This window comes from Vitis riparia, chromosome 7 (assembly GCF_004353265.1).
Source record: "Vitis riparia cultivar Riparia Gloire de Montpellier isolate 1030 chromosome 7, EGFV_Vit.rip_1.0, whole genome shotgun sequence".
Lineage (NCBI taxonomy): Eukaryota > Viridiplantae > Streptophyta > Magnoliopsida > Vitales > Vitaceae > Vitis > Vitis riparia.
In genome coordinates, this window is record NC_048437.1 from 17,522,663 (window position 1) to 17,594,751 (window position 72,089).

The 72,089-nt window shown below is 33.0% G+C and overlaps 3 protein-coding genes across 3 annotated transcripts; 1 reads left to right on the top strand and 2 right to left on the bottom strand.

Annotated features, from left to right (window-relative positions):
* Positions 1-21,212: 21,212 nt before the first annotated feature.
* Positions 21,213-41,178, top strand: LOC117917248 (chromatin modification-related protein EAF1 B-like). The gene is given in 26 exon segments (XM_034833458.1): positions 21,213-21,297; positions 22,937-23,124; positions 23,240-23,294; positions 23,394-23,491; positions 23,575-25,045; positions 25,150-25,269; positions 25,441-25,716; positions 26,998-27,171; positions 27,448-27,528; positions 27,801-27,858; positions 27,937-28,457; positions 28,553-28,606; positions 30,207-30,264; positions 30,359-30,552; positions 30,662-30,715; positions 30,810-30,837; positions 30,840-30,889; positions 31,108-31,245; positions 31,420-31,536; positions 32,753-32,853; positions 33,011-33,226; positions 33,319-33,343; positions 33,346-33,699; positions 38,414-40,016; positions 40,019-40,175; positions 40,644-41,178. Coding segments are annotated over 24 exon segments (6,063 nt in total). The 5' UTR covers positions 21,213-21,297; positions 22,937-22,981; the 3' UTR covers positions 40,093-40,175; positions 40,644-41,178.
* A 2,793-nt stretch (positions 41,179-43,971) lies between these two features.
* LOC117917712 (trihelix transcription factor ASIL1) lies at positions 43,972-45,230 on the bottom strand. Its single transcript, XM_034834077.1, has one exon. It carries the CDS (start codon positions 45,165-45,167, stop codon positions 44,319-44,321), a length of 849 nt encoding a protein of 282 aa, XP_034689968.1. The 5' UTR covers positions 45,168-45,230; the 3' UTR covers positions 43,972-44,318.
* Positions 45,231-62,938: 17,708 nt separating this feature from the next.
* Positions 62,939-71,281, bottom strand: LOC117917570 (phosphatidylinositol/phosphatidylcholine transfer protein SFH9). Its single transcript, XM_034833885.1, has 13 exons — positions 71,180-71,281; positions 69,725-69,991; positions 69,564-69,641; positions 69,367-69,468; positions 69,236-69,285; positions 69,028-69,127; positions 68,807-68,896; positions 68,626-68,718; positions 67,995-68,079; positions 66,783-67,174; positions 66,582-66,656; positions 63,348-63,526; positions 62,939-63,193 (listed from the first exon to the last, which is right to left on the bottom strand). Exons 1-12 carry the CDS (start codon positions 71,234-71,236, stop codon positions 63,473-63,475), a joined length of 1,443 nt encoding a protein of 480 aa, XP_034689776.1. The 5' UTR covers positions 71,237-71,281; the 3' UTR covers positions 62,939-63,193; positions 63,348-63,472.
* Between the last annotated feature and the right edge of the window lie 808 nt (positions 71,282-72,089).

The window sequence follows — 72,089 nt, forward strand, 5'->3', positions numbered from 1 at the left end:
ATAACATTACATCACCTTTTGGTTGTTCTTCACCATCTACAATATGGGATTTAGCAATATTCAACATAGAGGTATACTATATCATTGGGTCCTTAAGTTGTTTACCATATGGGTGTTTGCACAAATTTTACCACTCACTACTTAGTACATTAATGGGTACACTGGGCTGCAACTCATAGTCAGGGGTGGCAACACGATCTGGTGTGTCTATCACCTAGTCTGCACCATGCCAAGGCATGTCCTCTTCACCAGGAAATGCATGGTCATAGGTTGTGGGATTGTCAACTAGTGCATAGCCAGAGTGACCAGCAGCATCTGAATTAACCCGACTATGTCTTCAAGCCCTTAACTTCTGCATTATGTCACACATTATTCCCAGTTGTTGTTGTATGCCCCTTTGATATTGGTCGATTGCTCATTCCACATCATGATATTGGTGCCATATTTCCTATCACATGTAAATTCATGTGCACACGGTCATTGACAATCTTTGTGCAAAAAATATCACAACCACATATTTCATTGTAGTTAACAAGTATAAAAAATTACAATTACAATGAAATGAACCTAAATTATATTTTAAAAAAATTGTCAGCTTACATCACTATTTTCAGGCTCAACATTTGTCTCATGGTCTACATTAGTCTCTGGCTCCACATTAGTCTCTACGGTTGGAGATCTCTCGGATGTCTACAATTAGCACTCAAGATTAGTACTAAAATCATGTATGTTATGCTGGTAATGACACTATATTTCAACATGCATCACTTAAAAATAAACCTCAGCATGTCCGAATGATCCAAACTCCCTTATCTCAGCAGCTAGTCGCTGCTTAATCAATTTATCAGTCCATGCCAATGTTAGGGGCACTGTGATAGGGACTTGGACTAAAGGAATATGGAATTTAATTACATAATGTAGCTCCATAATAAATACAAACATCAACAGGAAAATGTTACTTAGTAGTGTAATAAAATTATATTAGAAAATGGAAGACAAATCCCTAATAAATTCAATACCTATAGAAACAAAATGCAACCATGTACCCAAAAGGTGTTTAATTGTTGATGTCGCCTAATTCCCTCTACGACTTGGTCAAGCACAAACTGGGCCTAGTTGACGTCATTTTTGAATCCATCCTCATGGATGATATGCCACAAGTTACAACAGCCATGGAGCCTAGACGTGGGGGCTAATAATGTGGCACATGCGTAGTATATGAATGCTCGATGGAACTCTTCCCCAATAGGTAAGTTGAGGAGTTTCGCCTCCCATGCCTGAATTGTACCAAACCGATGCTCTGATGAGGTAGATGTCACTTGCAGAATACGCCCTTCTATTGGGAGGCTGAAAATGAGGCCAACATATGTGGTTGTAACAACATAGTGTTTGTGGGATGAGAACTCTATCCCTCTAAATCCAACATCGAAATGTTGGATTAGAAACAAACAGATGTTGTGTCGAACCTCTGTGTAGTTTAAGGTCAAGAGACCTCCAAATTTGGAGGTCTCTTATGGCTTGCAATTTTTCATCAAGTAAACAGTTACATATTTTCTTGAACCTTGCAGTTGAGCATTAGGTGGACATTGATGGCACTTGCATGCAATGTTTGAGAACATGGCCATGTTAGGAATAGAAAAATCAATGCAGTTGGTGATGCAAAAAATATGTCAAAAAGTTAAGATGTCATTTGTAATAGTTACAGAATGAAGTAGCACAAAATGGATGATTAACCATATCAAGATATTCACCATAATAGCCATACAAAAAGTTGTGGTTCAAGTAAAAGTGAACACTTTAGTCAGATGAAATGGATACTCACAAGCTAAAATGGAAATTCCAAACAAAATACATAGTACATGGAAAAGAAAAAAAAGGATTTTGTCTAAAAAACGGTGATAAAACTACGATACCTATAAAATAAAAATCATTCCAAAAAAAACATGTAGGAAAATGAGGATGACATGGATAACAATGCAACAAAAAGATTTTGATCAAATAAACCTAGAATTGCTCTTCAACAAACAAAAGCAATTACAATCCCTGCAGCTCTATAGACAAGAACAGCAAATCCCTATGTGTTGTGAAAAGGCAAAATTTTCGATCCAACCGTACAAAAAAGTGAACCAAAACAATTATTTCATAAGGTGTCTTGCATTCTTGCCTTGATAGACTACTATACCCGAGGGGTAGAGAGGCCTTCCTAGAGAGTCTATAGCCTTAAAGACACATAAATCTTTTGTTTCCTCTATAGATTTATTTTGTTGTGATTGGACGAGAATTGAAAAGTAATTTCTCTGTAAGAAGCATAGAAATGAAGAAAACAATACATATTGCCTTCTTTGTAAAATATACGAGTAATAAAAAAAGAAATGTACAACTAAATAAAAAACAAAACTGTTTAATAAGCCTTCAATTGTCTTCAAAACTTGTTTGGTCATAATAGATGATTAACCATATCAATCTCCTTAACAATAATTACTCAAATGAACAAAATGGATGTTACCTAAAGCCTGATAGTTAGATATTTACTGAAGCACATGTACTTAGTATTTATGTGCCTAACCATTTTCCAGATGACCAAATTGTACAAAAATATTACCCGACAACTTACACAACTGATAGAATAATATAAAATATATAAATGTTATATTATTAATATATTATATTAGAGAACTTTCCAACATAATTGAGACGTGATAACTATAACAAAGGATATGAAGAAATCACATAAATTTCCTGCATAATATATATATATATATGTTGCATTAAAATGTATCATAAAATGATATCACATAATATATCCACAAGGGAGTCATTTGTTAACACCAATTAAAATCATTAAATATCATAAAATGATATTTAACCCCTTTTGATGCCAACATGCATTCTAATTTATGTTCTCACAATACATATAGATTGCATAACTATAGAGTATAAGTTGTTGTGGCACTCTACTAGAAAAGCCACAACCTCTCAAATAGTCTGTTTGCAACGCAAGAATGCACAAGGCAACTAAGATGAGCAAGTATGATGTACCATACCAAGATAGGGCTTGAACTGTTACCAGAACCATTTTTCGCATTACCAAACATTGTGAATAATATAACTGCATCATTAGGCATAGAAGAGTACAATGTTATGCACGGCTAAATTTACCAAGTAAATAACTACACACCAAGTATAGTAGCATACTATGAAAGTTCAGCTAAGTCACATGAAAATGCATGCATCCAATGATGTGAACCTACTACAACAAATATGGTAGAGACCTCATCCACCTACACAATCTAAACAACCATACTCCCTCTTAATATTCAGCCAAAAATTGGACCAAAATAGTGAATAGGTCATACTTAAAATAGGTAAGTGAAAGTATACAACAAGTTAAAGGATACCACATTGAAAGTGCAATTTCAATTTAATTCATTAATGAAAGCAACTCCAAATCATGAAAATAAAAAAGTAGTGCATCATGCCTATAATAAGGGCAATACATAAGTACCAAAAGCAACTACCTCGTCACCATATACCAAAGAATGGAATAATGAGGGATCGTCCAAAAGACGAAAACCTTACAAGCAAAAAAATGAACATGTCACGACAACTGATTATTATATTTAGACCGATTGTGACCTATGTCATTGCATCAAGAGCAATGAATAGCTCTCTTATGGCTAAATAGTGACTCAATGCACCTTTGTCGAGGTCTTCCTGGAGGACGCCTCACTTACGAGGGTTGGAGACCAGGAAATACATTGCATCCGCCATCTTGCAAAGTCTCATTCTCACAAACTTTGGGCATGTTGTGCATTGGTAATGGTTGAATCTAACCCAAGTAAATCAAATGTTGAGTGAAGACATGAAAACATGGGTTCAATATACTCATATACATCGTGTCTTAATGTGCAGATCACAGCACATACATGTGCACATGGCTATCCGGACATTTTCCATGTTAGACAAGTACACTTATGTTGCTACATATCCACAACCAAATAAACCTCTTAAACGTTCCACCCAAATAGGGCATCACAGTAATTGGACCAGACCTCATGATATTTGACATTAGTTTTTCCTCTGTTTTCAGTCCAACCACGCTCTTCCACTTTTTTGTACCACACATATGGGTGTCCAACATAACTACAAGCTTATCCATGCACATCAACAACAACGTATAAATTGTTTGGTGGCGTTCCTGTCTTAACCATGCATTGAAGGACTCTAAAATATTAGTTTTCATTTTATCCCAATGTTTTTTAAGGAACTTTGACATCGCCCAATGCTCCGGACTATTCTCCGCAACCCACCTTGCTAGGTCGACATTAAAATGCACAAGTTTTTCAAATGTCTCGTTGTAGTCTATATCCAACCTAGCATATGCAATGTTGTCTAAAAGCAACAAAGCATCTTCTTTCCCTTTCTTTCCTCTAATGTTTTGCCTATTAAAGAAGCTAGAAAAGTTCTTTTTCACATGTCGATAACAATAGGCATGATTTTATGTCCCAAACAACTCTGAAACACTACGCAATATCCCCTGATGTCTATCTGATATAATAATTACTTTTTTACCATCTAGGATCCCCTTTAATTTATCCAAGAACCAATACCAGTTTTCATAATTTTCTGAACCAACCACACCAAGAGTTAGAGGGGACACCATTATCTGCATCATATGCAATGGCGGACAAAAGAGCTCTCTTGTATAGACCTCTTAGGTGGCAAGAATCAATAGTCAATATCGGTTGATACCCCATGATGAACCCTTGAATTGAAAATGCATGGGCAATGAACAATTGCTTGAAGTGACCTTCATGAGAAGTGTACTCCACAATAGTTCCGGGGTTAATTTCCCTTAGCCTATGGCATAACCAAGGCAAAAACGCATAGGATGCACGTAGAGCTCCATATAAGCACTCTTTTGCCTTCTCTTTAAGATGCCATGCTTGGTTATATGTCAATTGAACTCCATGATCACGTTCAAAATCCTTGCATATTTGACGGGAAAGGTATTATGGAGTTGTTCTAAACACGTCTTCAACAACAACAACGCCTCTCTTTGAAGAAACCTTCACCTTAGATGAACACTCATCTTGAGCTATATGATTATGATTAACTTGGTAAGTATGAACTTGCATTATTTCATTCCCTTTAATAGCATGAGTTGTTATCTTCCAAGTACAACCCTCAATTGAACAATTTACGGACATATGAGTAGGTGAATTTTTCTTGTACTTGTATTGAAACCTCCCAGCTAATGACATCTGGTATATTGCATTTCGAAACTCCTTTGCATTTTTAAATGTATGTCTAGAACCTAATATTGTCTCACGAAACCGATTTGATTCCAAAGGGGTGTACTCACTATTTGCACAATGCGATGTAAAACCTCTTGATAACATCATAGTATTAGGAATTGCATCGCATGTGCATTAGACGAATGAAACATAGGAGGTGGACCTCTGTATTTACATACATAAACAAAATTAGACTACATGTGTAAAATTGATATTCACAATATTTTAAATAGGCATCCATGTGAAAGCGCATTACCCAAATGCCAACTGTGTATTCGATATATTTGCCTCAATGGCTTCCACATGGGGTGACTCTACTATGTACACATTTGCAAAGTCATCACTATTGGAAACCACATTATCCAAGTCATCCTCATCTTCTATATCTTGGATGACTCTGGGATTAAACTTGAGGGTGTAGTGCATCTTCATCACATGAAGGGAGATGTTGAATTTCTCTAAGACTTTTTTAGTGAATTCTTCAAATGTCATTACTTTATAAATGTGAATACCTTTGCTTCTTCCACCAACATATTTCCAAAGCCCATCATTTTTTTGGACAAGTTTGTCTCCCACAAAAATATAACAATATATCATATTTGTGGCATCCATCAACCTATTCAAATAAAACACAAATTTATATTGTTGAACAAACAATAATGCATATTCAATGTGATCTGAAAAGTTTTTTCTTCTCACAATAGGTAATGTTTGCATACGAAATAGTACCACAAGCATTTTATGACCAATATGTATTATGCAAACAAAGTCTGAGTTCTATTGTATCATACCTTTAATGTGAAGGCAACAACAAGTAATTAAGAAGAAGCACGTCAAATGGAAGATAGAAAAGGCAATGAAGGGAAGTCACCAACTTAGCCACCAACTCACATTATTAACATTTATTTTATGCCAACTAACCAAAAAAAACTACTTATTAATTAAACAGGTGATGCAAAATTGGTATGACTTTAACTCAAACTCATTTATACTTAACCCAAACTCGTTAAAAATATGTTGAGTTCAGGTCATGTTCATTGATTATCATATACATTTATCTGAAGTCATTTAAATGTATAACTCTTTTTAGCCTTCTAATGTTATCTATAGAAAATAATGATGGAGCAATAATACACATCAAGCTGATTTGGGGTAATTCGATAGCTTAAAATGCTATTAGAGCCTTCGTTGTTACAAGTTCATGAGTTTGAAACTCAACATGTTTTTCTAATCTACTAACCTCCCCACTTTTGCATTCCATGTTGCTTTCACCTAAGCGAAGTTTGAACAAAGTAGTTGAAATGACCCATTTCCGCAACCAAGCAATTTTGCTAGGTTTTATACCTCCTCCCCTCCACAACCTAAACAACCAACTACTCAAATTGCTTTGCATTGATCGCACTAGTGAGAGAAATGGTTAACAGACATACAACCTCTTAGAGGAAGGGAATTTTATCAAAAACAAGGAATTTGATGTTAGTGAGAGCTCATTTTCAAATGCTTTTATCCCTTGCATCCACCCTAATTTCATTGACGAGGAATCAAAATGATCTGATGGATGGAATGACAAAAAGTTCAAGTTTTGAATGAGAACATAGACACAAGATATATTAATGTCACAAATAACCAATACATTGAAAATCATGAGTATTGCAAGAGAGATAGACAAATCAATTCCAAGCTTATCTTTTTTCTTATGTGGTGTGTAAATTGTTTGGATTTTATTTAAGTTATAATTGTGAAAATGAGTCTTTCAATATATGGAGTTTAAATTAAGAAGATATTCAATTTTATAAAATATGACGTCACTAACTAGATTACAATTGTCTCGTGTACTTGCAGTGTTCTTTCAATGGCATCTTTATTTTATTGGTTACCTATCCATGCAAACAATCAATAAGCAAAGAGTAGAAATAATAAATGATTGCAATAGTAAAAATGGAGGAATTGTAAGAATTCATGGTCAAGTGACTATTTCGTTCTCTTTTAATTGATCATTGATATATGGAGAATGAAGTGAACATTAACTGTAAGATTAGGGCATGATAGATGTTGTGGGGAACTGGTTTTGGGTTGTTAGGTTAACATTAAAGGGCGATTTTGCTACATACAACCCCTATACTAATGGTGTCTGCCCACATAAAATAAAAATGCTGAAATGGAGATGTTAAGATGGATAAATGACTAGAAAATGAATATGCTAGTTGAAAACTAGAAGCAAGCTTCTATTCAAGATAAGAGGGAAGAAGATCGTATGACCTTAAATTTAGAAAATAGATTATTGTTGTAGTATGTGGCTTATATTGAGTGAAAAACATATAGAGAAAAATGGGCAAATGTCGAAGCGGAGCGACGGCATTTGCCATTCAAGCTTGTATTTTTATTGTTGAGGGTGAATGATAGGTTGGGGGTGCGGGAGGACAACGCCGTTCAGGGGTATTTTTGGAATTTTATTACTTGTATGTATCTGTTGGTTGGTAGAACAAACCCCTTATCCTATATGTATCTGTTGAAGACTAATTGGGTAGGGTTTTAGGTTCAACTTTGTTTTTTTTAATTAAATCAGAGTGTTGTTTTGACTCTAAAGTTTCACTTTACATTTGCTCTAAACTCTATCCTATCCATTTCTGTCTTCTCTCATTTTAGGGCCTAATCTCAAAAGGGACTTGTTCTAGTTCCAAAGAAACTAATTAATTTAACCTTTTTCTCTAACGAAGCAAATTAATTTAATATGCATGAGACTTTGTTTGTCTTCTTAAATAGTTTTATTATGGGTCTTAATATGATCACTAATTGGTACCACTAATCAGAAGGTGTTGTGTTCAACCCAGTCCTACCTCAATTTCATTGCTTAATACCTAGTGTTTCATTACTTAGTACTTTCATTGCTTCGACTCTTAGTCTCATTGGTTTATTTGTGATCATATCGACCTAGATTTCATCATACATTTGAACAGTCAGGATTAAGAGTTTGTTATGGTACCCAATCGTTACCATAGATTTTTCCTATTAATCGTCATATTAAAGAGTCTAAGAGAGATACAGGGCTTGGTCCACTCAACAGATCCATGATAAAACCCTGACCAAGCAGGTAAATAGAATTCAAAACTAGAAAGTCAAGTGTTCAGCAAAGCCACACGTGAGTTGCAGAAACTCCATAAATAATTCTAATCACCAGAAAGCTTCCTACATTGGGTTCAACCACCAACCAATTGTCTTTGAAGATCCCTTGTTTCCAGCTTTTCTCCAGTGTTATTCTGCACTTTATAACCATCTTGAATCGTCTCACCAGGTTTTCTCAGGCTTTCTCCAAGCTAGTTTGATTTGTCCTAGTTCCTCAACATCCATGACACTTGATCTTCCAAAAGAAAAAATAGTTGGGATTGATACATAAAATCTCCCCTAGCTACTAGAAAAGATTCAAACTGTATGTTACACCTGCTTCAACCTTGATATAATCTCCCATGTTTTATTAAGCTCTGAGCTATACTTAGACTAGGTAGAAGAGAAATTCTCATTCTCACTCAAACCTTGTGACAATTGGTACTACTATATCAAACATGCCTACAAATTTATTCAAAGAGAATGAAGATATTTAAATATTAATTATAAGCGTTGCTTTGCAAAATAATATGAAGATATAATAACCTGAAAAATGCAACAAATATATAATTCTCTTTCAAACTATCATGTCTACTTTAGATGATTCATACAAAACCATAAACAATAGTTTAACACATTTAAGGGTGAGAAAAACTAATAGATAAAAGGAGAAAATATGTTACTTATGCCTACACCTCAAGCCAAGGCACCATAAGAAAAATTTAGGTCTACTAAATTAGATTCCCTGACCATGCAGTATAAAGTGACTTGCCTGATTTCAAAAGTTTCAACTTTATAACTATTTCCCTTGATAGCTCTAGCATAAGCTAGAAACAAATGCATACTTCCTCCTACTGGTATAGAACTTCTAGATGGACTTGCACAACTTAGAATAACTCAAACTGCCTGGCTACCAACTCTAGGCATTTGAGATGAGATATATCAAAATCAAAGATTTAATTCCAATTTTGTGCTGCTATTCCACCAAGATTTTGAAGTCTTTCCAACCAAAATATGTTTCAAAATAGCAATGCTCCAAAAGCAAAAAATTTGCTCTTTTAAAACATTACAACAAATCTACAGTGTCTTATTTAGAATTAGGGAGTATGGAAATCCCTTTCCAAGATATTTCTGTAGCAAGGAATTCACCAGTCACCTACTTTGCCTCAATTGTTCATTTAATGTCCTTAAAATAGCACTCAACATTGACTTCGTAAACTGAAGGTTAACAGAAAATAAGAATCCCTCTTCTCATACCAATGAGGATTAAGCAAAATATAGGACTAAGCAAATCTAGGCCGAGATTTAGACAACCTACTAACCTCAAATATCTAACAAGGGTCTGCACCGAGGGCAATGCCGGTGGGGATTCATGAGGGAATGATACACAGCAAACTAAAATCGGGAAAGAGATTACATCAATGTATTTTGGGTTGAAATCAAATGGTTGGCAAAGACAAAATCGGGAGAAAACAAAATTGGATAACCTACTAACCTCAAATAGCCAACTATAGTGGGCACGAGAGACGATGATGAAACGAGAGACGACCAACTGAAATCGGGAAAGAGATTACGACAATGTATTTGGCCTTAAATCATATGGTCAGGAGAGACTAATGCGAGAAAAAAATCAAAGAGACATAGAGATGAGATGGAAGAAATGGAAGAAATCGGGAGGGAGAGAGGAAAACAACCACCGTCTATGGCTAAAATGCTAAAGAGAGAGCAATGTATTTGGCCTTAAATCAAATGGTTAGGAGAGACGAAATTGACAAAAAAGGAAAAAGGCATAGAGATGAGATGCAAGCGATGGAGGAAATCAGGAGAAAAAGAGGAAAATAACTATCTAGGGTTGAAATGTTGAAGAGAGAGCAAAATTAGGGCAAAAATTCCAACCTGGATATTTTGGTTTTTTTATTTATTTTTTTTTCATAGTCAACAAAGGCTATTTTTGGAAATAATAAAAGTTCGTATTCTTCTTCTCAATTTTGACACTTCATTTAGGTTTTAAGCTTAAATGGTTCGGTTATATAGACCAGAACTTAATTTTTGGGCCCAAATGGGCCCAAAACACAATTCTCCCTATTAATTTAGTTGGTTGTCAATATTTCACTTTGTGGTTTTGTTTTCTCTTGTTTTGCTTGATTTTTTACTCTTGTGTTTTGTAGTTTAAAAATTAAATTTGTGTTTCTCTTTTAAAAAGAAACAATATATATGTATATATATATATATATATATATATATATATATATATATGCAACCATATTTTGATTGGTTTTCACCTTTCTTTAGTTTTTGACTAAAATCCAGTTTTGAGTGGAACATAAGTCCAAGCTTGTGGTCCCAAATAAATGGGATAATTCTTAACATTGATGAGTTTATCAATACTCATGCAAGGTCGAGAATGCATAGGCTACTTTTGTGTATATCAATTAAGGACTTAGTAAAACCCCTACATAAAAATCCTTTTGAAAAAAAAAAAAACTTATATTGTTAACTTGTTTAATTTACTACATCTCTAAAAAGAAAATTTGATTTAATTTAATTATGATGATCCTTAAATTTTCCTAGTGCTTGTATAATATTGTAGACTTCTAGAACTTGATTTTAGAACTTTGTTTGAGTTGAAAAGCAATTTTGAAGTAGGAGTTTTGAGTAATACTTTAATAGCTTGTGGGGAGAAAACTGAGATCAAATACTTTTTTCATTTCTTTCTTTATTTTTTTCTATCTTTTATTTCCCAAGTTTTCTGTTTCTCTTTCAATATTTAAATTTTATTCACTAGATTTGAAATATTTCTCTCTTATAAGATCAAAATAATGCTCATCGATGACAAAATCAAGATCTGTGGTTGTTGCAAAGATTCCTAGTTAGGGATTTATTTTATTTTATTTTATTTTATTTATTTATTAACTATCAAAAGAAATGAGAATCCTATCAAAAGAAATGAGAATACTTGAAGAAATTTGCTAAGTAGCAAGAGAGAAATTGTCAATTATGTTAATTTATAAAAATAACTAAGAGTTTTAATATCATTAAAAAAATCACATAAGTTTGAGAGACATGATTGGTTTAAAATTATTTCAATTAACCTCTCATTGATATCAATTTATCAAGCATTTTTTTATAAGGTTATCATTGTCCAAATGTAACAAAACTTATATAGTTTATCTTTAAGAAAAATCCAGAATCTTAAAGATTCTAAGTTCATCAAAACACCAAAAGAACGATATTCCTCTTTCATGAGAATTTTTTTTCCATCAATGGAGTTATATCCACAAGCCAACTCAAATGTATTACATTAGAGATGATTAACCTTTTGGTTTGGATCTTTTCAATGTTGTAATAAGGGAGTTTATCCATTATGAGATGAAAAAACATAGTCAATCCCCTTGAATAGTAACACTAGAAGATTTTACTCCCATATATGAATTAAGATTTAAAACCTAGTATTTTTTTGTCATTCTCCTGCCAAATAGCCCATGACCTAAGAAAAATAAGGTTAGCCCTCACTTTATGCTCTTTTTCCAAGTAATGAGAACACTCACAACCAAGCACATGAATTTCAACATTAACTATTATTTCTATGTTAACATTTTTTTTCAACTTGTCGCAATATTTTTCAGCACATGCAACAACCTTACTAGTCATAATATGTTTTAAAAAAAAAAAAAAAATCTTGAAAAACAAAGAGAAAAAATAGGAGAAAAAACAATGAAAGTAATAGTAAGAAGTTATTGAAATTTCCTACTTTCAATGTTTACTTATAATTAGAGATGAAAATTTATGTTTCCAACCAACTTACAAACTATTTCTTCTCAATCAACTCTAATATAAAAAGAAAAGAAAAAGAAGAAAATTTGAAAGAAATGAAGAATCTGTTTGATAGTACGATTTAAAATTTGTTTTCTTTTTTTAAAAAGAGAAAACTAATTTTAAAAATTTCTAACACTGTTTTATCGTTGTTTTCTAAAAACAATTTTTAAAAACAAACTGAAATGAAAAACAATTTTTAGAAAACAAGTAAAAGTTATTTTTATCGGTTTTTAAAAATAAAAGGAAAACATAGAATTTTTTTTTATAAAAAACTATAAGAAATAAATAAAATTAAATATGACATCATTCCATTTCCCTTTCCACAATCTAATTCTAATATTGAAAATCTTAAAATATGATCTTCCTTGAAATTATACATATTTAAAAAAAATATATATTTTAACTTCTCTAAAAATTTTCATTAAGCAAATACATTTTAAATCAAACTGTATTTGATAAATCTTCAAGAATAATTTAAAACTCAAAAAATTTATTAATACTAAAAAATCATGAAACTTAAGAACATTAGTAAGTTATAAACCAAAATTTATTTTAAATGTTTGGGTTACTTTATTCTTTTTATTATATATATATAACATGCCTGAATTTTCTTTAAATAATTCTCTTTTTCATACTTTCTTTGCAATTATCACTCAATTTAAATATTTTTTTTCTTAAACAAGGAAGTGATTAAAATGCCTTTGATTGCCACCAAATTTCAAGTAGTGCCTAATTTTATTTTTTTCATAGATGTGATGTGTGATACATTTAACAACCCTTAAATTAATTATACTTCTACTAATAGTGGAAGTTAATGTTTACCTTTGTTAACTAATTTGTGTAATTTTGAGGGTAATTTACTTCATTTTTAACTCATAAAGTTTATTAAAATTACCCAATTTCATTCTATTTATATGGAACTTAATTCATTTACATTCTATATTACAAAATTTTAGATTATTTCTAGAGTTATTCCAATATAGTTGCAAGAGTTTATCCCCTTTTTGTTTTTGCCATTATTTATTATCATTATTAGCTAACTTCATGATGTTATTTATTGAATTTTTACTAATTTAACTTTCCTATTTATTCTACTTATTAAGAAATTAATTACTATACTAAGATTTTAATTTCTCTGGTTGTTACATAAAATTATCCCACATTACTTCCTGATTTAGATCTAGAATTCCCTTTTTGAATTATATGGTATGAAATCTCTTTAATTTTCAATAAAGTTAAAGACATTTTCGTATTTTCTTTTGTTAGGAAACCTACTGAAGAATTTAGTTTAAATGAGTAGCATTTATAAATGTAACTTCAATAGAGCCGAAAAAAGAAAGGAAAAAGTGAATTTGCATGCATTCATATAAAAATAATTATAAAATATATCCCCTAAAAAATAATTTTCATGCACTAATCAGTTAAAAAGTAATACATAGACTAAAGGCAAAACATGTATCATTAAAGGTAGTACTTGAATGGCCAAATATATTACCCTAGACAAAAAAAATGTATAAAATGCTAATTATTTTAAAATTATTATTTAAAATTATATTTATTAATTTGTATTCCTATTTTGTAATTTTTTTCATTTGAGTGTATAAAAACATACTTTTCATTACCGTATAATTCTTCTTCAATCAAGCTTATCAAATCATCTCCTTAACGAGAGTGACATGTGACATTATTTGTATTTTCTTGAAAAAAATAAGTGTATTTAATTAAAAAAATCCAAAAAAAAAAAACTTAATTAAAGAAAAGTTGCATTCAAGCACGTTTTTATAACCGAAAAATATTCGTAACCATATAGATAAGAGAAAATTGTTGTTTTAACAAGTAGAATGACATGTAACATTTTTTTTTTCTTGGAAAAATAAGTGTATTTATGGTTGTCTCCTATTAAACAATCCAAGAAAAGAAATTAATTAATGACAACTTGCATTTAAGCACATTTCTATAACCGAAAAAATGCTTGTAACCAACCAACCATATATATAAGAGAAGATTATGTTTTTTATTTTAATGTTAGGAATTCCCCTTAATATATTTCCATCCAAGTTCACTAAATATTCCTCTACTAGTCTCTAATGATATTTATTTTCTTGCAAAACTAAAAGGCTTTTTACTCAAAATTTTGTAGTCGGCCAAAGGGGAGTTGTAATTACAAAAAGTTGATAAGTATAAAATACAATGCCTAAAGAGAACAATTACACATACATCCCTTAAAGTTTCAGAAATTATAAAGTGACCCTTCATATGCATCTGCATGTAAAATTTGCCCCAAAATTGGGGATTTATGTGTTGTACCTGGTTCAAAAATGCATTTGAATTTTGTATTTATATGTTTTATAACATAAAATAAATAGATATAATTGTATTCAAGTACATTTTTCTAAAAAAGAATCATAATTAATAATTAAAAGAAAATCAAGTGCTTATCAAAGTTTAAGTTTTTTTTTTTTTTTTAAAAAGACTCATTTAGTCTGAATTTTCAAAATGGACAACTCAATAAACTTAATAAAAATCTTTTTCAAAATTGACTACTCAATAAACATAATAAAGTTTTTTTTTTTTTTTAAATTGACTACCCCAACAAACATAATAATACACTTTTTTAAATTCTTGCAAAAACAAAGCTTATGCCTTATTTAAGAACTCCATTCAAACACTTGTTGAAGTGTGTAGAATTTACATGTATGTGTTTTTATAGGAAAAGATCATTGATAATTAAATAATTCCAAAAGACTTGCACACAAAGTCCTCAAAGTTTTTAAAATTATACAATCTACCTATAATACCTTTAAAATTATATGGATTAGAACTTAATTTTTGGGCCCAAATGGGCCCAAAACACAATTCTCCCTATTAATTAAGTTGGTTGTCAATATTTCACTTTGTGGTTTTGTTTTCTCTTGTTTTGCTTGATTTTTTACTCTTGTGTTTTGTAGTTTAAAAATTAAATTTTTGCATCTCTTTTAAAAAGAAAGTCTTTTCTCAGAATATCCGTATAAAAAATCAATTTCAAAAAATTCATCTAGAATCCTTAGGGCCAAATTTAAAAATTATATATATATATATATATATATATATATATATATATATATATATATATATATATATATATATTCACATTCCTCTAGTTTTTGACTAAAATCCAGTTTTGAGTGGAACATAAGTCCAAGCTTGTGGTCCCAAATAAAAGGGATAATTCTTGACTTTGATGAGCTTATCAATACTCATGCGAAGTCGAGAATGCATAGGCTAATTTTGTGTATATCAATTAAGGACTTAGTAAAACCCCTACATAAAAATCCTTTTGAAAAAAAAAACCTTTTATTGTTAACTTGTTCAATTTACTACATCTCTAAAAAGAAAATTTGTTTTGATTTACTTATGATGATCCTTAAATTTTTTTTTTAGTGCTTTTATAATATTGTAGACTCCTAGAACTTGATTTTAGAACTTTGTTTGAGTTGAAAAGCAATTTTGAAGTAGGAGTTATGAGTAATACTTTAATAACTTGTGGGGAGAAAACTAAGATCAAATACTTTTTTCATTTCTTTCCTTTTTTTTTTTATCCTTTATTTCCCATGTTTTTTGTTTCTCTTTCAATATTTAAACTTTATTCACTAGAGTTGAACTATTTCTCTCTTCTAAGATCAAAATAATGATCATCGATGACAAAATCAAGATCTGTGGTTATTGCAAAGATTCCTAGTTAGGGATTTATTTTATTTTATTTATTTATTTATTTATTAACTATCAAAAGAAATGAGAATACTTGAAGAAATTTGCTAAGTAGCAAGAGAGAATTTGTCAATTATTATGTTAGTTTATAAAAATAACTAAGAGTTTTAATATCATTTAAAAAATCACATAAGTTTGAGAGGCATGATTGGTTTAAAATTAGTTCAATTAACCTCTCATTGATATCAATTTATCAAGCATTTTTTTATAAGGTTAACATTGTCCAAATGTAACAAAACTTGTATAGTTTATCTTTAAGAAAAATCCAGAATCTTAAAGATTCTAAGTTCGTCAAAACACCAAAAGAACGATATTCCTCTTTCATGAGAATTTTTTTTTTCCATCAATGGAGTTATATCCACAAGCCAACTCAAATGTATTACATTAGAGATGATTAACCTTTTGGTTTGGATCTTTTCAATGGAGTTATAAGGGAGTTTATCCATTATGAGATGAAAAAACGTAGTCAATCCCCTTGAATAGTAACACTAGAAGATTTTACTCCCATATATGAATTAAGATTTAAAACCCAATATTTTTTTGTCATTCTCGCTGCCAAATAGCCCATGACCTAAGAAAAATAAGCTTAGCCCTCACTTTATGCTCTTTTTCTAAGTAATGAGAACACTCACAACCAAGCGCATAAATTTGGACATTAACTATTATTTCTATGTTAACATTTTTTTTCAAGCACATGCAGCAACCTTTCTTGTCGTAATACGTTTTCGAAAAAAAAAATCTTGAAAAACAAAAAGAAAAAATAGGAGAAAAAACAACGGAAGTAATAGTAAGACATTATTGAAATTTCCTACTTTCAATGTTTTCTTATAATTAGAGATGAAAATTTATGTTTCCAACCAACTTACAAACTATTTCTTCTCAATCAACTCTAATATAAAAAGAAAAGAAAAAGAAGAAAATTTGAAAGGAATGAAGAATCTGTTTGATAGTACAATTTAAAATTTGTTTTCTTTGTTTAAAAAGAGAAAACTATTTTTAAAAATTTCTAATTTGTTTTATCATTATTTTCTAAAAACAATTTTTAAAAATAAAATGAAATGAAGAACAATTTTTAGAAAACAAGTAAAAGTTATTTTTATCAGTTTTTTAAAATAAAAGGAAAACATATATTTTTTTAAAAAAAAAAACTACAAGAAATAAATAAAATTAAATATGACATCATTCCATTTCCCTTTCCACAATCTAATTCTAATACTGAAAATCTTAAAATATGATCTTCCTTGAAATTATACATATTTTTAAAAAAATTTCTTTTAACTTCTCTAAAATTTTTCATTAAGCAAATACATTTTAAATCAAACTGTATTTGATAAATCTTCGAGAATAATTTAAAACTCAAAAAATTTATTAATACTAAAAAATCATGAAACTTAAGAACATTGGTAAGTTATAAACCAAAATTTCTTTTAAATGTTTGGGTAACTTTATTCTTTTTATTATCTATATATATATATATATATATATATGAATTTTCTTTAAATAATTCTCTTTTTCATACTTTCTTTGCAATTATCACTCAATTTAAATATTTTTTTCTTAAACAAGGAAGTGATTAAAATGCCTTTGATTGCCACCAAATTTCAAGTAGTGCCTAATTTTATTTTTTTCATAGATGTGATGTGTGATACATTTAACAACCCTTAAATTAATTATACTTCTACTAATAGTCGAAGTTAATGTTTACCTTTGTTAACTAATTTGTGTAATTTTGAGGGTAATTTACTTCATTTTTAACTCAAAAGTTTATTAAAATTACCCAATTTCATTCTATTTATATGGAACTTAATTCATTTACATTCTATATTACAAAATTTTAGATTATTTCTAGAGTTATTCCAATATAGTTGCAAGAGTTTGTCCCCTTTTTGTTTTTACCATTATTTATGATCATTATTAGCTAACTTCATGATGTTATTTATTGAATTTTTACTAATTTAACTTTCCTATTTATTCTACTTATTAAGAAATTAATTACTATACTAAGATTTTAATTTCTCTGGTTGTTACATAAAATTATCCCACATTACTTCCCGATTGAGATCTAGAATTCCCTTTTTGAATTATATGGTACATATTTTCTTTTGTTAGGAAACCTACTAAAGAATTTAGCTTAAATGAGTTGCATTTATAAACATAACTTCAATAGAGCCAAAAAAAGAAAGGAAAAAAGTGAATTTGCATACATTCATATAAAAATAATTATAAAATATGTCCCCTTAAAAATAATTTAAGTTTCATGTACTAATTAGTTAAAAAGTAATACATAGGTTGAAGGCAATACATGCATCATTAAAAGGTAGTACTTGAATGGCTAAAGGTATTACATTTGACTAAAAGGAGAGTATAAAATGCTAATTATTTTAAAATTGTTATTTGAAATTATATTTATTAATTTGAATTCCTATTTTGTAATTTTTTTTTTTCATTTGAGTGTATAGAAACACACTTTTCATTACCGTGTAATTCTTCTTCAATCAAGCTTATCAAATCATCTCTTTAACGAGAGTGACATGTGATATTATTTTTATTTTCTTGAAAAAATAAGTGTATTTAATTAAAAAAAAAATCCAAGAAAAAAACTTAATTAAAGAGAAGTTGCATCTAAGCACGTTTTTATAACTGAAAAATATTCGTAACCATATAGATAAGAAAAAATTGTTGTTTTAACAAGTAGAATGACATGTAACATTATTTTTTTTTCTTGGAAAAATAAGTGTATTTATGGTTGTCTCCTATTAAACAATCCAAGAAAAGAAATTAATTAATGACAACTTGCATTTAAGCACATTTCTATAACCTAAAAAAATGCTTGTAACCAACCAACCATATATATAAGAGAAGATTATGTTTTTATTTTAATGTTAGGAATTCCCCTTAATATATTTCCATCCAAGTTCACTAAATATTCCTCTACTATCTCTAATGACATTTATTTTCTTGCAAAACTAAAAGGCTTTTTACTCAAAAGGGGAGTTGGAATTACAAAAAAGTTGATAAGTATAAAATACAGTAATTAAATACCTAAAGAGAACAATTACACATACATCCCTTAAAGTTTCAGAAATTATAAAGTGACCCTTCATATGCATCTGCATGTAAAATTTGCCCCAAAATTGGGGATTTATGTGTTTTACCTTGTTCAAAAATGCATTTGAATTTTGTATTTATATGTTTTATAACATCAAATAAATAAATAAATAAACATCTAGAGCCAAACAATCAAGAGAAAATTATAAATATTTATAAAAGCCTTTAGAAATTATTTCAAATAATCTGTCATTGAATTTTGTTTCGATGAAAAAATAAGAGTTTGTTTAAAATGATTAACAAAAGTTTCCTTTTAAGTATATTATTTCCATGAAAAGAAAAAATCCATAACCAAGGAGTATTTTGTAAGATTTAATACTTATTATTCATTAATTAAAATTGATTTTTAAGTTAAATTATGAATTTATTTTAACTCAATAAATTAATTTAATAAAATCATTTTTTATTTTAAGCTACGCATCCTTTCAATTTTGTGAAATAAAATGTTTTATCTTGTTTAAAGACATTATTTAAGAACCAAGAATGTATAGATATAATTGTATTCAAATACATTTTTCCAAAAAAGAATCATAATTAATAACTAAAAGAAAATCACGTCCTTATCAAAGTTTAAGTTTTTTTTTTTTAAAAAAAGACTCATTTAGTCTGAATTTTCAAAATTGACTACTCAATAAACATAATAAAAATCTTTTTCAAAATTGACTACTCAATAAACATTATAAAGTTTTTTTTTCAAAATTGACTACCCCAACAAACATAATAACACTCTTTCAAATTCTTGCAAAAACAAAGCTTATGCCTTATTTAAGAACTCCATTCAAACACTTGTTGAAGCGCGTAGAATTTACATGTATGTGTTTTTATAGGAAAAGATCATTGATAATTAAATAATTCCAAAAGACTTGCACACAAAGTCCTTAAAGTTTTGAAAATTATACAATCTACCTATAATACTTTTAAAATTATATTAGCAGTTCAGCTATAGTATGCCTTTTATCTTTGTCATATTGATCTTGATCGATATAGTAATATTATTTTAGAATTGGCTATTCGACAAATATGATAAGACTCTCTTACATTCTTGCAAAAACAATCTCTATGCCTTATTTAAGAGCTTGTTAAAGTGTGTATGTGTTTTTCTATAACAAACTATTAGTAATTATTGCACACAAAATCCTTGAAGTTTCAAAAATTATAAAATTACCCTTAATACTTCTAAATCATAGTAGTATTTCATATGAGGTCTTGGAACATCAAATGCTCTCCATAAAATTGGACTATAAAATTACTAATATCATTAATGTTTTATTTTAAAATATATTTTTATTATTGTTTAACTTATGTTAATAATAAAAATTTAGAGGATGTTCGTTTTTTTTTTTTTTTTAACTTTTTACTAAAAATAATTTATTTTTAGACTTTAAATTGTTTTTTTTTTAACTTTTTCATGACTTATTATAAATTTTTGGTCGAACTGAAAAAACTAAAATATTTAACTTTTTTTAAATAAAAAAGTAACATATTGATTTTTTTAATACATAATATAAATAAAATATTACAAAAACAAACAACTTAATACTTAATATTATTAAGTACTATATAGTTTTAAGTTATATTTAGAATTAAGCAAAAAAAAAAAAAAAACACCTATGCATTTTGTTTTCTCTTTTCAAAATATTTATAAGATACAAGAACTCATTGAGATTTACCTTGAAAAAAGAATAATGATTTATTTTTTTTTTAAATATTGAACTATAAAATTTTTTTAATTACCTCAAATTCAAAAATTCATGAAAATGATTTTTAATAATATAAGGTAAAATCGATATCACTTGTATATAAAATTTCTCATTTTAAAAACAAAAATTAAAAGATGTTCTAAATAAAAAATGTTTTCGAATTGTGTTAATATTTTCTAAATCAAAAAAATAATTCGATTAAATTTAATTTTGAAATAAGCCATTTGTCTAAGAATCCAAAGGGAGTTAAAACTAATTTTTTTATTTTTGATTTTTTTTTCATAAAATAATGAAAGAATTTGTAGATATGAAACTTACAAGGGAGGAAAATAAAATTTCTCGAAAGATCAATGCAACATGGTTCGGTGTCAATTTTAAGAATACGAAAAGTAAAAGGATTTAAAGAAAATGGAATAAATTAAATAAAAATCTAAAAAGGTTTCTCTCACGTTGGCCTCAGGAGAGAGAAAGAGAGAAAGAAGAGGAGAGAGAGATAGAGAAGAAACGACCGCGTCATTCAGCACCAGGTAACCCTAACCCTAACCCTAACCCTAATCCCCAATTTCTTCTGCTTCGCGTTCCTCTTCGTCTTCTCACTGAACCATACAATAACTCCAATACGTAAATGTAACGTGTAATCCCTAAAGAGACCAACATTTCTCAAATGAAATTCAAGTCCCCTGAATAGGGTTTGGTGCCTCTCGAATCTGGAACTCGCAGCTGTGACACGGATTGTGGAATCGCAATTCGCTGATTGGAGGGTGTCTCCGCCCCCAAAACGCTGCGTTTTGAGTCCCGGAGCGCGGGCATGGGCAACCCTTCTCCTCTGTTCCGTCACCATGTGACTGAGCCTGTACTTGTTGGTGCTCCATACCTCATGGGATTTCCATGAGAATTGTGGCTCCCAGCGGCTTAGTCTCTGTTGATGCTAACATGTAAATAATTTGTAGTGTTGTTGTTGTTCTCGTAGTGTTGTTACTATCATTTAGCATTTGGCATTGCTATTTGGAGTGGATTGCTTTGTGAATTGGCAACGTTCAAGTTTGTTTTCATTACAATTCTCGTGTTATTTTTTGGAAATTTGATCACATTTTGTATAGGGGTACTCTCTTTGGTTGTCTTTGTGTTTGTCATGTAAGAGTTACCATCTTTGTGTGATAGTTTCATGCTTTTAATGTATGTTAATTGGCAACATTTGGGTTTATTATCAGAACAATTTGTCTTATCCTTTCAGGGAATTTTATTGCATGATGGCATTAAGGTTCTTTTCTTGTTAAATTTGATCACATGTTGTATGTGTCTGACTCCTGTCCTAATTCTGATTTAAGACATGATTTCTTTGTGTCATCATTAATCTTTCTGAACGTGTGGTGTGTCAATGTGTGTATGGCATTTGAGAGTTTGTTTCTGTGATAGACTGATAGTTATTACTTATAATGGATGCATGTTTTTACTACCTGGGTGTTACTCATCTTTGATATTAATTGGGTGATGAGTTAGGGTTGACATTAGGGTTTTGTGCATGAGTGTCGAAATCCCTTGCTTGATCATCATAGGCAGTGACTGTAAATTTTTTAGTCTTGCTGAACTCATACTCTTGGTGTTTGCTCTTTGTTCTGGGACATCTTACATAGAGAACTTTAAGGGCAAGCATGTATTTGAATATAAAGCAGTCATCATTGATTATTTATTTATTTATTTTTTCTATACACATAGAACTGCAAGGGAATGTATAATTATGGACTATTTAGCACAGCAATAGGACCTGTATTATGTATGACATGGTGGGGATGATAATGGATAATTTTTGTATAATCCTCTCATTTCATAACATGAATGATTATTCTCTCAAAACCTATTTTCCTGGATTATTTTAATGGTATTATCTTAAGGTGTCATGCTAGTAGATTGATCTTGTCTCCTTGGTTGAATCATGTGAATTTTTACAAGCTTGAATCTTCATTCAAATAAGGAGATTCATTCCAAGTGTGCTTGTGAGCATCAGCATGTTTATCGGCTGCTGCAAATTTCTCAGTTTATAGGAGGCCTAAAATGTTCATTCATTCATGGGCCATTACACTTAGTTTTCACTAATTATGCCTTTTCCCTGTCGACTTCTCATTTTTGTCTGACCCCCACTGTTTTTTGGTTTTATGGATTTGATAGATTTCTTAAATCGATGGGAAGGGAAAAGTTGTAGTTAAGATAGGAATGCATGGATGTAGCTCAGGAACTGCTATCTTAGTAAATGCAGAAGTTGATTCCATGGGAGGTGTTGTTGACGGTGGAGTTGGAATTGGTAGCAAACCCTCTCCACGCCGAGCAGCAATTGAAAAGGCTCAAGCAGAGCTTAGGTACTACTGGGATGTTCCTTTTTATTTTACCCTAGCCCATTTTGAAGTTCTGTTTATATATATAGATATAATACTGTTAGTGTAAATGAAGCAAACTATTATTTGTTGGTTACAGGCAGGAGTATGATGTTCGTGAAGAAAGGAGAAGAGAGCTAGAGTTTCTTGAGAAAGTATGTTTATTTAATCCCTCCTTGCTTTTATCTTCTCTTATTATCAAAGCAAATATTATTTTGAGCATATCCAGGTGATTAAATGTTCCTTACCTGCAGGGTGGCAATCCTTTGGATTTCAAACTTGGACATGCAGCTTCAGTTAGTGTCCAGTCTACTTCCCTCACAGATCAGCATCCTGAACAGATTGTTACCAGGTTATTCTTTCTTATAGATGCGAATTAAAAATTGTGGATGACCTGTATTATTTTTATTGAACTAGATGATGTTCTTGTAACAGTGAAGCAAAAGGCAGTTTTGCGTTGACTGCCTCACCTCATGGCGATTCTGTTGAAAGTAGTGGCAGACCAGGGGGGCCTACAGTTTGTGAACCAAATAGTGCTGATAATCTCTTGCTTTTTGATGGTGAAAATGAGATACTTGATAGGAACTCCCTACATCCTAGTAGAAGGAACAACATTGTTCCATCAGAACAGTCATCCCAGGTGGATGGGAGCCAAAATGCAAAGGAATCTGAAGATTCAGCTATTTTTCGTCCATATGCTCGAAGAAATAGGTCCAGATCAAATCGTGATGGTGCTCGATCAAGTTCTGCTGATATAGTTCCATCTCGTGGTGGCCATGGTTCTTCTTTGCCTGCTCGCCATGGTTCAAGGGATGCAAAGGGGTCAATATCTGAAACGAACTTCAACAATCAGAAGGATCATAACGTTTCTCCCATTTCTGATCCCAAATCTATAAGTTCAAATGGTGACGTGGTATTTAAGGTTGTAGCTCCTGAGAATCAGTTGGATATGGTGCTGGATAGTGTGCAGGCTGTGGAAGCAACTAGCAGCCTCACAAAAGGCAGTGTGCCTGAAACTAACTTTGATACTACATCGTCCAAGTGGGATAACCAACATATTCAATCTGTGCAAGTTGACATTCAGCAAACTCTTACTGACGTAGCATCTGCAGATCCTGATCCAGTTGGAGGAAGGGAACAGGTAGTTTCTGCAGGGCCTGAATGTCTTCCTTCTGCGGCTACTGTAAAAAGTGAAAATGAAACAAGTTCTGGTCAGCTGAATGGTTTTAGCAACCTTAAAAGAGAGAGAAAAATTTTACCAAATGAAGGTCAAAATAGTGGTGCAGCATTTGGCACAAAGGGTTTAGACTCAGAGTCCTCTTGCACCCAAACTAGCCTTAGCATAGATGGAAATAATGATAGTGATCAGTGTACTGTTCCAAAGAATGTTGATTCTAATGGAAATCCTAGTGAGCAAATGTTAGCATTTGAAGGAACACCAAATATTGCAGGTGATGAAATGGTTAAAGAAGTGAATGAGGCTAAGGATGTTGATAGTTGTGCTATTATCAATGATGCTCTTGATTCTGTGCATCAAAACCACAAGGGGAATGGTTCTGTAGTTGTAGTTGAGGAAGAAATACATAGAAGTCAATCTGGCTCACAAAATGAGGTTAAGCATCCTTCTAATATTCAGGGAATGGAACAGAATGACCATTCTGTGTCAAATACAGATAGAAAACCAGGTGATATGCCTGGTGATAATTCTAATCCCACCAAAGAAGGTTTGTCCACTGGTAGACCTCAGGGTTCTATGGGTTCCTCAATTTGTGAGCTTCCTGAAGCTACTTTGTCCAGGAAGGGCTCCTTTGCTACCCCAGATCTTCAAACTTGTGCTGGAAACCGCTTGAGAATCATGGATAAGGCACATGAGGATTCAATTTTGGAAGAGGCTCGAATCATTGAGGTTGCTTCTTTATTTTCTTTTGATTATGATCTGTAATTTGATAAACCTGGAATGCACATTCTTTTATTCATTAGGCTCTGAAGGTCTGACAATGTAATAAACAGGCTAAGCGCAAGAGGATTGCTGAATTATCTGTTGGTGCATTACCTTTGGAGTATCACAGAAAATCTCACTGGGATTTTGTCCTTGAGGAAATGGCATGGTTGGCAAATGATTTTGCGCAGGTCTGATTACACATGATCATCTTCCCCTAACACAAACACACACACAGATGTATTCTACCTTTTATTCTTTGTTTTCCCTCTTCTTTTTTATCTAAAAGAAAAATACTGTAACTGGAATTTCCAACTTCATGTCTTTCAAACTTACCCTTTCTTTTTCTCATTCACATATAGGAGCGTTTATGGAAGATAACTACTGCTGCTCAAATCTGTTATCGCGTTTCTTTTTCTTCTCGGTTGAGATTTGAGGCACAAAAACAATGTCAGAAGCAAAAGAAAGTAGCTCATGCCTTGGCAAAGGCAGTCATGCAATTTTGGCATTCGGCAGAGGTTCTTCTACATGGTGATGATCTAGGTGTTGGTCCAAAAAACTGCAAATATGAGTTGGTGGGATCAAGGAGGATCGATGGAAATGAAGTTCCTGTGGACAAGATTGGAGAAGCCAATATGGTGATGATTATTTACTTTGACCTTCTTTTTTGGTCACTGCTCTATTGTAGGTTTTCAGTTATATATTTGTCATGCTATTTTATTGTTTTATCTGTTGGTGGTAGTGATTATTTTTCTTTCTTTTTCCTCATTTTACCATTTAATTTGTCAAAATAGATGGCTGGTTGGCTATGGTTTCTTTTGTCTTCAATTTCAGGATTGAATTTCCTGTTACTTATGTAAAGGTACCTCCATTTGATGAATAAGAAGGGGAAACTTTTGTATGAAAAATAGAGGAACAGATACATTGATGGTATAGAATTGGAAGGTAGTTAGATGAATTGGAAAGGAAAACAGTATTTGTAAAGATAGAGAAGATACAAAGGAAAGGAAGGAAAAAAGATTTAACCATGGACAACTGTAGATAGATGGCTTGCAACACTGTAGACATGGATCAACAGTATATTGTCCTAGCTCATTGGTTTCTTTGAAGTGTCAATTTATGCTGCCATTTTGTCCTATATTCAGTTTTGATTTTACCTATCACAAAAGGGAAAAAAAAAAAAAAATTTATGCTGCCATTTTGTGAGCTATGCAGCATTTAGTAAATATGCTATTAGATCTTTACTATTTCAAAGCTAAATCTGGTACTACATTAACTTGCGGAAGCATTCTAAATATTTCATGCTGCATTCTATTTTAAAAGTGGCTTTTAGATTTTTCTTCTTTAATTTTTCACCAACTGTTGGGTTTTTTTAATATATTTAAAGCAAAAATGAATTCTTTAAAGGACTTGGGAGGCTGATTAAATTTTTTAATTCCTTTAGTGGAGTAAAAAATGCACATAGATGTTATTAGATTTTGTTGTTTTCTGATTGTAATGAATAACAATCAGTGTCTCCTGGATTCCATTGGTTTGTTGATTTAACTTTCAAATTTGGTTGCATAAGTATCCTTACACACGTCATTTTTCTGTGACAATCAGACACTTCTATGATGATTGAACAAAACTTTTGCATTGTGGCTTCTGATAAGATGCCTACCATCATGTTTGAGCTGAATGATTTCATCATGTAGCTTTAGAAGGCTTCATTGTCTGGAGTTATTGATATAGATTGCAAATTGGGCAGTCTACCTATCAAAAGAAAAGATTGCAAATTGGGTTGTCTGTGAATTGTCATAAGCTCTGCCCTTATGGTCTCTTCATGGTGATCCATAGATACATTATTTCCTCTGAAACATCAAAATTTTCTCTTATCTTTTGTGATATATAGTACTCACAGATGTGGTGATCTTGGGCAGGAGGCTAGCAAAAACCTGGAGCATCCTGGAAAAACTGTTCAGGCTTATGCTGTAAGATTCTTGAAATATAACAACTCCCTTGTTCCTCCTGTCCAAGCAGAAGCGCCGTTGACTCCTGAAAGGCTATCTGATTCAGGCATTGTTGACATGTTATGGGAGGATCGCTTCACTGAAGTATGAACCAAGTCACCTCATACTTTGCATATTTAGTTAACCTCCTTGATATTGGCCATGGAAGCCTCTCTCTCTCCATATGCATGAACTCACAAACACACACTAATGCCCATCAATCTATTAATTCTGTTAAGTAGACTGTCTCCGTTATCTTGAAAAACCACCTTGATTCTCTCATGAAGAGAAAATTCTTGCATATCTCGACTGTTTTCTTTTTCTATCTAGTTTTGGCTGTGGGTACAACATTAATTACACATCGAGTTTCTACTTTGGCAGGAAAGCCTCTTTTACACAGTTCCTGCTGGTGCGATGGAAACCTACAGAAAATCTATTGAGTCCCATATGGTGCAATGTGAGGTAAGCATATAATCATCAACGTGTTATATGTGTGTTCTCTGTTCCTTCCTGCTAATATGTGGAATCACATTCCTGTTGTGGAGATTGCGATTTACCTTTTCTTTTCTCTCTTGATAAATCCACACATCTGTTGCCACTGTTCTTAGAAATGATGTTCATATTTTAATTGAAAGGTGTTTATAGTATTCTTAAGATTATTAAATGCAGTTATTTCTAAACTGCATAGTGTGTGTGTTTTTGTAGCTTATTTATTGGCATGATAATCATTGCAGAAAACTGGTAGTAGCATGCAAGAGGAAGTTGAAACATCTATGTATGATCCTGTAGCAGGTATTGCTGGAGGCTGTTGTGATTTATTTCTATCTTGTTTTAATTTTATGTTACTGACCTGATCAGTTCCTAATCCAGAGTTTGGAGCTCAAGAGAATTGCTATGATGAGGATGAAGGAGAAACAAGCACTTATTATTTGCCAGGTGGATTTGAAGGTAGCAAGCCATCAAAATATTCCCAGAAGAAAAAGAAAAACTCAATAAAGCCGTACAATGCTAGGCCATATGAAATGGGATCTGATTTTCCTTATGGACACTGCACAATTGGGGCTCAACAATCTGCATTAATGGGAAAGAGGCCTGCCAATAGTCTTAATGTTGGTTCAATTCCAACAAAACGTGTACGCAGTGCTTCAAGGCCGAGGGGGCTGAGTCCTTTTGGGGCTGGAGTGACTGGTTGTGTGCAGGCTCCAAATAAAACAGATGCTTCTAGTGGAGATACTAGTTCTTTTCAGGATGATCAGAGCACTCTACACGGTGGATCCCAGATCCAGAAAAGTTTGGAGGTTGAGTCAGTGGTGGACTTTGAAAAGCAGTTACTATTTGATTCTGCAGAAGTTTCAACTAAACCTAAAAAGAAGAAGAAGGCAAAACATCTGGTATATTTAAACTCATATTTCAATGTGCACTAGGGCCTTACTGTATTCTCCCTTTTTATCATTGGTTAAGTTGCCTGGATTATGCATTGTAGCAGGGTTCCACTTATGAGCAGAGATGGCAGCTTGATTCCACTGTTCATAATGAACAGGTGATTTTTTTTTTTTTTTTTTATTTGGTGGATTGAGTAGATTTGCTTGATAGACAATGCATCTGGTTTTTTCAACAATCCAAATCACTGACATGACCATCTAATTTTGATGATTTAACAAAAATATGTTTTAGGTAGTAAGGATGTCAGTAATAGAGTTGGTATGGCTCTTTGGATTTGGATATATGTGATCTATCAATGTACTATTTGGCTTCTGATGGTAATCTCATTTAGAAGGGCATGATAGTTCCTTGTTATTGCTATGTTGACCTGTTTTGGTGCATTCCTTTACTTGTTTGATTCTTGAGTTCTCAGTTATTCAGAATCTTATCATTAAGAACTTATGATAATATGGAAAATGTCTCCCTAGATATTTGTTTATTAGTCCTGTCTGCCTCTGTTCGGTAGAGCTGGGGCTTTGACTAGATTAGTACAAGTATATTGGTGGAGAAATGTATTATAAAGTCGGGTAACTGTGACTTAAAAAATGAGAGGAGGTGAAAGAATCGATAGAGAATATTTTTCAAATTACAGGAACCATAGAATGGGTTCTTTTTGTTGCATTTTTGGAATTGGGAAGATGAAATTAACTGTCAAATGGTTAGGTGAAACCTTTTTATTTTATTTTATATTTAATCCTAAACCATCACACAATTTGCTCACTTTCTTGACCCACATTCTTTTTATCCTACCTTTTATCCTTGTAAACCCTCTAAAAATGCTTTGCATAAGAATGAAAGTTTTTAATCAAGGATTTTTACAAGGTGTATATCCTTTGCTGGGTAAAAGAGAAGATCAATAAACCATTGTAACTGTGACTAAGATATAATGTGGTTATAGTTCTAGTTAGTGGAGTAAGAAAATGTCTTTTAGTTTAATGGTAAGATTTTTGACATTTTTATTTTTGTTAATTATTGATTCATATTGATAAATTTGTAAGTTGTATATTACCTATCAAAACAAATAAAAAAGATTTGTAAGGTGTATATTATGTGCATGGACCGCCATGCACACATTCATGGGTGCATATATCTATCTATCTATGTATCTATATAATCTATAGCAGTTGTAACCAAAAAACACAAAAGAAACACTAATATGTTGATTATATTGGTGCATCTGCAAAAAGTTACGGTGGACGAAAAATATGGGTCATTCATATATTAACCGTCTCAAATTGAAACAGATCACCTGCTTTAGTATTTAAGTTCCTAAAAATATTAAAAACTTACAACCTATAAATACATGGAATTAGCCTAAATAAATATAAATATATGGAGTTGTGGATTAGATGGTGAGAATGAAGTAGATTTGGAGGTTAACTTTTGAAAGTTCCATTACGGAGAGACCAAACTGGCATCTTCCTCGTTATAATAATATGAATGGTGTGAAATGCACACTGTTCTATTAGTGGCATGCAGAATTATGCTATTTATCATATCAATGCTCCTTCCTGTTTCATTCCTTGCTTCTTTAATTGAATTTTTCTCTGGATCAGACTCCACCTCCTCATTGATTCATTTGGTCTGCCAAAAGTATGCATCCTATATTGTTTTCTGAGGCAGTCATTGAATGCTTTATGATGTCCTTTGAAATGCAGAGGGATCATTCAAAAAAGAGATCAGAGGGTCATCATTTTGAATCTAATGGAAGCAGTGGTAAAACACTTTTCCTCCTCATGTATGCTTCAATGGTCGGTTGGACATTCTGTTGGTTATCTATCTTTTACATTTTCAAATGTCTTCCCTGCAGGTTTGTTTGGGCAACATAATTCAAAGAAACCGAAGATAAAGCATTCAGTAGATAATACTTTTGATAACATTACTCCAATGAGCGGGTCAATTCCTTCTCCAGTGGCGTCCCAAATGAGTAATATGTCCAACCCAAATAAAATCATCAAGATGATTGGTGTTCGGGATCGGGGCAGGAAAGCTAAAGGATTGAAGGTACTTACATGGCCTACTTGGCCATATGCTCTCAACTTGTTCCCATTTTTAATGGCGTCTTTTGAACATAAATTTCACCACGTAGTTAAGCATTCGAATTTATCTGCAGTTGCCTGCGGGGCAGCCAGGTTCAGGAAGTCCATGGTCCGTCTTTGAAGATCAGGTTATTCTTCCTTTTTCTTTTTCTGATGTTGTCTTTTTTATTGTTAGTGATAGAAAGTAAAAGTGCTGAAGTATTACTAGTGTTATTATTATAGGCACTTGTGGTCCTTGTACATGATATGGGTGCAATTGGGAGCTTGTAAGTGATGCTATCAACAGCACTCTCCAATTCAAGGTAAATGTTAGTTAAAGTTGTTTCTCATATAGACTTCTTTTGGGCCCAAGTTATGTCTTGTTTTAGATCATCTAAAACTGGTTTATGCTGTACGTTTCTATTCCAGAAAAAGTGCCAATTCCTTGCCGATTCCTTGGTGTTTATTCCTTTTCTTTTGTGTTTTTTTTTTCTCCTGGATGTTGGAATTGCAATCTTAATGACATGTGCAACATATCCAGTGCATCTTCCGCAAGCCTAAGGAATGCAAGGAGCGGCACAAAATTTTAATGGATAGGACTGCTGGTGATGGGGCTGATAGTGCTGAAGATTCAGGGTCATCTCAGCCTTATCCATCTACATTGCCTGGCATTCCAAAGGTAAGAATTTTGATTTTCCCTTTTTGACAAGTTAGAAATAGTTCCTTTTTTAGCTGATCAAAAAAAAGAAAAATAATTCCTTTTTTATTTTTTGTATTGATGTAAACTTCTAGACTGTTGACATTGAGCTAATTTTAGCTGTTTGAATTTATCTCTGTTTCTACACTTGCTCAGGGCAGTGCCAGACAGTTGTTTCAACATTTGCAGGGGCCGATGCTAGAGGAAACCCTCAAGTCTCACTTTGAGAAAATCATTTTGATTGGGCAGCAGCATCATTATCGAAGGAGTCAGGTATGTGCCTTGAAGTGTACTAGTTGTATCCATCCTGGCACAAACATATTGCTAGATTTTAGCCAAATACTGATACTGCTTCTATGGATGCCTTTTCTTAAATAAACTGTTTGAATTGGAATATACTCTCTTTCTTCAAAGGTAATTTCTTGAAGCATTTTTTTATTAGTATTCGTTTGTCCCAGAATCGAACTTAGTTACTTCAACATTTCCATACTCTTTTCTTCTCTATGATTGAGGTCATTTCTGTGCTTCAGTTTGCTGGTTTCTGGAATAGCTAGTGTTAGTAGTTTGTTGTTCCGTTCTTGTTACCATATTATGGAATGTTGGCATGCCCTGTATTTAAAATGATTGATTTTCCATATTAATCAACTCTATATAATGTAGAAGTTCAAAGAACTTCTGAGGTCTATATAAATTTTTCATGCAAGAGCACTGAAATCTATTGCACATTTACATTTCAATTTTTTGTTTTGTACTTGTTTTGACCATTATTGGGATCCAAATTTGTAGATGTACTGGAAAAATGTGAACTTTTAAGTTTCAAAACCTTGTTGATAAAAAAAAAAAAAAAAAAAAAAAAGTTTCAAAACCTTGTTGAATACTAAAAAGCACAGAAAACTGTGCACTTGTGTATATAGTGGTGGAGCCATATGATACATGGGGAGCAAGTGGGCACCAAGGGATCTGATCCCTTTCTCATTGGGTTACACATGAATTTCATGGTTACCAGTAGGCTACACAAGCAAGTTGTTCTACTTTTGTCCCCTCTCAAATAAATTCCTAGATCTTGCTCCCTCCCCACACCCCCAACTTATTTCCTGGCTCTGTCATTGCACATATACATGCACAAATCCAAATCTGTAATGCTGTTTTCTTTTTTGTCCATTTACATTAAAATAGAAATTGAACCCCCTTTTTCATCTATCTCAACTCAATGTACTTCTTCATTGATCCCCCTTTTTGTCTCTCTTTACCCAATTTACTTTTTCCTTGTTTTGTTTGGTACATGGCTTTGAGATTGACATTTTGCAATGCTTGATTTGAGATTAGAAGGGAATAAAATAAAATTGAAGCATTATGTTGATCTTGGGGAAGGTGGAATCTACAATCATAAATCTGAAAACAACCTTATAAGTTCACTTGGTGTTCTTGTTACTTTGAATTTTGAATTCTTTCATGACTTTGCTTTTGTTTTATTTTGCTTTTTGTGAAGAATGATAATCAGGAACCTAAACAACTAGCACCAGTCCACAGTTCTCACGTTTTTGCGCTTACCCAAGTCTGCCCAAATAACCTGAATGGAGGTCCACTAACGTAAGTTTGGTGCTATTGTGCATATTAGTGGTAGACCTGCAGTGTATTCAACTTATTTCATCACATAATATTTTTTTAAATTCACATTTTCTGGAACGTGATTGCATTTGTCTTGGTTAAGAAATTTTATTTCTTTGTTTTATTTGTTTTAATGAAGGCCTCTTGATCTCTGTGATGCAACTACATCAAGCTCAGACATTATGTCCCTTGGGTATCAAGGTTCTCATAATAGCGGTTTAGCAATTTCAAACCAGGGTTCTGTAGCATCAATGCTTCCTGCTTCTGGTGCAAATTCTCCACTTCAAGGGTCTTCCAACGTTGTTCTTGGCAGTAACTTGTCATCACCATCTGGTCCACTCAATCCTTCTGTCAGGTAGTTTGCAATGCTACAGCTTATGGTTTCTGTTTGCTCTTGTCATTGTATTGTGCTTATGTACTAGCATGTTGGGTCTTATGTTTTTCTAGGGATAATAGATATTCGGTACAAGAGCCACATCTTTACCAGTTGATGAGCAGCAAAGAATGCAACAATATAATCCAATGTTATCCAGTAGGAACATTCAGCAACCCAGCTTGCCTGTTCCTGGGACTCTTCAAGGAACTGATCGTAGTGTTCGCATGCTAACTGGTGGAAATGGTGTGGGAGTGGTGTCTGGGCTGAATAGAAGCATACCAATGCCAAGGCCAGGGTTTCAAGGAATTGCCTCATCAACTATGCTGAATTCTGGAAGTATGCTTTCCTCCAGTATGGTCGGAATGCCAAGCCCTGTAAATATGCACTCTGGAGCTAGTCCTAGTCAAGGAAACTCAATGTTTCGGCCTCGTGAGGCTTTGCATATGATACGGGTGAGTTATTTACCCTTTTGTTAAGTATGTTACTTGCAGAATTTCTCAGTTGAGTGAGCATGAGTTTGCTTACATTAAATGCAAGGATGTTAAAAAGATGCAAGCAACTGTGCTTTTTTTAAAATTAAAAAAAGTGAAATAAAAAGTTATCTTTAACCTCTGTTCAACCTCTGGATTGCGCATCACCAAGCTATTAGGGCTACAATGGGTTGGAAGGGTTAGGTCAAGTGCATTTTATTTGTCTAAAATGACATTTATTCTAGTTTATTTGAAATTAGCCAAATTACTACCTAGCATTGTACTTCACTATTTCATTTCGTTTCTTAGTTTTTCCTACTTATACTGCTTGAAAGAAAATAGCTGCTTTCAATTAATTCTCTGAGAACAAAGATATATTTTGCTTGAGAATATATAGTCATGTTATGAAATTTTCAATTGATTTGGCAATAGCTTGAATATGTAGGACTACAAATAAATTGTTTTGGCTTAGATATCTACATCAATATCTATCAAATAAGTAAGACTATCTATTTGAACTGCTTGATATCCCCCACCAATATTTCTGTTCTTTTAGCCTCAACGCTATCTGTTGATATGTTATTTGTTGGGTGTATTGTTTTGACAATTTTATGGTCCTTTCAAGAAGGATTTATGACAAATTCTGCTATTAATATAATTTGATTATGATGGCCAATGCCTTATTGTCTATATGCAAACATACTGTCGGAATGACCTGACCTTTTTAATTTAGAGATTAGTATATAAATACAATACAATAGTATGAAAATGTCTGCCACTTATATTATTAATAGTTTATCACGATTTTTTTTTAATAGTCATATTTGAAGTATCATTGGATACTAGTTATTTAGGTAGCAACAACTACAAATATTTATTGTTTTGAAAGGCAAACGTTCAAGATCCGGTATTGGACCTATAAATGTGAGGTAGAAGCTTCAGGCTTAGTTTCCGAGTCTTTATGTATTTTAATACTAGATCTACAGGAGAAATTGTAAAGAGTAGGGTTTGAATGGTGAGAGGTGTGTACAAATGTGCAATGACTAATGTGGAAATTAAGATTGAACCACAGGTGAGGTTTCTAGATATTGAAAACAACACAAGACACAAAGACACAAAGTTTGTTCTATCTACAAAATTATTTTGTTTGAATATCAAAGAAGAAAAAAGGGGGTGGGGTTTGATGAGGATGAATGTCCAAGATATATCAAGAAACTTAGTATTATTTGCAATTATGGTAGGATTAATATTACTTGGAATTAAGTTAGGATTAGTATTTGTTAGAGTTTAGTTAGAAGTAGCTAATTAAGTTAGGAGAATTAGAATTAGAGTCATAATAGACTATTAGAACCGTAGTAGACTTTGGATTTCTTAGAGAAGCTTATAAATAAAGGCTAATTGATGCAAACCAAAGTAATTGATTGATGGTAAATAATATTATTTTTTTTTTTTGCAAGTATTGCAATTCTCAAATGATGAGACACCATTGATTTTTTTTTTTCTAGGTGAGACTCTTAAATGGCCTTAGTGAGGCTCTCAAGTTTCTATTTCTTCTTGGTATATTCTTTCTCTATATTTTTTATTTTATTTTTCTCTACCATAAACTTTATCCCTTGTTTCTCTACCTAAACCCTAAAAAATTAAAACCCTAGTGTACCTATTTGATTGTAGAAAACCATCTTAGGGTTGTCCTACATCAGTTTTGGTATAAAAGCAAAAGTTCTTGGCTTGAAGGCGTATGCAATAAAGGAGTGGAGCAATGTATGCAACCATGGTTGAAGGCTACAACTTTTTTATGCAACTGGTGGTGAACATACCAAGGCTAAATGAAGAAGAGGATTGGCGATGTACTAACATCTTCCGAACTCATGTTGCTTGCCAAAGGGAGACTATGTGCAATGATTATTGATAAAGGAAGGAAGTAGTTCCAACTTAGCTTAAGAGGAACTTGTTGAGAAGCTTAATCTATAGAGAAAAGAGCATCCAAATCTCTATCAAATATCATTCAATTGACACATCTATTTTGCTGAGTTATTGTTGTCTAATGACATTTAATTTTAACAATAATTTTGAGTTGTCAATATGGTGTAATGTTTTGCCAATGAAAGTTACCCATATGGTGCTTGGAAGACCGTGACTTTTTGATGAAAGGGTTCAACATGATGGATATAAGAACACTTGACCACTTGTGTGCAATGGGCGTAAGAATATCCTTTGTCTAATGAAGGAAATTCCACTACTTAAGCAACCAAAAGAAAAATTAACATCCTTGAAACTAGAAGGGCCATCAAATACTCCCACTAAGAAGTAATTCAAAGTTACTAGTGAGGAGGAGAAAATCGCCAATGAGAATTTAAAATGCAAGAGGTAATGGAACTAATCCTAGAACAACTTGTAGGAGAGCTCAAAGAAGTTGTAAAAGCTTTAAAAGAACCAATGCTTGATTTCCTAAGGCAAAACATTATCATGATTGGTGGCAAACATGAAGAATCCTATTCTATAATATGAGTTGCTGAAATTTCCTTTGAATTTAGGGAATTCAAGAATCTTATTCTCCTGTAAGACAATTTACAAGAAGAGTGTGGGAAGCAACTCTCCACAAGCTTTTTGATGACACGTAATTATTTCAAGAACTATCGACTTGTTTTGCAACATTTGAAAGTTTTTCGAAGTTTGATACTTGCCTTGCATGAAATTGAACAAGTTCAAGAGATCTTAATGCCTTGTCTTATCATGGAAAAGAGTCGACGAAAAAAGAAAGGTTGGAAGGCATTACTCAAGATTTCAATTGACTGTGGAAAATCACTAAAACTCGAGGTCAAGTTTTATTCAAGTCAGGGGGAATGGATAAGGATGAATGTTCAAGATATACATCAAGAAAGGGATTTAGTATTAGTTTTAATTAAAGTAGGATTAATATTATTTGGAATTAAATTAGGATTAGTATTTGTTGGAGTTAAATTAAGAATAGCTAATTAAGTTGTAGGGGAATTAGAATGAGAGATATAATAGGTTGTTAGAATCCTAGTAGACTTTGGATTTCTCAGAGAAGCCTATAAATAAGGCTAATTACTGTAAACCAAAGTAATTAATTGATGATAGATGATATTAGGTTTTTTGCAAGTGTTGCAATCCTTAAATGGTGAGATTCAATTGATTTTTTTCTAGGTGAGACTCCTTGAAGGCCTTAGTGAGAAAGGTTTCTATCTCTTCTTCTTGGTATCTTCTTTCTTTATATTTTTTATTTTATCTTTCTCTATCATAAATTTTATCCTTTGCCCCTCTACTTAGACCCTAAAAACTAAAAACCCTAGCCTACCTATTTGATAGTAGGCAAGCATCCTAGGGTTGTCCTACCTCATGGTGAGGGGAAGGAACAATGCTAGACACAAAATTTATCAGTTAGCAAGATGTATACGAGAGGATCTATTTCAATAGAGATGATTGAACTTTCTTGCTTTTGTTTGTGCCTTAATTTACTGTGCAGGCTCTATGAGTAACAAGAAAGACACAATTGGTTCCTCTAAATAAGCCCAAAGATGCCCTTTTTGAAGTAACAGCTGGATTTTGTTTTAAGTCCAATATATGTAGAATTGATTTATGAAGATGAGTATAGTTGATCTTGAATGTATATGGGTTTGCTACTTTAATTGGATTATTGTCTTATCTTGGTGAGATAGCTTCCTGATCATGCACAACCTAATTAATCAATGATATTTAATAATGATTTAGTATTTTCTCTTATAAAAAAAATAATAATGATTGAGCCCGTATTTTGACAGCATGTTTCAATGAATACAAGAAACTTGATTAATCAGAACTGCAGGTTTAGTATTTATTTTTGAACTCTTTGCATGTTATAACTTTCTTTGCATAACTGTGTAAGTTCATGTGTATTCACATGGCTTTATTAAACCAAGGTGCAGATTTTGCCATGCAACCTTCTAGAGAATTAGGTGCATTTATTTGATGTCACTCCCAATTGCACTATTCCTACTCTTAACAGTTTTGTTCACACACAGCTCCTTTCCCTTCTAGTGACCAATAATGTGACATGACTTTCCAAAATGAATTAATGTGTTGATAGATGGTGATAGCTGGGAAAAGGCTTCATTGAGGGTGCTACAAGTTATTTGTTTTATCCTCCACTGGAGCAAGTTGGTTTCTCAAATATTATATACATTTAATGTCATATCTTATTGATTAATAGTTAGTAAATTGTTGATAGAATGTAATAACCAGGTAGGTAATGACCCGGATGTGAGGAGATTTGAAAATTGAAACTGGTTTAAAACCTCGATCTTGATCCTTGAGAAGGCAGGTGGATTTGGGTTTGGTGGCAGGCTGGGTAGATAATTATTGTTCTCTGATAACATGGTATAGTAATCATATGGTGTTTTAATTTGTTTATATTATAGTATATATGAACTTGAGCTATTGACCTATTGAATATATACACACGCGTGCGCGCGCATAAACTTGAATTATTTCTGTCGTCTTTTCTAAATTACAAGAATATTGTTCTGGGCATGGCAACTGGTCATGTACTTTTACATCCTTCTATGCTTATTTGCACTAAATTGGCACCAAATGATCAATTGCTGTCCCTGCTCTATATTTAGACACATTGTTCTGTAGCAACTGTTGCATGGCATATCAGTTCCAGTCCTTAACAGTTCTTATTTTGGTCTGATAGCCTGGTCATAATCCTGAACATCAGAGGCAAATGATGGTACCAGAGCATCAGATGCAAGTCTCACAGGGAAACAGCCAAGGAGTCCCTGCTTTCAATGGCATGGGTTCTGCTTTCTCCAATCAGACAGTCCCTCCTGTTCAACCATATCCGATCCATTCCCAGCAGCAACATCAAATGTCCTCTCAACAGTCCCATGTGCTTGGGAACCCTCATCATCCTCACCTTCAAGGCCCCAATCATACTACTAGCACACAGCAAGCCTATGCCATGCGTGTTGCTAAAGAAAGGCAGCTGCAGCAGCAGCAGCGAATGTTGCACCAGCAGCAACAGTTTGCTTCATCCAATAATTTGATGCCACATGTCCAACCCCAGCCTCAACATCCCATGTCATCTTCTGTGCAAAATAGTTCTCAGATTCATTCGCAAACTTCTCAGCCTGTGACGTTGCCACCTCTAACGGCATCTTCCCCAATGACACCCATATCCTCACAAGAGCAGCAGAAACATCATCTGCCACCTCATGGGCTCAACCGGAACCCTCAAATAAATGCCAGTGGGTTGACCAATCAGATAGGGAAGCCAAGGCAACGACAGCCACAGCAGCAGTTTCAACAAACTGGCAGGCACCATCCTCAACAACGACAACAGTCACAATCTCAACAGCAGGCTAAACTTCTGAAGGGAACGGGAAGAGCGAACATGTTGATGCATCATAGCCTTTCTGTTGATCCCTCTCATCTGAATGGTCTTTCAATGGCTCCTGGAAGCCATGCCACTGAGAAAGGCGAGCAGGTTATGCATATGATGCAAGGTCAAAGCCTATATTCTGGGTCTGGTGTAAACCCAGTTCAACCGGCTAAACCATTAGTGCCTCAGTCTGCAACCCAGTCCCAGCGCCCAGCACCCACTTCATCAAAGCAACTTCAGCAGATGCCTCCTCATTCTGACAATAGCAATCAAGGCCAAGTTCCAGCAGTTCCATCTGGTCATGCCACCTTATCAGCTCCACATCAAGTGGTTCCACCATCAGTTATGACTTCCAACCACCAGCAGCTGCAGATGCAGCCGTCTCCACACCATAAACAGGTTAACACTCAACCGCATGTTCAGAGAATGCTTCAACCGAACCGTCAAGCAAATTCTGACCGTGCAAGCAAGTCTCAAACCGATCAAGCTCAAGCTGATCCACAGCCTGTGAATAACACATCCCAAATGAGTACAACAGCAGTGTCTCAGGCTGGAATGGAATCGTCTACCATGGTTTCTACTGCCGGTGCTTCTCAATGGAAAGCACCAGAATCATATAAAGAATCATTATATGATTCTGGTATAACAAATCCAGCTACACAAGTGGGTTCCATTGGGAGCCCGTCAATGACAAGCTCAGCTGGGGGTGAGTCAGTACCTTCCATCAGTGGGCCTGTCCAAAGACAGTTATCAGGTAGCTTGCCTCATGCGCATAATGGCGGGTCACAGTGGCAGCAACAACAGCTACAGCAGCCTTCAACACCGCCATCCCTACTGCAACAACACCAACACCAGCAGCAAGAGCAACAATCACAACAACAACAATCACCCCAACAACAGCTGCCACAACAGCAACAGTCCAGCAGCAGCAGCATCTGCAACCAGGGCAAGGCAGTATGTATATCAGACCCACTAACTCTAGACTGGAATGAACAAGCCTTCTGGATTGAGCAGTTCTCTGAGCAGTAGGTCCTGTCAGGTTGGGTCCACATGCCTTTGTGGCAGCAGTGTACAGGTAATTTTGATTTCAAATACTTTGTAGTGATCTAAAATACATATGATATAGCTCCATTGGTTACATCATTTTGACAAAATTTTCCAATTTTCTTGATGATCTTCAATTATTCCATAGCTTTTATTGGTACGCATAATATCTCCATTCCTTAGTTAATACTTATGATGATGACATATGCTTATTTTTCACATCACATGCATCCAATTTTTATTTTTTTTTTTATGTCCTGCACAACTGATGTTGGGAAGCTTCTCTTCCTGACTCTATCTGTAATTTGATTTGTAAATTTCGCTCCTTCTTTAGTTCTTCCTTTTGGGAACTATCCCCATCAGGAAATGCTCGGCTGCATTGAATTATGTTAATGCTTCCAACTGGGTTTTTAGTCATTTACTTGGTGTGGGATCTATGCATTTTGTTGCACATTTGAATGGAATTAGAGGTAATTGAGGCATTGAGTTTTGTATGCAGATGAAGCTGGTCATTCCACAAGGGCATTAGTAGAAGATGGAAAAGAAAGAGGTGGCGATTTTTATTTGTAGGGGTTCTGCTAGAGATAACTGATGGAATATTGGCGGGGCATAATTTTTTTGGGGAATTATGTATATTACCACTGGTCTAGAGAGCCTGGGGAAGATAGAGACGGATATAGAGGTATGTGTACAGGGGTCTCATCTCTCCTTTCCTTTCTCTTTTCTTTTCTTTTTTAACATTTTCTTTTCTTTTCTTTTTTTTTTTCTTTTCCTTTTACCTGGTTCCCCTCCTTGGTGGGGGAGGAGCTTCATTCCTTTTTTTGCCCCATTAGATTAGTGGATGTATTATTACCCTTTTGGATTTAAGGGGGGAGTGTAGCTCTCATTGTATTTGGGCAAAAGAAAAGCCTTTGAAAATTTTGTGAATATAAGGTTTCTGGTGTATACACTCTTGATCAATGATGCTGCAACAATCATCTGTCACTGCCATGGGCGCTTGTGGAATTGTTGTAATTTGTAAGCTGTTTCCCCAATTTCCATAATGCCAAAAAAAAAGCCTTCGATATCTTATTTGCAATTGCGTAGTTATCCGGGGCTCATGAAGACGGGAGTGGGAATGAATAATCAAAATCAACTTTACGGATGAACCATGTACATTTCAAAGCGAAAAGGAGACTTCACTACCACCATAAGGACTTGTACATTCTTTCAATAACCCTTTTCTTTTTGTACACCATAACAATCCACTGTAAAATTCCCAATCATGCAATGTTAATTTTACACAAGTCACTAGCTTTGTTCTCAAACTGGCAGTTTTAGGTTAAGTTCGATTTCCAAAAAATTTGAGATAAAATATGACCACAAAAAAATAAAAAATAAAAAGGAAAAAGGAAAGGACAACAAGAGAAAATGAAAAAAAAATAGTAATAAATTATTTATATATAATTAATTTCATATATATATATATATATAAAATAAAATTTAATTAAATTTGATTTTTCTTTTATTAATTTTTATTCCTCTGTTTTTCTAGAACCAAACATAGTGTGAAAGAGTAATCAATAATCATGATAAGCAGCTAAAAATTTATAAAAAAATCAAAAACAAAAAAGAAAAACATGATGCTCTGATTTTATTTAATTATTTCGGTAGGCAAGAGTTGCATATCCAGTGTTGTGGCCATCTATACATTCACTGACATTGAATGAAAACATAAAATAGTAACATATATTTCTTGGTCAATTGAAAATGATATGCAGAATAAAATAGAAAAAATATCTTGGTTAGTTGAAAATGATATGCAGGGTGTGATACAACTGCTTTAGTGAAGGATATAAACCCCCTTTCAATAACCCACAAACAAGGTCTACATTTGGCTGAAAACCACATCTCATGATTCATTTCCTCCTATGATAAAATCCCCAAGTTTATTCAATTCCAAAAGCAAAGTACTACTCAGCTATAGGTCATCAGACTGCCAAAAAACTCATGGAAAACCCTTAGTCCTAATGGTCCAAAATGTCAGATGAAAATTTTGCAGACAAGCTATGGCCTAAAAGAGTGAAAGTATTATTACAGGAGACGGTAGAATTGAGCATCTAAATCCTCCTAACATGTTCCTGAGCATGGCCAATGAATTCTGTGTTTCTAACTAAAAGAGCGAAGAAAGAAAATAAAACAAACAAACAAACAACCACCAACATGCATTCAGCCTTCAAGAGATCATCCTTTTCTCCATTATGAGTAAGTCCTGGTGTATTATTAATTATTTTTTTGTAATCTTCCCAACAACATTTTTGTGAACAACTCAGAGTGCCAAGCATTGCTGCCAATGCCTACTACACAATCAAGAGGCCAGAACATGTCTGGATGTTCATATTTTATGTATATGTAGCAACCGTAGATTGTTAGCCTTTGAGAGAAAAGTAATGCAGAAATCATGAAATAAGTCACCAGCATGGTCAGAGTGGCTTCTATTACACATTAACAGCGCAATACTGCTTCTCAGTCTATTCCAGAATTTTCTTCTCAGGAAGCTTTGGTAGATGCTTGATTGTTTAAAGGGCTAAGTAAATGTTGTAACATATTTATTGAGCTAAGAGGAGCATTTTTACAATTGGAAGCCCATGAGACAATAAAACTTTCCTGGTATGTCCGACTGATGGGTGGCACAAGTGATGCAAAAACCAAGGATGGCAAGTTTGAACAGTGTTATGTTCACAAGTGATAGGGCAATGTAGACAGAAAAGACTAAAAAATAACCTAACAGTTTATGTGGGTTATTAAGAAAAGAAAAAAAAAAAGGCCAAAAAAGGAAGTCTTATTAAGAGTGAAAAGGAGCCAAAGTTGTTTGGTTACATGAAAACTCAGCTGATGGAAAAAGGGTAAGACATCTTAGGCAACAGGATACACTTCAGAAAATCTTTGAATAACTCTGAAGAAAAGGAAAGAAGCAGCAGCTGTTTTGGTGATCTTTCTTTTTTATCTATCAGAAACAAACATTTTATTGTCAAGAAATAACTAGGTGCAAGGAATGGTAAGACTTCCCCATAAAAAAATTACAACATCCTGATGAAAAATAAGAAAGAGATTATAACTATAAAAATCAATTCTTCCTAGAAGCAGAACCTTCCCGAAAAGGAAGTCAAATGTTTTGCTCTACCTCTTTGCTAATGGACATGCCAATAGATAAACTAAGCAAGGAATCCAACAAAAGAACATTTAACTCTGAGGCGATGTCAAAGATTTGGCAGACCCAGCTATCTAATTTCCATGATCCTTGTTCTTTTCTCCTTCAACCAAGATATGACTTTCTTCGAATCTCCCTTTATTAAAAGATTGGAGGGACCTTCAGCTTTGTGTCATAGACAAGTGGCTTTAGTTGTCTAAGTGCTGCACGTGAGCTTAAGAAAGGCCAAAGCTAAAGTCACCACCTGGATTGCTAGTCCCTCTCCAACATGTTTCAAGAATGTTTGTATTAATGGTTCAAAGATAATCCATGAGCATTCCTCCAATTCTAGTTGTGCCGGATTACCAATAGAATGTCTATCAAAGTTCAGCTTAACAACACACATTGGAAAAGGAGAGCAAATAGGAAGTGTCTCCTTAGATGGCCTAGTAGATTTGCATGTTAGGTTCCAATCTAGCTATATAATGCTCAAAGGAGTATCCTTGAATGTTGCACAAGCCTATGCCCAAAGAGATGAAGAGAAATAGAATAGATACCATAGTGTACAAAACAAAAACTGAGAAATATACAAATAAGTTGCCAGGATATAGGATTTGCAAGAAGAAAAACCATTACAATGAATCTGATTGAAAATGCATTGAAATGGAGCACACATTGAATCAATATTTGAAAGGTGCCCAGTGACACAAATCCTCAAAACTCTTTTCTTCTAATGAACAAAATCCACTAACATAAACTCAAAATTTTCTGTCAGAACCACAAGATTTGTGCTCATCAAGCCTTGATGACATTAATTGAAAGGGATGAATGAAAAAGAATCCCTATTTTACTTTCTAAAGAATCAGGCAGCCACCTTATTCAAAACATGCTAATTCTAGAGTTCACTGTACAGAATCTATTATTCATCCTAATTCAAATTATTATCATCCAGAAACTTTCCTACTCTGTAACTTAAACACAGAGAGAGAAAGGAAACATAAACCTTCATATCTCTTGACTCATCTTCAACTTCTTATTAGACCCCAGGGCCCTCCCAATTGTCTCCACAATCTTCCGCTGTGACTCCACAATCATCTCCATTCGCCTGCTCTCCATCTCCATTCTACGCCTCTCTGTTTCCTTCATCATCTCCATCTTCATATTCTCCATCCGCACAAACCTCTCCGCAAAAGCCCTCATCTCTCCCGCCAACTCCCAAACCACGCCCTTCCCTCCCTCCACCACCACCGCCCCCGTCTCCTCCTGCTCTGTACTCCAGTTCAATTTCGGGTCTACTGCAAACCGGTTGACAACAGCGGGCCTCTGCAGAATATAATTGATGCTGCGCGACCTGGTTTTGAGAGCCCCAGAATCTTCGTCGTTGCTAGAATTGCTGTAATCGTCGTTGCCGACATTATCGTCATTGGGTTTGCAGTTGTGAGAGTAGGGGTATGCCTTTTCATATTTGAGAACGGACATGGGTTGAGCGGAGATGGGGAGGGGGCCACGTTCGAGGGAGTCCATGAGATGGAAGTAGGGCCAGGAGGAGGAGGCGGCGGCGCCGATGACGATGCGCTGTTTTTCGGCGCGGTAGCGTTTACGGAGCTTTTCGATTTTGTGGCGGCACTGGGTGGCGGATTTGGAGGGCTCGTCGTAGTTGCAGCGGGCGGCGACGGTGACGGCAACTTCCTCCCATTGGGAAGCTTTGAGCTGGCCGCGCTTGAGGGAGTACCATTTTTCTTGGTAAGCTTGGATGAGGTGCGTGGTTTCTTGGTGGGACCATGGGAGGGGTTGAGCTTTCTTGGGCCGGTTTGGAGGTGAGGATGATGGTGGTGGTGGTGACGGTGTGGCCATTAGTGGTGGTGGTGAGCAGTGGCGGTGATGGAAGTGGGAATGGGGTGGGGGTGAGTGGGGGAGGTGAGGAAGGTGAGGCAGGTGGGCGTAGGTGGGAGGTAGTGGACCCGAACCTGGAGGTGGGCTGGATCCGCCCTATATTAACGGATTTGGATAATAGATAAATAGAGTAAATACGGATATACAGTTACTTAATTTTACATAAATGTCAAAAATATCGGATAAATATAGATAGACAAAAAATAAATTATAAAATGAGTAAGTATATATGTTAGATTTATTTTATAAATATAATTGATAAAAATATTTATCACATTTTTATAAAAATATTAGTTTAAATTTCTTTAATATATATTTATATTCATTTATTTTAAAAATTAAAAATACTTTTATTAAAATATGTTTTATTTCATTTTAAATAAAAAATTAAACTGATTTATACAAAATATTTTATTTGAAATTTAATTTCTAAATTTTTATTATAAATATGTGGTAACAATTTTTTCTATTAACATTAATTTATTTAAATAATTAAAATTATTAATAATTTATCTTATCAAATTCATTTTAATTTATAAAATATTAGGACTTCATTAAATTTTTATATTATAGCAAATTTGGACTAAAATTATATTTTTAATATTTTAAAATAAAAATCTTTAAAATTAAAAGGATAAATAAAAAAAATTAAGAATAAAGTGATAATAATTTTTTAAAATATGATTAATGAGACAAATATGAAAAATAGTTTAAAATAAAAAGATAATACAAATTTAAAATAAAATATAAATTAAAAAAATGAATAAAAAAAAACTTTTTTAAAAAATCTCCAATTTTTTGATGAATTTTTCAATCCACGATTTATCAGTGATTTTTTGCAATGTTTTTTAAATTGGACTAATCATTAAACCGAAAAAAAGTATTGGTTCACGTTTTACTAGTTGGACCTGTGGTCGAATAGTGGTTGAACCAGTGATCAAACTGCGTTCGAACGGGTGATGTTATAAATATATAATTTATATTTTATTAATATTAAAATTATTGCATTTCAATTTTTTTTATATTTGGCATGTAAATGAAATTATAAACATAAATATAAATATATTAATGTATCAAAATTTATTAAATAGAATATATAATATTTAAATATGAGAAAAATTATAACATTTAATTTTATCTACGTATCTATACATTTTATTATTTTAAAATTTAAAAAATTATTATATTAATTAATTTATATAATTTTCATATTTATTATTAATAATTATTATAAAAATAAGCATGAATATAAATATTTATGTTTGTTTAAATGTTTTAAATTATAAAAATTTAAAAAGAGCATTCATATAATATATAGTTATATGTATTAATCAAAAGAAATGTGTTGGGCTGGCTCCTCCTTTTGGCAAGCTTACAGTGATTTTTTGAGACCACCCTTTGCCCCATGCGCGGTCGCTTCCTAACCAAAATCTCATAGTGATTTTTCTAACATTTTGCCGATTTTTCCTCCCACCGAAAATCCGTGGCCGATTTCATTTCGGTCACTGCCGATAATTTATTTTTTGCCGATATTTTGACGATAAAAACCAATTTTTCAAACCTGACAATAAGTAATACACTTGGATTTTTTTTTTTATTAGTTGAAAATTTTATAAAAAGATTATCAATTTGTAAGATGATTGTTTTTTCGGATAAAAGAATGATCTTATTCATCTTTTGAAAGAATGCACTGCACTACTTATCTAAATTTTTCATCCAATGCAATTATTTGAAATAAACTTTTTCTATAAATAAGAAATTTTTATCAAAACTTTTATAATGCACAAAAGACTTTTTGTAGAGCGATCTTATTAACAATCAATGAATTCATAGATAATTGCATATGTCAATACAAAGTCAATTTAACCGTGATTCTAGTAAACGTGATTTTATTTGTAACTTTTTTAATGATTATAAATAAAAATATATTTACTAAAAAACACTTTTAGCTTTTTTAAAGTCAATTTAACCGTGATTCTAGTAAATGTAAAAAATTATAAATAAAAATATATTTATTAGAAAACACTTTTAGCTTTTTTTAAAATAACTTTTAAATGAGTTTAAAATGACAACGATACATCATGTGCTCGGGTCTGTGACATGTTATCGATTACCAATTAGGAGGTGGTGCACTACAACCTTTAATGGGTTGTTTAAGCCTATGAACCGACTATGAACAAGTGATCTATTTGCAAGGAACATGTGGCTTGGATCTTCCGTACAACTTCTAATGCATCCAAGTAATGTATAATGCAAAAGATGCAACCCAGAGTGCTTATAAGATATAGTGCATGAAAATAGGATAGATAAAAGTGAACTGAAACTTTATTAAATAAATAATAAAAATCTAATTATTTATTACATCATATCATGTTTTTAGGTAGTTATTCCTTCATAAGGAGCCTACATACAGTGGATAGTAGGTCATGGACCCGATTTTTAGTATCTCGTTCTAATATCATAGGGTACTAAAGTGCGGTTAACTCTCTGTAGTATAATGTTGGGTCAAACTTTAAAATTAGACTTTGAAGGAGCCAATAGTTTCCTATGGGTCCAATGGTACCTTCTTGATCTCATATTCCTTAGTGACATATTTTTTAGTTATACAGATTTACCTAACCGTTTTACCCTAAAGACTTACTTTCTAGTACCTATAACTTGATTTATGTTTGCAACGCAACAACCTTCAATTGCTCTAGTGGATTACTTCAATCTCGCCTAAGGGATGAAGGTCTTCAAACCAAGATTCAAAGATCAAATCCTTGAATGAGAGATCGAGAATGGTGTGACACTTTAGGCTTTCTTACTAGGAGACCCTCTCTAAAGGATGTAAGGTCTCTCAATGATCTCAATACGATTTTCTAAAATCTTTTTCGATCTTTTACCCTCAAGGGGTTAAAAAAGAGGTTACTTATAGGCAAAAGCCTAAATAGGTTTGGTTTTGAAAGAGTTCTAAATCAAATTGGCATGAAAAATCTTGGTAAAATCAACATGACTACTCAAGCCAACTCACCCGTTGCTTGAGTGTCTCGGGTGCTTGAGCGGTAAGTATCACTTGAGCAGTCCTGAGCACTTAAGCACTCCAGGCTTCTTAAGCAATCCTACATTTTTCAAAAAATTAACTTTAATTCATTTTAAGTTTAAAAAAAAAAAAAAAAAAAAAAAAAACAAAGCAGATTCTCTTTATACCTCAAAGGAGCTTAATATGTCACAAGTCAAACATTTTTAGACGTATATGTGACTTCCCGATTGGATGAACATCAACTCTTGATCTTCAATGGAGAGCAAGTCACTATCTAAAAAGTCTTCTATGGCCAAACTTTAAAATGAACAAAATTGTCAATATATAAGCAAAACTCTATGTCCTAACAAAGGTTTTGCATTCATCACTTAAAAAGGACCCAAAGTTCAGGTTTCTACAACCATAAATATTTGGTGATTTAAGAAAAGAAAAAAACAAAAACAAAAGAAAATCTTAGGGAGCTTACAATTGCAGCATTGTAATGAATGTCAATGTGTTTGTTTATGGATGGATTCCACTCCTAGACATCCATACTATTCACAATTCCATATATGGTTTTCTTATAAATGATGTTGTCCAATTCCACACCTTTAGCTTTACTAAAAAGAAGTTCCTGGGTGTAGTATAGGCTCACAATTACAACTTTATCTTATTCTAGTATTCCAATCTCCATCCAGTTGATTTTCCTTTCTTTCACAGGTTTGTCATACCTACAAAATTGAAATGCTTATAAATTTGTAAGAGCAAAGAAAAGCTCATGAAACTCATATAATATGGAATGTTTGATAATACATACCCGTCCATAAAATCAAAAGAGCCCTTGAATCTATGTGGCAAATTGAGGAATGCAAAATCAGAAAAGTAAATCTACCTTGGTAGGCAATGTTGTGGATGTAAAAAGCTACTTGGCATAGTTTAACAAGCAAAACCTCAAACCTCAAGAAATGAGACTTATGAGTTGGCTAGAATTCTAAATGCTTCACTCTTTAGTAAAATCAAACACCCTTTTACCTTGGCATTTCTTTAAATTCCCCTGGATTGGTACATTGATTTTAGGTGGCATGGCAGAAGAGTAGTGTGCTAATCATTAGTAATGAAGACAACATCCTCTCCTACATGGAGGTAATAAAAACGCATGCGCTTTTATTAATTAGAAACTATAGGCAAAATTTTCAAGATACAAAGGAAATGGTCCATACCATATGGTCCTGAAAAATATTTGTTATTGTTTAGATTTAGAACCCATGGTGCCTTTAGAGCCGCCTAAAAGGAACAAAATCAAATATAAGTTATACAAGTGGCTATACAAAATAAAATAAATAAAAACATCTAGGAATTTTGCAAGGCAATTGGCTATTTTGGCACATTGTGACACCCTGAACTAGCAATAGGGTAAGAATACAAGTGGATGGTGTGTACTATTTACTCACTTAAGTTGCTAAATAAGAAAGAAACTAACTATTTGCTACAAGCACCAAATATATATACTTTTTATCATGCAATTAGGTGGACAAAGTTAAACAAAAGCTCCCACAACTTATAATAATGCCACATGCTAAGAGCAAACAATCCTAATCTACTAATCTTAAGAAAGTAAGAAAAAAATAGCCAAAAATTCAGCCAATTTCCTTTTACATTGTGCATTAGAAAGAAAGTCAACCCTTTACTTTAAAGGTAGTACATGATTAAGAAAGATTTGGATATTAATTTTTATGGTAGGACATATCCAAAAGTTTTTCCTATGATAAAACATATTTGAATAGCTTCCCTATTGTAGACTAGCAAATATCTTAAAACAATTTAGTTCAAACAAGTCTTTCTATCTCCAATAAAGCCAAATGAATGTTTCCAATAATGTATAAAAAACCCTCATGATATCATATGGGAATTAGATGACATAAATAGGGTATCTAAATAAACCATGCTCTAGTAGTCATGTAGCATGTATGAAATGTAGGGAGCAACAAACAAGCAAAAGGAAGACTGATAAGTGACTTGAGTCACATATAGGACTAAATAATGCATTAAATTCATCAATAATTGTAACAAGTGAAAAGCTCCACCATACCAAACATAGTGAGAAGAAATAGTAGCATGAAGAAAGATATGGAAAAACTTGTTGATTGATTGAATCTTTCGATGAAATCACTAGTTGAGTTAGTTACTGCAAATGTGGCACAAATGAAGTAGAGTGACCACCATCTTATGGTGGAATATGCCCATTCGTCCCACCCCTATTTTTCTTGTGCCGTTTAAGAGTATTAAGCATTTGTTCTGTAGAAGGAAAGTTAAAGAAATATAAGCAAGTCAATTACATCTCAACCATTAAAGACAATGGCATAAACAAGATACTTGTTCACTTTTCTAAATGAATTGACTATAATTATTTTTACAGCAATAGTTGATGATTTGACCAAATCTAACCCATAAAATAGAGCAAAATGGCAAAAAAAGTTCATGTAATTAGGAGAAGACTTTATCCATTAATCAGATTGGCAAAAATTTCATTTTTCCTTTGAGCAATAGCCACATACAATGGCTTTCTATGAATCATGTACCCTGTACATCCAAAGATGAGATGATTGGCAACCTAAAGAATAGACATGACTACTTCTACTAATAGAAATAAAAAGATCTTATGTATCAAACATATTGTAAAAATATTGTATGCATATAAAGAGAAGTGCAAATACAAGAATTAAAAAAGCACCATAAATTCTATTGAAATTCATTGTCAATTGACTACATTGTCCACATTAACTTATTCATGAGATTCATTTATTCTCATATTGTGAGAAGTTTTTAAACTTAATACAATTTCTAATAAATAATGTTAAATTGGAGCTAGTCCCTTTATTAGAAATAGTGCATTGTTTCTCACTAAAATGATGGACATGAACACGCCCTCTATTCTAAAGGAAATGCCTAAAAAATAATAAGGATTCATAAACAAGTATTTGATGCATACTAATTCTTCTCCTCTAAAATTTTTTCAAAAATTTTTGTCCTTCCGTAATTTCAACTAACTATTATTCACATTACCTAAACTTTCAGGGTTTTGATTATAATTATTATGACATTATGTTAAAGCATAGACATATAAGACATGCATCATACCTATTAATTATGTCTTCGGATCTATCTCATAGCATTTCATCCACATAGCAAAAACAAACTATCTAGAATCAACTTATGCGAACTGTAAGAAGGTAACCTTTTTTTTTCCCCCTCAAAATTACAAGAATAGAATAGTTGTAATGTCTAGGTAACCTTTTTTTTCCCTTAAAATTACAAGAATAGAACAGTTGTAATGTTTAGACCCAACAAGGTTTATGCATGTGATTCGATTTTTCCATTCTAAATAGGAAAAAAGAAACAAAGATGAAAAAAAAAAAAAGAACTTCACCCAAACACCAATGTATACCTCTGTTTTGCTTTTTCCTTTCTAAAGTAAGGAACAACTTGATCATGCATAAAATGAAGTCCTCATTTGAATTAAGAATTATAGCATGAAACAAAACCCAAAATCATTAAAAAAAAAAAAATTGAAGATAACAAGCCATAAAAGAAATAAGCAAGAGTGCATTGATGAAGGCAAACATAACCAAAAAGTTGTGAAAGTTTCTTCTTTATAGTTTCCAATAAAGGTTGTAACCAAAAAACATTTGTTTTAATTCCTTGTATGGTAACAGACAAGTAGTAGTAGAGCAACAACAATAAAAAATACAAAGATGAAAACTATGTAGCTATAAGTTTTAAAACTCATAAGAGCTATCACTAACCTAGTCAAATAAGGGAACCAAAAATGAGGAAGTAAAAAAATCACCATTAGTGAAATAGTAACCATTTTGCAGGGTATAGGATCAAAGTGAATATTTCAAATCAATAAGACCAACAAGTAGTAGAAACAACCAAATATGAGTGTAATGAAACATCATGGTACTTCTTGGAGCTAAACCAGCGTTAGATTCCATGGTACTTGTTGCATAAACAAGGGTAAATTAAGGCTACATTCTTGGAAAGAATTTGGTTTAAAAAGATTGAATACATTCAGAGATGAAAGACAAGCAAATAATTTAAGTTTTAACCACCCCAGCTTGCACGACCGCTTTCATCAAGAAAGATCTTACCATTGCTTTCTTTAAATATAGACTTTTGTAGGTAAAAGCAACATTTGCAACCATTTTACTTATAAAACCAGTCCAGTTAAGATTGACAATGAAATTGGTAGTGATTAATAGTTCAACATACATGTCATCTCAAAATACAACATCCAAAATTAAAAGATATCCATAAACCTAACAACATTGAAAAAAAAAAAGACACTACAAAGAAATTGTTAACATCCCAAAATGTCTCTAACTTCATTTCAAGTCAAAAACCTAAAGCACAAGTGAATCATCATCCATCCATAATTGTGAGTTGGAGCTATGAGTCATGAATCGAAGAATCTCCTAGTAAAAAAAACAAAACAAAAAACAAAACCCAAAAAAATATAAGTAACTTTACTAAATATTTTAATATAAAACCATTCATAAACTTGATAATTTTGTAAATTGGTTACCTTCCATTTCCTTTCATAACCAACTTTGAGCACACATTAAGGCCTCCAAAGTATATGGATGAAGCCTACTACGATGTTTTAATACCATCCTACCACCTGTGTTAAAGGTTAACTCTGATGCAATTGTTGATATGGAATAGCATAGATATTTCGAACAATCATCTACAAAGTATATCATTTGTCTTCCACCAACTTAAGACATTAAAAGCTAAAGTCCTTGGTAGAATAGACTACTCAAAGTAATAATCTAACTCTGACTTCATATGACTTTCTCCAATGGTATTATGAACAAATAAGTCAAACTTTGAAAGAGGATCTTATTCATCATAGTTAAACTCCGAAAGAGTTGAACTTGATGAAGTGCCATAGGATGAAGTTTTTTGCCCCAACTTAGACTTTGATTGGTACTTAGAAAGCAACTCATAACGCATTCCACAAACTTTTTCTATCTCATTTAAAGCTTCAGAGCCATACATTATTGGGAAGTAAAACTCTAAAATCTTCATTTTGTATCTTAGGTCAAATATAGATGCTATTGCCATCACAATATGACACCCACTCCAATACTTGTCAAACTTTTACAACATAATATTATCCTTCTCACAACATCATTTGAGCAAATCAACCAATCATACAATGCCTCTTTGATCTCACACACTTTGATGAAGAAAGTATTTGCAGTGGAATAGTTTTGCCCTGAGAACAACTCTATTGTGTTGTAAAACAATTTTAATCTTCCACATATTTCTTTTTCCATATTCCATCCTTCCTCTAATGTCACAAACATATAGTGTTTTTCACATTGCTTCAAACATGGGAACACATCTTTATATTTTATAGCTATTGATAACATCGAGTATGTAGAATTTCATCATGTTTTACAATCAAGACTTAACTTCTTATTGCATGGAATGGACAATGGACAAGCTGCATCTTCAAACTTTTCTACTCTTGATAGTGTTGCAGATCAATATGCAATACACGATTTTTTTTTTTAAATTTCTACTCCAATGACATCCAAACCTTTATTCACAATTAAGTTCAAGATATGTATTGCGCATCACATGTGAAAAAAATTTCCATTCAATAAAAATGTACCCCTCAAAGATAATTTCTCCACAAGGATATCAATCATTCTGTCATTACTTCAGAAATTATCAATAGTAATTGTAGATACTTTTCTATCTATATTCTAATCTAACAAGAAATCCATTAACACATCTGAAAGAACTTCTTTTGTGTGTGGAGGCAAATAAACAAACTTATATTAAAATATATATATATCATTAATACAAGAGATATCCTTAAAGGATCAAATAAAAAAACACTTAGGAAGTTAAAACTTAATAAATAAATAACATAGCTAACCTTACAATATAATGTTGTAGTAACCAAGACTCATAAATGTAATGTACAGTGATAGCCATGTAGTCTTTCTTTTGATTTGATGTCCACATATTAGTTGTGATTGCAATTCTACTTTCAAGTTTCTCTAAGTAGTTAATCATTTTCCCTTTCTCAACATCATGAATCTTTGTTATGTCACCTTTAATTGTATTGTAGAAAACTATCTTAAACAAATGTTGGAGACTAATAGTAAAATCTTTAAACCTCACATGGTCAACAATTGAAAATGGATACTCATGCAATATAATTGCACATGCAAACTTCTTTCTTAAGATATCTTGATCAAAGGTGAAACCACCAATTTGAATTTTTCCATGACTTTCTCTCCCTGCTAATAATTATTGCTATCAACATTTCTTTGTTTCATGCACCTATCTACATATGCATGTAAATGTTTTGTCTTATTCTTACTATTAGCCTTGAGCTTTCCTTGAGCTTTCTAGGATTTGAGAGGTAATCTTGATAGATGATAGCATTAGTTTGTTAGATTATAGACACCAATTCATGGGATGCATGCAATGGATAGGTCACAGACCCGAGCACTTGGTGTCTTGTTGTAATATACATAGGGTATTGGAATGCAATTGACTCTTTGTAGTGGGATGTTAAGTCAATTTCATAATTTGATTCTAAGGGAGGCAATACTTCTATGGGTCTCAGTTGTCCCCACTTTGAACTCTTATTCCTTGATGACATGGTTTATGAGGGTTGGATGGGTTTTTAGTTCACTTTTGTGTATAAGGGCATTTTGGTAATTACATAAGGTTGCACATGGATAAGTGAGTAGTATCTCTAAACTGGGTTAATTGATTAATTAGGCCTTGTATGGTTAATTAATCAATTAGCAACCTTTTTGAGCTAGATTAAGTGACCTAAGCTCATGGTAGGCTTAAGTCATTTAAGCATAATAGGAAACCTATAAATACCCTTTTAAGGGTTATTACTAGGTCTTGTCATTCTCCCTTTTCAATCCAAAGAGAAAACCTTAGCCCCCACCCTTGAGATCTCCACCATCTCAATGTCTAGACACAAGAAAGAGTCATCAAGTAGAAGATCTTGGGTGTACGAGAAACGTATTGGAATCACATAGGTCGCACGCATGAGAACTGCATAGGATATGCACAAGTTGTGTGCACAGGACGTGCATGTGGGTAGTAGCATGAGGGGAGATTTTCCAATTTTTTTCTACGCATGTTCTTCATAGCAAGGAATTAATATGGGAACATCCAGATCCATGTATGAACACTTTTTCTCTAGATCTTTATTTTATAATGGTTTTTGAAGCCATTATTTTTCGATGCGTTAGATTTAGAGAGCCCTAAAGATAGATGCATGCACCTTATGAGATCCAAGGCATGGGAACGGAGTAATCCAAGGTTCCCAACACTAAGTTCCATACCCATCCTAATAGAGGTGGGGCAGGGTGGGTGACCTAAAAAACCCGTGAAATTTTCAACCCTATTTTGAAGTAGTCACGCCACAATCATATTCTCTAAGGGATAGGTCTAGTAAAGTCTCTATTCCTAATGGTATACTCTCTTCCCTTCTCCTTACATGTAGGATACCTCCTATCATCCACTCACAACAAGCACTAAAACCCCTTTCACCATTATGGGACTAGACTCATTTCACATCTACATGGGGGAGTTGCTTTAATTTGTACCCAGTTAATAGAGGTTTGCAACTATAAAGAATAGTTGGTACATGCTTTTGATAAGAGTTAAACTAACAAGCCAAATAGAAACGGTATTCAGGGACTCGAATTTAAGGACTTATTCATGTGATCATGGTGTGCTATTCTAGCTAGTTTGGGGTATGTCCTGCTACAGGCTAAACAGGGGACCATTGCTGCCATTCAATGGAGACAAAAAGGATGTTGTTGTAAAATGCAGTCAATCAGCATTTCAATTGCTAATTTAGTTGAATTTGTATAGCTCCTTTGTTGAATTTTAAAACTGTATTAGGGATTCCTAAGCCAAACTTTATTAATAGTGCTTTCCAATATTGCTTGTGTTCCATTGTTCCTAACATCTGCAGTTTTCTTTGAGCAGTTATTGTTAAATTTCAGAAGCAATCCTATAGTGCCTACTCAAAATGGACATAAGCATATATTCCATAATTTGCAGTTGAATTTCTCCATATAAAGCCATTAAGGTTGGTGTTTTTCATTATCTCTAAATATCTGATTGACAATTCATTAGTACATATTTTTACGTCATAAATTAATATAACTTTGGTATATTTTATATTTAGTCAATATTAAATTTAGTTTTTTTTTTACCCTTTTAAGGCCTCATTTAGGCTGAAGAGATAAGACACAAGGTCAAGCCAGGCTAGGCAAGCACAACTTCTATTAATTATAGTACATTCTAATTCCCCTGCCCTATCCCATGCTCACCACCCCCTACCTACAAGCCTTTAACCCAAAGGCTCCAATTCCACCTCAAGTTGGGAAGTTTCATTGAAGTATGAATCACACTAAGCTTACAACAAAGTGTAAACCAATTTGCTATGAATTCCATATTAATCAAGACAAACTCCGGAAATTTATTTAAAAAATAAAAATAAAGAGAAGGAAAAAATAAAATAAATAAAAAACAAACCCTAAAGCAGATAGTCATGTATGGTTAACTGTGCAAATAACTCTTCTATGCTCACTTATAGATTAGAATTGAGCTTGTCCAACCTCGAAGCAGAGAACTAGGTTCTACGCCAGCAAGCTTTGGTTGCATCAACAAATGAGAGCCTCTTTGATGATACAGTTCCACAGGATTGGATTGAGTTGAAGGTATAAATTATCATTTGGTTTCAGCATGAACTCATGGAACAAAGCTCTAAACCTTGAGCTGAAAGGTTACTAATTAGGTTTCTTGTGAAGAAGAAAAATTACCCTAGCACAAATTCTTTCCCACTAGAGTCAAAGTGGTTGTAATGTAATTTTAAAAAGATGCAAATATTATGAAAATGGGGAAGGTGTCAAATTCCATAAATGAAATAGGGTAATGAGTGTGATAGGACTGAGGGATATAAAAAAAGTCAGGTCATGACCAACCCAACAAACACTCTCTTTGGAACTAAATGTCTGATTAGGAGATGATTTGATGACCCTCAGACAGAAAAAAATGAAGACGGTGCCATATAAGATAGACAGAGCTCTCAATCGAGATGCTTGGGAAAATCTTAGTAATAGGTAGTAGTATTCCCCTAGTCAGATTGGGGCATTTGTACTCACAAAGATGAAAAAAACTGCAGAGGCTTACCTCAGGAAAATTTTGTCTAAAGCTGTTATTACAGTTCCAGCTTACTTTAGTGACTCACAAAGACAAGCAACTAAGGATGTTGGGAGGATAGTAGGATTGGGTGTGCAAAGGATTATTAATGAACCAACTATTGTTGCTCTTTCCTATGGGTTAAATAACAAGGAAGGTCTCATTGCTGTTTTTGATCTTGGAGGTGGAACTTTTGGAAATATCTAATGGCATGTTTGAGGTAGCGATCTATTGCTATTCAATGTGATATTATTCTTCTTTCTTTGGGCAATTCAATTGATTAACTATCTCTGTGTTAGGTTAAAACAACAAATGGAGACACCTTTTTAGGAGGGGAGGACTTTGACAATGATCTAATAGAGTTCTTGGTGAGCGAGTTCAAGAGAACTAAAGGAATTGATTTGACGAAGGACAGACTTACTTTGTGGAGGCTTCGAGAAGCAGCTGAAAAGGCAAAGATAGAACTCTCATCTACATCCCAGACTGATATCAAACTACCATTCATAACTACTAATGCTTCTGGTGCAAAACATTTAAATATCATCCTGACCATAACAAATTTTGAGGCTTTGGTGGACAATTTGATTGAGAGAACAAGAAATCCATGCAAGAGTTGTTTGAAGGATGCAGGAATATCAGTCAAGGAGGTTGATGAAGTTCTTTTTGTTTGAGGGATGACCCATGTTCCTAAGGTACAAGAAGTAGTAGCAGAGATCCTTAGCAAGAGTCCAAGCAAAGGTGTTAGCCCTGATGAGGCTGTTGCAATGGGAGCTGCAATTTAGGGTGGTGTCCTCCATGGGGATGTTAAGGAAAAATGAGTGTTATAATGATATAACTGAGGTACTTGAGGAATTAAAATGTTTATAAATTTTTTGTGATTTTATATATGATATAGATTTGAAACAAAAATAGTAACATACCAATTGGTATTATATTGAACTCTAGTTTGAATTTTTTGTTTTTGTAGTTGAATAAAGGTACTAAACTATGAAACTGTTTCAGTGAATAAAGCATAATCTCTGCTGCTAATCAACATCTGTAGGCTATAATGGAAGTTCTCTCTTGCAGCAGAGAATTGAATTCAAAAAAGGGTTCAAACTATGACAGGGAAAGAAAAGTATAGGAGAGTATAATGAAACAAAGGCTGGGGTGAAGGGACTGGTAGATTGTAGGGTGGTCAAGATCCCAACTATTTTCATTCACCTACCAGAGGATCTGCCAAGTGCCTACAGCAGCTGGTGCTCAACTCCAGGTTCCAGTGATTAACCTTGAGGGCTTTCAAAGTAGAGGAAGAGCTAAGATTGTTGATGAAAATTTTCAAGCATCAGAAAATGGGCCATCTTCTAATTCTGGTTTCATTTGCCTTCTTTATCAGAGATTGAGAGGGAGAGAGGATTTTGATTAAATTTTCTTTTCATACTTTACTGAACAATTAAATAATGTGAAAACTAAATGGTCCAACTTGAAAATCAATGGTCATGATGCAGTGACCTTCTAATCAACTTGTACAATTGTCTAATAAATTTCAGAAATGCATATGAGCTACTCCATGTAGTAATTAGATGTTGAAATACAAAAAATTAATCAATAGGTGAGTTGTAGGCATACCTGAAACTATTGCTTATAGGCAAGAAAGATATATCCTTGTAGACTTGAGAACTTCAAAGAACAAAGATGCTAAGCAAGGATACATTTACAATTTTTGAAAAAAAATATGAATTAGATTACCAAAGGAAGCTCCTATTAGCAAAATAGGAGGTAAGAATAATAGGTTTTTCAATGAAGCTATGAAAGAACCTCTCATCTGCATTTAAAAACTATATTAAAGAAAAACGGGTTTCCGACTATATTTGTAAACAAGAACTAGCTTTTCACATAAGTAGCCCACAATCCCTGGCTCCTCACTTGGGATTCTTGTAACTTATTGTGTTTGGCCTAAATTCACCATGTAGTTTAATGCTTTTCCTCAGCAATCTTAGTCTCATATTAAGAGAAAGTAGGATGGATACAGATAGGAGGTTATCCACCATTTGCCTTCAAATGAAATCAACCCACTGACAGATACTATAGGCAACAAAGAGATAAGCACCCCAATAGTGTTTTCGAGTGATCTTGATTCGTAGATTTACTTATTCATGTAGTACATCTCAATCTTAGTTTCATTTATACTCTGTGACCCAAAATTGTAAACTAGGAATTCGATTCAAAAAATTAATTCATTGTGTCCTTATGAGGAAGGAATCTAAGTGTGATATATTATTTTTGGATTCTCAAGTGTGAAGTGCCACCGGAAGGATTATTAAAAAATGAGCATCTCTTAATGATTGTGGAAGGTCTTTTGGAACCAAGAATCCAAGTGTAATAGTTTAAAAACTTTAACTTTTAAAGTCTTGTTGATAGTGGACCCTTGGCTTAGGCTTAAAACTTGAGGATAGTAGATGTAAGTCAAGATATACTGAAATACTATAATAATCATACTTTATATACAATCGTTCTTTTATTGTATTTAGTATATTATTGCTCAAATTATCATTTGTATTCATCTAAGTTAAAATTTGTTAAAAGCAAAAAAAGACTAATACTCAATTCACCTCTCCTTCTCTCTTAGGTGTTTACCTTGTGTTTCCAAGTAAGAGCATTAAAAAAAATTCCTTAAACTACATTATGACTAGATCCTTTTAGTATATGTAGGCAACATGGAAAATATTTCAATTTTAAAATTTTTTTTTTTCAAATAGAATGCATGTTCTATACCACTCAAGTTAAAACTCTATTGAAGGAGGAAAAAAGTTAAAGTTTAAAAAGTTGTTTAGTCTCTACATTCAACTTATGTTCATGAAAACATTTTGAGAAAGTATTTGTAGAAGGATAAAATTTAACCTTCTATAATTTACAAGTCAAATCAAGTTATTTATTGATCAATAGTAAAAATCAAATTCTTATTATTAATTCAAATCGTGGCTTCAAAGCACTTTTAAATTGTTAAGATCTTTTTAAGTTTTTAGTTTCGACCTTCAAAATTCAAATCTATAAAAAGATATCCTTGATCCAAAACCAAGCTTTTTGGCATTATTCAAGTCAAACCTAAAGCTCAAATCAAGTCAAAGCCCTACTCAAGTTAAAGTTCAAGTCAAGGTTCAAGTTACATCAAGTCTCAAGACTTCAACCATACATGGTAAAGTTCAAATTAACCTCATGCAAAATCAAATCTTCAACAATTTCTTCATTTGATACTTAAGCCATTGATTGATGACTACAAAAGGAAGAAGTATAGGACATTATAGAGATTCTATCCACATCATTTTTTTATTATTAAAATCAATAAAAATTTGAAGGTGAACGCAAAATTTTTCTTAAAGAGAAAATCGTATCTAGAAGGAGATGGATGCCTATTTTTGTTTGACCATAATGAAGCTTATCTTTAATATTTCAATAATATTGTTTTAGATATCATTATTTGATATTAAAGAAGATTTTGTTTCTAGAATTTTGAGTCAAACTAACTTTTTAATCAAACAAAATGTAGGTTTTTGGTATGTTTAAAAACTATTATTCAAACTAAGGATGACAACAGAGTTGGTGTTTTTGGATACATGTCTCTTTCCTTGACATATTACCTTATCCATTTAAATATATAATTAATATAAAATTATTTTAGTTTATTTTTTTATTTTCCCTATTTTAACACATATAAAGTGAAAAAAAAATCATTAAAATAAATTATACAAATTTATAATATTTATTTATTTAAAATTATATTTATTTTTATTAAATTTAGAAAATAAAAAGTGAAAAAAAAAAACCTAAAATTAAAACTAAACAAGGAGGAGCAAGAAATTCTTATACTTGTCTCGTCCCATCCAATTTAAATTTTTTTGGGGACAAGGATATGAATGTGCTTAAATAAAAGAGGTGGAGGTTGAGATGGGGTGTCATGTCCTGTACCTGTCTCGTTGTTATCCCTGATTCAAATCAACCTTTAAAAAATAGTTTAATATGACATTTTTAATTTCTAAATTTGTACTAGAACAAATTTGTGCTACAACGGTTTGAAGATGCAATTTCTAAATTTATCCTACAACCACAGTTTCAAGACCTGATATCAAACAATTTTTTTTAAAAATAAAATAAAATAAAACATAGGCCCAAAGGGCCATTTTTAACAATAGTTTGGGAGGATAGCCAAAATATATATTTTAATGGCCGAAATGGTCCATTTGAGCCAAACCTCTGGCTTGTGGTTGATTTTATTTATGTATATTTTTTTTGGATAAGAGGGTAGGGACTTTTATTTTTGAAATATGATGAAAGATTAGGTATAGAAGTTATTTGCCCTTCAACACCAACAAGGACAAAATTTACTTAGCTAATTTAATTGGCCTTACGTTTACTTTTTTGAAATTTTAAGGAAAAGTATAAGAGTAGAACATAGAGAGAGAAAATAAAAATAAAAAAAATATTAGCCTCTCAATCTTCAACTATAAAAAAAAATAAATAAATAAATTTAAAACTAATAAATTTTTTTCCTCACTTCAAATATAAAATAATTTGAAATAAATAATTTTGAAATTAATTTTAATGATATTTAATTTTCTTTTATATTTTTCATGATAACTTAAATAATTTTTTTTTCCTTTCTTTAGAACTTTCTAGGATCCAAAACATAGCATAAAGGTATTTTTCTAAAAAGTCCGGTCAATTCCATTTATGATTTTATGATTTTAGAGCATCAACTAAAAAAACTTGAAGCATTAGTTTTAACTCCTTTTACAAAACTTTCTTCGGTGTCTGGAAAATGTTAATCAACTCAGACTATGAGAAATGCAAAATTTTAGTGGGCAAAGGGTCATGCAAAAATTTTCTTTTTCTCATTGCTCTTTTCGAATAAACATTTCTCTTTTGGATGAGCTACTACCATAGTTCACTACAATTTATAGCTCAATTAGAACTCAAATGCTTCAAAAAAAAAAAAAAAGTCAATTTCTGGAATTCCAAAATAATCCTCAAATTCAAATAAAATGCGTAAAGTCATATGCTGTATGGAAACGTTTCCAAATTTCGTAGAATGTTGCAAACCACAAACAGCATACGCATATGGTTTACCTGTGTGCACTATAGATAATTGAACAAGAAAAGTTAACCATTTATGTCTGGTTTTTGAAGGGAAACCATTTGTTGATACAGGCGTACAAACAAAATTGTACTTCGAATTTTTTACTATTTCAAAACATTTAAAATGTGTTTGATAGTGATTTTAAAAAACATTTTTTTAGTTTTTTTAACATTTGAATGATAAAAATTTTTAAGTGTCAAAAATGTTAAAAACGCTTTTTAAAATCACTACCAAACGGATTCTTACTTTTAATAAATGTAAAATGATTAGGCAAATGATGACAAATTTATAGGAATTTTGTTAGCAACTAACTGCTCAAAGTTTGGTTCAGGCATCAAAATCTGCCGGAGAAGGTGCTTTAGGCTATAAGATGAAAGATTAATAACAGATAAATAACAACAATTTAAGTTTTACATACCAAAATTTGCCCTGAACAAGCCTATGGTTTTGTAAATATGCTTTTCGCACTGAATATGAAGGATGAAATATCAAACTATGTACAAAAACATGGAGGAAATTTTCAGCCAGCGTTGCACTCACTGCTATTTTATCTTTCTGAAAAAAATGGATCCGAGACCTGTTGAGTAATTACTTTCGATCACCAACTCAAACCTGAGGAAGAAAAAATAGGAAATGAGAGATGGCAGTGTCCAACTAGAAAACCTGAGGAAAAAATGAAGTGTGTGTGTGAGAGAGAGAGAGAGAGACGGAGAGGCAGACATAATCATATTTGCTTTCTTAGAATGTATAGAAAGGAGATTGTCACCTAGAGTGAATGCAACCCATCAAAATCATTCAGGAGCTGGAAACAGGTTGTTATTGGCCGTCATTTGTCCGAGTTCAACTTGAGAGAAAAAAAAAAAAAGAACTTGTGTCTTCCAGCAATGGTGTTCATCTTTCATGGTGGGAAGAGTTGCATTTCCTCAGCCAACAAGAATTTGTTCCCTGTTATCATCAAGGCTCATTTAATCAGCATTTGGAAAGTTATTTGATGCTGGAACAAGCTCTCAGGTATGAGAATCAATCCCCAAACAGGACAATATTTAGCAGAATACTTTATCCAACCTTTGGATTGTTCGAGGAAAGGAAAAAAAAATATAAAGAAAAATAGTTAAAAGTTTTCAAATTATTTAATCTTTATATAAATAATTAAAATAAGTGAAATAATTTGAACATATAGATATAATTTATTGACTTTAAATTTATTTTTAATTTTTCTTCATTTTTTCTTTCTTCCATTTTTCCTTTCTATTTTATTTCTCACATTTTTCCTTAAGTTTTCCAGAAACCAAACACAATCTTAATGTTTGCATACATACAAAATATTGGTAAATGCTTTGGCTTTTGCCTCTTTGGATCTAAGTGTCTTTCATGAAACTTAATGTGTATTGCTGTCTGATCCACTCCTGCAATAATATATGTTGCTCCTACAGGATTGTCCATTCTTACATCTATGTTCCAAGGATATAAATAATTTCATTGTACACAGTATAATATGAATCATGATGCAGAAGAAGAAAAACTTATTCACAATACAATATGCATGTTGATGACTTTGTTTCTATTTCCTCATACTAACATGGGGAAGAAAGCCAAAATTGTTCCATTAAAAATAAAGCTTAATCAAATTGGGGGAAAAAAAAAAAATTCAGCTTCTCAAAGCTTAGGTAACATCCCAGAAACCACTCAGTGATATGGTTTCCTCTTTCATATTTCAAAGTGGGCCTTACCAAAATTCCAAAAGAGCAATAGAACAACCTTTGCTTTTTGGGTGCCCACAGCCTTTTTTTCTTTCTTTTTTTCCTTTTTTTTTTTTTCTGAAAGATCATTTTTTTCTTTTTCCATTTTTGTCCCCATTAGGACTTGAACGTAGGACCTCCCATAAACCCACCCCAACCCTTTACCACTTGAGCCAGGCCTCAAGGGCTCCTTTTTTCCTCTATTTTTTTTTTTTTTCTGTTGTCCTCTTTCTTTAGAATAGTTTGATTCTAACTTTGTTTCATCAAATGAGAAGAAGTGCACTACTTCTATCAGGTCTCCAGAAATTCATGGATCAATAAAATAAGTAGGAGAAAGAATTGCCAAAGCAACTGCCTCGAGCCTATTTGTTGCAAGTGTTTTATAGAACCTAAAAGTCACATGGAAAACTAGGATATGGATGGATAAATATCGAATAAGACTTTGAGATGTCTTCTCTATCCTATATTAGCTATTGCTACCACTCTGTAGCTACTTACTTGAACCAACTTAAGAAATACTCTAGCACTGGACAAATCCAAACTTTGTACCAGCTAAATCATATGGCACTTCTTACCAGCTCCAAAAATTTGAAGCTTCTAAATTCATGGGCTTAACCAATCCCTATTTTGCCGTTGCTCCTGCTACAAGAGCAATCTAGATCATGGCAGCATTGGTGTGAACTATTGTAAGTTTATCCCTCTTGAAGGGGATTACAAGGGAGGCTGAGGCGTTCTCCAGAAAATCAGAGAAAACGAATTCTTATGGCAACAAACTTTATTAGAAGGATAGAAGGAAAAGACAAGAATGAAGATCACCAAAAATATCAAAGAAAAGAAAGAATAGAATAACCAAGAAAAAAATATATATATAAATAGAAGTTCGAGAGACATGCCAAACTCCTTCTACTCATAAACTCAAAAACTCCTTTTTTTTCCTCCTCTTTTTCATGAGTATCCCTCTTCATTGTTTGCTCTGATAGGCATCCATCTAAGCAGCAATTCCAAGATCATGAAATGCTAGCAGCCTTTTTGTAGGTAAGATATTTTTTTATTCTTGTTGGGGATCAAACCTTGAATCTTCCACATCCCTACCCCAACCAATAAGTAATCTTTGAAAACCTCTATCTGCAGAGATATTCTTCAGAGTCTATTCAACTATTTTTTGCTTCTTTGCAGCAAGTTCTTCTTTTTTAATTTTGCATATCTTTTTCTCTTCAGGATTTTAGCATTTTAAGTTCTGAGGTCCTGTTGTATACCCTCCCATGTACTGACATGCATTTATCTTATCAGAATAACAGTAATAGAACTAGTAGTAGGTTTTGTAGCAGTACTAGTACTCCTTGAAACACCTCCACTTCCAAGTTGTGTGGCCCTTGTATGCAGCCAATCCATGTACGGGCCATGGCATTTTGTCTTTAATGCAAGCTTTGCATGTATTTAAGGTGTTTTGCCTCATCAAATATTAGCAATAGTGTTAATGGGTAGTGATAGTAGCATTTCCAAGGCCAATAATCTTCAAATAGGACTTCACACACTACAATAATCTTCCAAATCAAATCCTGCCCTCCTTAAGGCCAAGAAAAGAGCTCCGTGCTATGTCCCATCCACCTATCATGATCCCAAAGGCTATGTTGGGTTCCCAGAAAATTTGAGAGAAAATGTGAGGGAAAGAAAATAGAGAGGAGAAGTGGAAGGAAAGAAAAAGTGAAGGAAAATAAAAAATAGATTTAAAGTCAATAAATTATTTTTATATGTTACTTTAAACTCATTTCACTTGTTTTAACCCTTCGATATAAAGATTAAATAATTTGAAATTTTATAAATTTTTAATTAATTTTAATTATATTTTATTTTCTTTGGTATTTTCCACAGGGCAACCAAACATGAGAAAATCATTTTCCAATGCATTTTTTTTTCTTTCCTTATTATTTTCTGGGAACTAAACATAACCAAAAAGGTTTAGAGAAACAATACCAACAATTCAAAGTGGAGCTTCAAATTATCAAGAGGAAAATGCCTAATTTCTCTAAACACCCTTTTGAAAAAAAAAGAATACATTTATCAAAAGAATCTTGTGATATCACATTATGTTTTAGGAAACTGATTATATTGAGAGAACGGCCAGAAGAATTAACTGCAGACACCGTAGTCCTTAAGTAATCATTAATGGAAAATGCTTGCCTCTACTAAAAGAACACATGCCCATGTTTCTAGTTTCATGAATGGAAATCCAAAAGTTTTCAAGCACCATAGGAACTTACTTTTGAGTTGTTCTCCTTCAAACTTTCTAGAGACTCTGCCAACTCCACTTGTTTTGATGCTGTTGCAAGCAGCACCTACAAAAATGATGGTTTAGTTTCAACAGCCAACTGTACACAATCAAGAAAGGATATTGAAATCTCTGGGAACTGTATGTTTCAGAATAAAAACATGTTAAAGGGCTAAGAAGGAAGGCATCTTACTTTCTTTGTCTTCTGTAAGTCATATTCTATAGATTTAATACGACTCAGTGACTCATGAATCATGTCTTCTTTCTCTGGAGGAATTCTTGTAGGCTTTTTAAACAATTCAGTTACTGAAGCTTCTAAATTTTGCAGTCTCTGCAAACATGGATGTAGTTGGTCCTCCTCTATACCACACAATGTATGCTGTTCTTGAGAATGCACACCTGCCAGCTGAGGTTTGCACTTGTTTCCTAACTCTTTCTTTGCACCTTTTACCTCGAAAAATCTCCCTAATCCTGGGAGTATAAGAAATATACATGCTAATAATTTGACTATGAAGTGAACGATTAAATTTGCTACATGGGGAATGAACTTCAGCTGATCTCTTCGTGTTACACTATTAGTATGATCTGTCACAAATACCAAGTCAGGAACATGTCAAAGTTTGAATGCAGAAGCATATCTTCTAAGTTATTAGATCAAATGAACAGAATTGACTGGATTGCATGACAGTAACCAAGAATATTTTAAAATATTTTAAGATTGAACAAATATCAAAGGCATCAAATCTGGTCTACCACACAAGGCGACAAGAAAATAATAAAATCTAGATATGTACAAAATAAATCCAACTACCATCAATCCATCTAGATGTCAATTAATGTTCAAGTGCAAGGGGTTGGGATGGGAATGTGGGAGGTTCCAGTTTGGAGTCCTAGCAAGGACAAAAAGTTACCTGTCATGAAAATAAAAATCTAGACATCAATCAATTAATGCCAAACATTAATCACATCACAATACAGCTAATACAACTATCCCAAATTTCACTATAATCCAACATATGCTGGGGCTAGGCTGGGGGTGACAGCTTCCGTTCATAGTGCCCAGGCTCAGATCAGAAATTTGGATGGGCTTAAAATCCAAATTTGCCAACTAAAAGTACAAGCCTAACTCCAGCTTAGACAATTATGCTACACAGGTTGATCAGGCTCATGGATGCCCTTTTTTAAACACTATGTTTGCTCAAGTTTGATCATTTTTCTTTTTCCTTGAACAAATTATTTTTTATCTAGTAGCACAGCTGCAAACCAAATTTAAGGTCTGAATAACAAAAGATTCAATCACTTGTTCCAGATAAATATATATGTTTGATCATGACCTCTAATATTGATGGAAAATAATAAGATTAAGACAGGCATCTGGATGACAACTAGGTTAGTGATCACCTACTTATTGAACCAACATCTTCAGTTCTGGCAGCTGCATCAACTGGTTGAACCAGGCCGTGGATGGATGCCGGATCCCTCATCCTTTCCTGTGACAGTAGGTGCAAACCAGGAAGACAGAAATAAATTGATGATTTATATGTTGTCAACAGACAATCTAAAAATCACATAACATCCACAAGCACATAGATGTGAACTCAAGAGGCCCAGTGGGACCCAAGCCACCCCAAACATGTTATGGACCCACATGCTTGAGCTTGGGATAGGTTTGGAAGGGATTTTCCTCCACTTGGGCAGGTCAATGAAAGGGCATCTGTATCCCTACTCCACCCTGTTGCCCTCTTCTGCCAGGATAATCTTCATTTCTTTCTCATTTGTTTTCTTTTTTAATAATAAATGGTGATAGATAACTCCAAAACATACTGATTTTTTTTCGGGAAAAATCTATATGCAGAATCAATAACACATCTCTCTCTCTCTCTCTCTCTCTCTCTTGGTAGAGAAGGATATGATGATTCTTGGTCATATTTCACTATTAAAATGGCCAAACAGTTCAAAGAATAGATACCAAATTGGTATTAGCTATCCAGATCAAATCCATACAAATGGAGGAAGAAAAAAATCTAATCACTTACTTTGTTACGGTGCGGCATTACTTGCACAATTTGAGAAGTACTTAGCCAAACATCTGATCCTGACTCAGCAGAAGATATATCACCACCTGCAATCTGTTTAAAGAATCAAAATTATGTAAAACAGGATGCATGGAAATAGGATGATTGACAGTTGGATCATGTTAATTTATACACACTTAACCTTATAGGCAAGTAGCTTGATTTCCGAATCATCACCATCAGAAAAACTATTAGCCTTCCTCACATATGATATTCCTCTGGCATTTACCAGCTGTAAATAACATTTGATATGAGTGATAAAGCTAGGGGGATGAAAATGCATTATACATTGTAAATTATATGCTCAAATGTCAAACAAACATTGTTGCACAATAAATAAAGAGTGCTGCAGAAGATTCATACTTTCATTATTGCTGGATCATTCCAGGGTCCCTTATCAGATCTGAGGCACCCACCTTCATTTTGGCATAAGCAAGTTCCACCTAGGAAATCTGGCAATTGGCTGCTTTAAGAGAAACGGCTAAAGTAAGTGCTGAAGTAAGAATACCACAATCCTTGGTTGTGAACTAATAAAAGATACTGCAAATAGTAGTAAAGTAGAGATCCTGACCTTGAATCTATAACTTCCAACAGTTTATTCTGGAATTTGTTTCCTAAAACCTGTGCAAATAGTGCAAATCTGATTAGGTTCTGATGACCTCAAAAGGTAAAAGAATCTTAAATACCAAGAGTCATTTTTACATGTATCTTTGTGGTTGTCCTTGGGTCAAGAAAACCTTTTGCTGTGTTCCATAGAAGTTTGAATCCACTGCCAGCATTAACGATGAACATCTGATGTAGAGTCTGTGTAGAGAATGAGGCAATGCCAGAAGAAACTACGTAAGTATATGTAAAATTCATCTAATCATATTCTAGGTTTTTAATAACAGTTAAGGCACCTCAGGATAGTTGTCACCATCAATTTTCTGCATGCGCATAACGAGATCATGGGCAACCTTGCCAAAACTCATCCAGTTCTGCATAATAAGCAAAATAATGAGAAGCAAGGTTAAATTTTATCCAAAACTGCAATAGCTATCATGGGAAACTCAGAATTTACCAGCCCTTGCACATCCAAAATTGTTGTTGTTGAAACAATATGCCTCTTGGCAGCAATAGAGCAGGCTGGAAATTTCTCAGCAAATGCCTTCTCAAACCCCTGAACATGATATTTCAAAAACCGGTCCACTGTGGTGACACTCATCAGCTTACTAGGTTCAACTTTTCCAAGTCTTTCAATGTAAACAGGTCGTCCCTCTTTGTCTACACTGTGGTAACCATGAGGATAATAATGCTGAACCTCTTCATATTCATCAAATACAAATTCCTAAACATGGATCATCAAATTGTGGCATCTGTTAGAATCTTTAAAATAATATTGTTACAGAACAAATAATTATATAGCATAAATTCATCAACAAAACTGTAGCTTATAAATATTGTAAACATTCTAATTTTTTTTCCTTTGAAAAGTAATAGATCAATATAGAGGGAATAGAGTACTTAAATAACATATAGAAAAGTAAATAAGCCACACTGTACATGGTGGAATCTCAATCCCTTAGAAGTAGATAGGAACTTAAAAATATCCCAACCAAAGACCGAAAGATGAGTTGGCAGCAACAAACTTTTCTGCCACTGTTATTGAAGAGTTGTGCCCTCAAAGTTCAGAAGTTTATTTCCTTTCAAATGACAACAGGAAAGCCATAATGCTAGTTAGCATAATTTATTTCCTTATAGAGGGTTCCAAGCCTCCCTTTTTCAAGAACTCATGACTACTGTAATAAAATTATGTAAATGCATTACAAAACTGCCTATGTGCATATGTGCGCATGTTTTACAAGATTGTGTATATATATACTACTCTTATAGACGGGAATCAATTCTTCATGTTCCACCACACTTCAAAGTATCAAAAAAGCAAACTTAGTTGAGCCTTTGATCCAATGACAACAGGAAAGCCATAATGCTAGTTAGCATAATTTATTTCCTTATAGAGGGTTCCAAGCCTCCCTTTTTCAAAAACTCATGACTACTATAATAAAATTAAGTAAATGCATTACAAAACTGCTTATGTGCATGTGTGTGCATGTTTTACAAGATTGTGTATATATATACTACTCTTATAGACAGGAATCAATTCTTCATGTTCCACCACACTTCAAAGTATCAACAAAGCCTTAGTTGAGCCTTTGATCCTAAATTGGTTTTGAGCATTAAAGCCCAAATTGATGTTTTGGTTAAACCTAAATAGCCCTGCTAGGAAACCTTTTCAGCAATGACTAATGCCAACAAAAAGAGGCTGTGTGCATCTCATTTTTAGTTGCTTAGTAACAGTGATGAAATTAAGAGGAAAAGAAATGGAGAATACAGCATGCAGCATAAAATGTTAGAAAGACCTTTCAGCAAGAATTTCTACCGTTCTCAGTCCTTACTTTGGGTGAGAGCATCTTAGAATTTGTCTATAGTAGAATCCATCAAAAAAGAGAGAATATTTTAATGATCACATATGTACCTGTAAAATATAATCCACTCTGTACTCATTCCTCCAGTTGAGCATTTCTTTCCACATCTGGACTGTTCTATCAAGGTCAAACTTCCTTGCTTTTAAAAACCTGAAGCAAGAAAATCCCAGTGATAAGAAGACATGCTTGCATGCAAGAAAAAATTAAAAATTAATAACAATAGAAAATCAAAAGCCTTCATCTATCAGCCAGCCATCATACTAAAAGAAGCCAAACAAAAGGTTCAACATGACCCCCTAATATTTCATACATAGGGAAAACAAATGAAATTATAAAAGGTATTTACTTAAAAATGAAACAAATACAGGATGCTCTAAAACAAAGAAAAAGTGAAGGCTATTGATGTTGGAATCTAAATGATTGAAATGAGCATTCTTGCTTTGCCTCTGAAACCATCCAGCATGCTTCTGAGTTTAAGCCCACAGAGCTCTTGAGAGATCAGGCCTAGCAACAGTAAATTTTTAAGCAGTAACAATATAAAATTACAACATAATCTTTTATATGCAAGCATGTGCCTTTTTATGCAGCTTCCACTTGGCACATACTATGTGCAAACCTAAATAAATCTGAATAAGGGCAATGATGAGAAGGTATTATTTGATAGGAAAAAAATGTCCATGATGGATGAGTTAGTCTCAATTTTCAAAAGAACTATGACCTGTGAAGACATAGTCTTTAAGAATGAAGATGCCAGTTTTGTTTTTAAAGCCAACCAGTCTAAACCCCTGAAAGCTTGGACTTGCAGGGATACAGTATAGCTTGTTCAACTAGGATCCTCCATTTGAGAGTCAAGTAATATTTTCTTTAGTGCAACACATTAGAGTTAGGGTTGGCTCAGATAGATCCAGGTAAAAAAGAAACAAAAAATGAAATTGGCTTAAAAATTAACAGAAAAGGCTA

Bases quoted from the DNA above. Each gene is read 5' to 3' on its own strand.
- LOC117917712 (XM_034834077.1), bottom strand. From the start codon at position 45,167: ATGGCCACACCGTCACCACCACCACCATCATCCTCACCTCCAAACCGG.
- LOC117917570 (XM_034833885.1), bottom strand. From the start codon at position 71,236: ATGTGGAAAGAAATGCTCAACTGGAGGAATGAGTACAGAGTGGATTAT. The intron at 69,286-69,366 runs GTAAAAATGACT...CTATTTGCACAG, and splicing joins GGACAACCACAAAGATACAT to GTTTTAGGAAACAAATTCCA. The intron at 67,175-67,994 runs GTAGGTGATCAC...TATTTGTGACAG, and splicing joins TGAAGATGTTGGTTCAATAA to ATCATACTAATAGTGTAACA.